Raw genomic sequence first — 72,089 nt, 5'->3', positions numbered from 1 at the left:
CTGGCAACATAAGAGCTCCAGCATATGTTGTTCAAATTGAAGTCCTCCATGATTATGCGCTTTCCCCCCCATTCATTGCTCTTCAAAACATTTCTTTTCCAGATTTTTCAAGTTCATAGAATCATAGAATATCAGGGTTGGAAGGGACCTCAGGAGGTCATCTAGTCCAACCCCCTGCTCAAAGCAGGACCAATTCCCAACTAAATCATCCCAGCCAGGGCTTTGTCAAGCCTGACCTTAAAAACCTCTAAGGAAGGAGATTCCACCACCTCCCTAGGTAACCCATTCCAGTGCTTCACCAATTTCTGAGTGAAAAAGTTTTTCCTAATATCCAACCTGAACCTCCCCCACTGCAACTTGAGACCATTACTCCTTGTTCTGTCATCAGGTACCACTGAGAACAGTCTAGATCCATCCTCTTTGGAACCCCCTTTCAGGTAGTTGAAAGCAGCTATCAAATCCCCCCTCATTCTTCTCTTCTGCAGACTAAACAATCCCAGTTCCTTCAGCCTCTCCTCATAAGTCATGTGCTCCAGTCCCCTAATCATTTTTGTTGCCCTCCGCTGGACTCTTTCCAATTTTTCCACATCCTTCTTGTAGTGTGGGGCCCAAAACTGGACACAGTACTCTAGATGAGGCCTCACCAATGTCGAATAGAGAGGAATGATCACATACCTTGATCTGCTGGCAATTCCCCTACTTATACAGCCCAAAATGCCATTAGCCTTCTTGGCAACAAGGACACACTATTGACTCATATCCAGCTTCTTGTCCACTGTAACCCCTAGGTCCTTTTCTGCAGAACTGCTTCCTAGAAATTCGGTCCCTAGTCTGTAACAGTGAATGAGATTCTTCCGTCCTAAGTGCAGGACTCTGCACTTGTCCTTGTTGAACCTCACTTATTTGCTCAGTCCTAATTTTAAGCATGCTTCCATTTTTCCTTCTCCTTCTTCTCCTTGATTTTAGGCTTGGCTTTTTCTTTTCTCTTTGGCTTTGTTTTGATTGTCTTTCTTTTATCTGGTTTTTACATTATCTAGTTTAGGGCTCCCATCAGTGCCTGATTCATAGTTCCTTGATCTAAGTGACCCATCTGACTATCCTCTTCTGCATCATAAGTTTTGTCAGTTGCATCTCCATAGCTCTCACTACAGCCTTGAACTATGTCAGCCATATATCTGTCAAATGAGAGCTCATTTCCCCCTCCTTTTGCAAGGGCTTGTAAGTTCTCCTGTAACCTGAATTTCTTTAAGATCAGAGTAGGATCTGGGGGGATTCTAATTTGTTTCTAGCCAATGAACTAACTTGATTTTCACCTACCACAAATTCCAGGCTTTATCCAGTGTGTGTGGCTGGCATCAAAAGTTGCTACATTTATGTGATGTTCTGTTAAGTTTGCTGGTGAATCCAACAGTGGTCCAAAATTACACTCTTCACTGAGCTGCTCCTCAATATCTTCACTGAGTGGATCTTCAAGAGGATGTGTCAGTGAAGAAGATGATACTTTATTCTGATCCGTATCACACTCAGATATCTGTAGCTCTATAGTCGTGTCTGTCATAGACATGTCTTCCTGTGGCTCTATTTTGCCTTCTTCAGCACTGCTCTGATCTGCCACTGACAGCTCTGTTGTCATGTGTGCTGTGGAAATTTCCTGCTTCTGTGATTCTGATTCACCATTCAACACTGACACAATCAAGGATTGGCAGCTCTATAACCATCTTTGCTATAGGCTTTATGCCAAGGAAAAGGATCTCCTTTTTATTACACATACCCCTGCTGTGCCCCTGACCAGGAGTCACCAGAAGTAAGCCCATGCCCCAATCCCAATCCTCCTCCCCCAAACCCAGAGCCCCCTCCTGCTCCCCAATCCCCACATACCAGGCCCCACCCCAGAGCCTGAACCCCCAGACCAAGCCCTCACCCCCCTGCATCCAACCCTCTGCACCAGCCCAGAACCCCCTCCCACACCCTGAACCCCTCATTTATGGTCCTACTCCAGAGCCCTCACCCCCCAATTAGAGCCTTCACCCCTCCCACACCCCAGCCCCCTGCCCCAGCCCAGTGAGAGTGAATGAGGGTGGGGGAGAGTGAGCCACCAGGGGAGGGGGAGTGTAGTGAATGGGGGGCAGGGCTTCAGTGAAGGAGTGGGCCTAGGGTGTTCAGGTTTGTGTGATTAGAAAGTTGGCAAACCTACTGGTGAGGATTGTTAATTTCAGTCCTGCTGGGTGATGTGGGTTTTCCCCCTTATACTTGGTGGTGCTAGTTGGTCCAGGTATTCAGGGGTCTGGAAACCACTTTGGCTCTTAAGTCTCTGAGGGGAAATAGAGTAACCCGGGCCTGCTGGCTCCACTGAGTTCCAGATCAGGATGTTTAAACCAAGCAGGTCAAATCATGCCTCTGTAACTCCCGCTGCTGTGCCCTGAGCTCCTTCCTACCTCCCTTGGTTTCTGTGGGCTTCTCCAGCCTGTAGATCTGGTTGCCCCCTCTCTGGCTGCTGTTTCTTGGCAGATTCTCACCAGCTTGCTGGCAAAAGTTTCCTTCTCCAGCCTGCTTGCTCCTCTGGCAGCTGCCCTGCCTCTCCACCTCTCAGATCTTTTATTCTCCCAGCTGCTGTAAGGCTGCCAATCAGCACTGGCCGGCAGTTCCTGCATTATCTCCTTGGATGCCAGGCCAGGATGGGGCATATACACCCCATGAGAGTTATTATAAATCATTAAGATAAAATCAACATTACAGCAACACAACTCAGTATTAAACTAACAACGTGTAACTCTTATTTTTACTTTTCAACAATTTTCCATCTTTGCATCTCATAATTCAATACATATGTATCATCCTAAATTATTCATTCACTTTTATTTTTTGAATAGGAAAGTTATAGGGAACAATGTGACCTTAATGGCAGCATGTTCTTATCTTTTCCAAACATGGATGTTCCGGGGACTTTTTGCTCCAAGTTTAACATCATAGATATAAACTGGCCATCAGGAAGTTTAGACTTGAAATTAGATGAAGGTTTCTAACCATCAGAGGAGTGAAGTTTTGGAACAATCTTCCAAGAGGAGCAGTGGAGGCAAAAGACATATCTGGTTTCAAGACTAAACTTGATAATTTATGGAGGGGATGGTATAATAGGATAGCCTAATTTTGGCAATTAATTGATCTTTGACTATTAGCAGTAAATATGCCCAGTGGCCTGTGATGGGATGTTAGATGGGGTGGGATCTGAGTTACTACAGAGAATTCTTTCCTGGGTGTCTGGCTGGTGAGTCTTGCCCACATGCTCAGGGTTTAGCTGCTGACCATATTTGGGGTCAGGAAGAATTTTTCCCCCAAGGCAGATTGGAAAAGGCCCTGGGGTTTTTTCACCTTCCTCTGCAGTGTGGGGCATAGGTCATTTGCTGGAGGATTCTCTGCACCTTGAAATCTTTAAACCATGATTTGAGGACTTCAATGGCTCAGACATAGGTTATAGGTTTGTTACAGGAGTGGGTGGGTGAGATTCTGTGGCCTGCGTTGTGAAGGAGGTCAGACTAGACGATCATAATGGTCCCTTCTAACCTTAAAAATCTATGAATCATACTTGTAAATCATTAAAAAACCTTGGTACTTTTGCCTGCTGCATTTTGAGGTGTTTGATTCAGGGACTGGGTATTTAATTGTTCCCCAACAACTATATTTATCTGGATCCAGAATTCTGCTATCACTTGGGTGAACACAGCTGTTACTTTTGCTCCATCGGCTTCTTGTACTGTATGCATATCGTGTGCTACCTTTGCTGCTTCTTTCTTTTGTGGGTCTGGATTTTTGTTCTTTTTTTTCATTTTCTGGGGGAAGCACAGTTTTCCCAGTGAAATATGCAGTGAACATTGTCTTTGCTGTTTCATACTCACACTTCTGATTCAGATGAGACCTGAAATCATCGCAATATCATCTGCCTTGTTTACCATGATGAGCATGAGGAAAAATTACCCAGTATGCCTTATACTTCTTTGGAAGTCCTGATGCCACAACAAAAAAGTGCTCAGAATGGCCTATCCATTATGGCCTGGCTGATTTATCAGCAAAGTTAAAGCAGGTGGGGATTATTATGGGAACCATTAGCTCTATTGTTTTTGTTCCTTCCAATGTGCTTTAATAATGTATTTATGGTGCTTTTGTCCCTATAAGGCAGTTCTCTCCCTCTTTCACTGCCCCTGGCTGACCCATGACAGCTGATTTGGGCTGCTGGGGCTCGGGCTAAGGGGATGTTTAATTGCAGTGTAGACTTTTGGGCTGCACCCTGAGCTCTGGGACTCTGATCTCAGGCTCCAGCCTGAGCCCGAACACATTGGTTGGCTGTATGCTGACCTCAAGGTCAATTGCCTATGAGACAGCCCCTCTCCAGGTTTGGGACTGGGGACCACCAGGAAACTATGCAATGTGATGTAATCTTTCACTGCACTTTCAGGTTATATTGGGCCTTCCCTGGCTCTCCCTTCAAAACCCGAACATTTCATGGGCGGTGTGAGAGGCATGGCTTAACTCTGGGTTTTGCTGTCTGCAATGACTAGAAAGACCTAGCAGGGAGAAGCTGGGACTCACCTCTGTGAAGGCATCCTTCCTGTTCAGTACTACCTCAACTCCCAAAAATACTGGCTTGTCAATCCCAGCCAAGTATAGTGATCTTGCAGACATGTTCAATAAAAAGAAGGCTGACACCTTAGCCCAGCACTGACTTGATAACTGCCCTATAGATCTCCTGTCTTTGGACACATTTACCCACTATCAGAACTGAGCTCAAAGCCCCATGGGATTACCTGGAGGAAAATCTGACAAAGAACTTCATTCAGCCCTCCAAATTCCCTGCTGGAGCCCCCATCCTGTTTGTTAAAAAGGACAGGACACTGCACCTCTGTGTTGACTATCATGTCCTGAATGTATTACCATCAAGAACAAATACGGTCTTCCACTGATCAATAAGCTCCTAGAATGGGTTAGCTCAGTAAAGGTCTTCACCAAACTCAACTTGTGTGGTGCATACAACCTGGTCAGCATACAGGAGGGCTGAGTAGAAGATAGCCTTCTGCACCAGGTATGGCCACTATGAGTACATGGTTATGCCCTTTGGCCTCTCAAAGCAACCAAAATCATGTTCCAGTGTTTCATGGATATTCTAGACGAGTTTGTTGTGGTTTACTTAGACATACTCATCTTTTCAGAGAACAAGACTTTGAATGACCATTATGTCTGACAAGTGCTGGAATGCCTCAGGAAAAGTGGGCTATATTCCAAACCAGAAAAATGTGAATTTGCCTGCATCACCATCAATTTCCTGGACAATAGCATCTCGCTAAATGGGATCCGTGGAAAGTTGCCGCCATCGTGGACCAGGCCTCACCAAGGACCATCCATGACATCCCATGCTTCACGGATTTCTACCGGAGGTTCATCAAGGTATTCTCCTGAGTAGTGGCTCCAATTATCCAACTCCTCTGCAAGATTTCCACCTTCATCTGGACGTCGGGGACCCAACATATTTTTGAGCAACTGAATAATGTCTTCACTTCTGCATCTATATTGATGCACCCAGATCCATCCAAGTCCTTCGTTGTTGAGGCAGATGCTTCCAATTAGGCCACTGGGGCAGTACTGTTACAACCAGAGGGGTCATTGAGTGTTCTCCACCCATGTGCATTCTACTCCAGAGAGCTAAGTCCTACTGAGTGGAACTACAAAAGTCTATGACAAGGAGCTGCTAGCCATCAAGGCTGCCTTTGAATGGTGGTGTCACCACTTGGTGAATGAGACCTTTCCTGTCAAAATTGACAAAGAGTCCTGTGGCACCCTATAGACTAACAGATGTTTTGGAACATGAGCTTTCGTAGGTGAATACTTACTTCATCAGATGCACTCCTGTCAAAGTATTCATTGACCACAAAAACTTAGAACATCTGTAGTCTGCAAAGGCTCTCAGCCAGCACCAGATTGGTTGGTCCCTGTTTTTTACATTTTTTTGAATTCACACTACATTATAGACCTGGAGGCTGGAATGGCAAACCTGATACACTCTCCCACAAGGGGGAATAACTTGATGCAAAGGACCACCAGAACCCTCCACCATTTTGCCAATGTATTAGTGAACATGGACATGTTATCCCTTATAAAATCCTCTCTACTGAGTGATCAATTGATGACTAAACAGAGATTGCCCAGTGCCGAGCTCAACCCAGGCCTCTCTGTGAAGAATGAAGTACTTTTGTTCCCAGGCCATGCTTATGTCCCTGAAAGCCAACACCATCTTGCAATTGTCCAACTATGCCACGACTCATCTCTGGTTGGCCATTTTGGACACTGGAAGACCACAAAACTAATCATGATATTTCTGGTGGCTCTGATTGCATGCCTCCGTGAGGTCATTCATCGACTCCTGCAAAGTGTGCTGCCACATGAAGGTCCCCAATAGTAAGCCCCTGGGTGCTCTAGTGCCTTTTCCTCCAGTGAGGATGGAAGGTCAGGAAGCATATCTGGTGAATCAAATCCTCAATTCCAAGATCCTCTAAGGTAAGCTCCTGTACCTCATAGATTGGGAAGGGTACAGCCTCGAGGAGCGCTCATGGGAGCCAGCAAGCAACAGCCGTGCCCCCAACCTGCTCTGAGTTCCACCAAGCCCACCCTGACAAGCTCAGCTTGGGGATGCCGGGAGGTGCCCTCAAGACAAGGGCTGCTCTCTCAGGGCACTGAATTAACCTTCCTACAGAGCCTGCAGTGACTCAGCCCTCAGGCATGTAGCAGCAACCTATCCCTGAGCAGAGCCTGTGTCAGATGACCCCCAGGCTTAGGTATTTCCACAACCCTGCCAGAGCTGCAGATCATATCATCAGTCTGTGTAACAGCACTATCCAGTCAGGAACCTTCCTGCTGCTACGCAGTGCATCAGACTTTTGAGACTCCCAGCCTGTTCCTGCTCCTACTCCTGTTCCTGCCCCAGCCTTGTCCTTGCCCTACTCTGACCTTGCTCCAGCCCTGATACTGACCTGCTCCAGTCTAGCCTCCACCTCCTGACCCTTCCCGGGTCCTCAGACTCTGACTACCTGACTTTGACCTTCTATCTGTATTTGGTCTCTGGTTACAGTTCTGATTCTGGTTTGTCGACGGACTGTGATCTCGGTTCAGACCCCGGCCTGTGCTAGGATCTCAATTCCAGTGCCACCCTTCGGCCCATTCCCAACTCCACGTCTGGCTGCGATCTCCACTCTGACCACTAGGACTGACTACTGGGAGGCAGAACCTGACACCTGTCCACCTTGCCCCTCCCTTCAGTGTCCTCTCTCCCTAACTTTGTCTTTCTGTTTAGCTACTTCCCTTTCAACTAATACCCACCCCGCCCCTGCAAATTTTAAATAAATCATGCTACTAACATGGAGGTTGCAGGCCATCACATTGTATGTTATACCCTTTCCTTTGCCCTTTATCTGTCTTGTCTATTTAGATTGCAAGCTCCTTGGGGAAGAGACTATCTTGGAATCTGTTTGTACAGTGCCTAACACAATGGTTCTTGGCTGGTCCCTGGGCACTACAATAATAAAATAAATAATAATAATGACAATAAAAAATATGAATAAGAAATACATGCCACAATGGACCAAATTCAGACTTGGAATAAGCATGTGCAGCTTTATTGATTTTTAACAGGAGTTTTGCACCTACTTATCCCAGATGTGAATATACTTTTACCAGCCCTGATTCTCATTTATGCTACGGCCACTTTACCCCACTCTGGCAACACATTTTACATCCATGCATTACAATAATGTCTAACTGTAAATGTAATTTACAAGGGACAGGGATTTGAAGGGGATTTCAATGCATGACAGTCTCTGTTAGCAAGAGTCAGGCTAGCTGTAACCCTAATAATGCGAGATTTGTAGAAGCGAGGATTGTGTGAGGCGAGTGGGAAAGAACGGTGTGAGAAGTTGTTGTGACCTTGTGTTAGATATGGAATGTAGACTATAGTCTAAATAGAAGTGAGAAAAATAAGATATCAAGATGATCTATGTATAAACAAAATGCAGCTCTTGCTTATTATTGTATGTAACAAAAGGTATAAATGCTTTGCTGTAATTGTTTACCTGTAGAGAGACCTGCCCAGTAGGGGGAAACCCTGTGTCCTAGTGCACTCTCTTCCTCTATGCAATTGCTTGAGATAATAAAGTATCTGACTTTGCTGCACCCAACCAGAAAGTGAGACCTGTGTTTTTCTCCAACACAAGACCAGAGTGGGGTAAAATGACTGCAGTGAAAATGTGAATCATGGCCATATACTCTACTTTAAATCCAACCTGGTTTGTTCATCTTTAATCTAAGCAGTATACTAAGCTGTGAGTGATTTGCTTCTGACTGCATCACTCATATATTTGACTTCATCTCTTTATTAGGTGGATTCTGTGAAGTTGCTCAAAGTTTAGAGGATCCTAGTGAAACTTGATGAATCCTAGTGACCTGCCCTTCTACACCCAAAACTATTAACCACCAACTCCCCACAAAATTAAAAAAAAATTAAATACAATTTTCAGAACGAAACAAACCCCCTACCCAAGCTGAATTTTTGACACCCTCCCCCCGCAAAAAAGAGAAGTGCTGGAGAGTCCATGAAGTGTCTTACAAACTTAGTTGGTGCTAGGGTGACCAGACAGCAAGTGTGAAAAATAGGGACAGGGGTTGGGGGGTAATAGACGCCTATATAAGAAAAAGACCCCAAAATCAGGACTGTCCCTATAAAATCAGGACATCTGGTCACCCTAGTTGGTGCTATTAGATACTATGGTGATGGGCGACTGTATAAAACCTGAAGCTATTTAGAATTGCATTATCTTCCAGCTTTAATGTGCTGGAAGTTTGTCCTCAGTACTCTTTGACCCCCCAGTGGGTGACAAAAGTGATTCTTGATGATGCGTTAGGTGCATGTCTTGGGACCAGTTTCTAATAGCCTTGCTCAGATTGAGTAGCACCAACCACTACCAAGTACTCCCACTAAAGTGAATGGAATAAGGTGCTCTTCAATGTGAGCAAGCGTATCAGAATCTGCCCCTTAGAATCATGGCTAAATAACATTTGTAATTTTTAAAATCCTCTGGATTTTCCAGCTTTTTCTTCTAGGGTCTGATCCAAAGCCTAGTGAAGCCAATGGAAGACTTTCCATAGACTTCCATGGCTTTTGGACCAAGCCTTTATAGGATAGTCCAGCACAAAATATCATGCAGGATCCTCTCTCTATTTTATCTTAAGCTAAGGAGAAATGGTGCTAGAAAAGGCTAAAATCCTACTACAACTTTTCCAATTACAGTGACTGCAGGAAATAAGGTTGTGATCTTCAGACAAGTTAACTAGCTGTGGCATCTGAAAAATAAAAGAGATGTTTAACTGCTCTATATATGACTGTGTACAATTATTAGTGCAAGATTAATATCTATACCATATAAAAACGGCATCCTTTAGAATACAGCTGGGATAGTTTAAGCTACCTTAAATCACTCAACCTACAATACATCTGAAATGTTAATTAAGCAACTTTTTTATCCTCACCTCTGCTCTACTGGCTTTAGTAAAAGCTTGTCTGCCAGGGTAACTCTCCACAGGTACCTCCAATTCTGTTTGAAGTTGGTTATCGGGGCTTGGCTCATAACATTCACAGTAGATTTACCTGAAAGATCAATAAAAGCGTGTTCAAAGCTAGGCTGGCTTCATAGAGCCCAGGATTTTATTAATTTATATAAACTTCCTAAAACTTTTGCTACAAAGGAAAAAGGGAAAACTTGAAAATATTCACATTGCATAGTAAGGTAATGAAAACGGCATTGAAAAGTTTTGGAATGAGTGTCCTTTTCGACACCAGCAATATACACATTGGGATGACAAAATGATACAAACATAGGCCAAGATTGTCAAAAGTGATGGGGTTTTGGGTGCCTCTGTTTTTAGGAGACACCTGAAAGGGGCCTGATTTTCGGGAAGTCTTGAGCACCTGACCTTTGAAAAATCAGGCCCTTTTCAAGTGTCCCAATTTAGTTATTTCTCATTGTAGGGAGCCAGGGTGGCCTCCCTCCGAACCAGAGGGTAAAGAGCCACTCTCTTGGCCTGAGTGGGCGGGGCCAGGCCAAGCTTACTCCACCCCCTGGAAGGGGAGGGATGGAACATGAAATACAAAAGGCAGGGCCCTTAGCCCAGTCAGGGCTGCACCAGGGAGGGAGACAGATACAGACTGCTGGCTGTTCCCTGCAGACCCTGCTGCCGAGCCAGGGGAAACCTGACCTTGAGGAAGGACTTGAGTTACCAGGACTGCCAGCCACAGAGTACCTCAAGGAACTGGAGGAGCCAGGCAGCGACCTGAGCCAGAGTGAGCCTGACGCTGAAGGTGAGCTGGAGCTACCAGTGGTTGAATATCTGGACGAGTTAGAGGAACCAGGGGACCCACTCGAGAGTTTGGGTAGGAAGTAGCCCAGGGGAAGAACTGGACAGTGCAATGAGCCAGTATTTGGTCAGCATGTTGCGGATGGATCCCCGCTGACCCAGTGGCGGGACACTCTCCTCCTGCCACTGTCAGGGCCCTGGGCTGGAATGCAGTGGAGTCGGGTGGGCCTGCGTTCCCCTACCCCGGCCATCCTGCCTCAGGTGGCAGAACCCCGATAAAGACCACTGACTCGTGCCAGCACTCCCCTGCCTGAGAGGCGTGTCACGAACTCTGGCTGGCACACCTCCCTCCACTAACTCGCCATCAACAGAAAGGTGTGACCAAGGCCTTTCGGCGAGGCAGTAGCTCTCCACCATCCCCCAGCGGCTGGGTAGACCAACTGAGACCCTGCTACACTCATGCTATGTGGACAGCATAGAGGCAATCGAAAACATTATTTGCCTCCGTGATGTTCTGTCCTGAAGCAAATCTGGTGTGCTATGAGGTGGAATGCCTGTAAGGATAGATGTTTATTTTTAGGTCTTCTGTGGGGCCTTTTCCATCCTGCTTTCACTAAGTCAAAATCAAAGATGATTCTTGCAGAGAAGTAGGTAGGTATTTAGACCACATGACCATGCCCCCTTAGAGAGATGGGCTGAGGGAGTGGGACCTGTTTAGTTAGAAGATGGATTTCTTTATTCAACTTGAATTTGAACCATTTGATGTTTTCCATCGCTCAGAGCTGCTTCATCTGGGTGGTGTCCATCTTCTTTTCAATCCTGACACTGTTTCAATGCACTAAATCAGGATACTGACCACCGAAGCACTGCATATCCTCAGCTTCATCTCTCCACTTACCAAGGTGTTTGCTTGTGAAAGATGTTCTTGATGAAGCGCCTCATTACTGGTGAAACTTTTGCTGCACAGGCGTCAAGTTATTTCTCAGTGCCACCCATGTTATCATATGAACAAAAGAACGGCCATACCAGGTCAGACCAAAGGTCCATCTAGCCCAGTATCCTGTCTACTGACAGTGGCCAATGCCAGGTGCCCCAGAGGGAGTGGACCTAACAGGTAATGATCAAGTGATCTCTCTCCTGCCATCCATCTCCACCCTCTGACAAACAGAGGCTAGGGACACCATTCCTTACCCATCCTGGCTAATAGCCATTTATGGACTTAACCACCATGAATTTATCCAGTTCTCTTTTAAACGCTGTTATAGTCCTAGCCTTCACAACCTCCTCAGGTAAGGAGTTCCACAAGTTGACTGTGCACTGCGTGAAGAACTTCCTTGTATTTGTTTTAAACCAACCTACAGAGTTGAGGTAGGTGACATCACCGATGATCTTGACTGGGTGGTCAAGTTGATGCTTACTGGTCTCAAGTTGAGAGCCCAAAAAACGGAGTTCCTCTCCCCCCCCACACACACATAGTTACTGTGTGACAGAGTGCTGGGCAACAGCAGTGGAACTAGCACTTTGGTCACTACAATTCCAGTTAGTTGCCTGAGAATAAACCTGACTCTGATAGCCATGCCTAACTGATAGATTGGGGATGGGCTGTCGAGATCTACAAGGCTCACTATCCCATTAGCCCAGAAAGTAGAAAAGAAACAGGAAGGAAGGCCAAGGGGAGACAGCTAGACTCTTAGAGTCAATCTTAAAAGAGATCTCACAACACTGTGAATAACCATGTTATGAGAGTCTCCAAGCAGCCTGTGAGTGCAGAGGAAGACAGAGACAGAGGGGTGACCTGATGCAATAGTGACCCTTGAAAACTTTTACCATGGTATCTCCATGGCTGACTCTTATCTTTTCTATTATGAATGCATCACAATAGGAGATCTCTTGTAATAGGAAATAGTTAGTCTTCATTGTTAAAGTACAGCAAATACTGATTCATTCTCCCCGCACAGTGTATAGTTTAGTAGAGTATAAAATCAGAACTTAAAAACCAATCAAGCAGCCAGCAAGACTTTGATCTCTAAAATGCTGGAATTATCTTTAATCAGAAGAGATTTATACTGGCTAAATAGTAGCTGAATTAAAGGTGGAATTCCCATCAGGCTTTGTTCATTTAAGTTTCTCCTCTCTTCCACTAATAAAAATATCCTCTCAAATATCTCCTCTTTAGTTTTTAAGTGGGATTTGTAGTAGATAATTCTGAACTTCAAAACTGGTTTATTCTTCCAGATCTTCAGTGGCAGCAGTATTAGGTCTCATGTCAGCCTGGAAGGTAAAAAAGCAGAAGGAAAATCTGAAGCATTAAGAAAGCATGTTCCCAAATGTCTGATGTCCCCAAGTGTCATCACTGGGGAAAAAAAGTGTGTTCTTTACACAAGTTACCTAATCCCAGTTTGCTAACTTGGTTAAAATAGCAGTGAAGACACCACAACTTGGCTTTTAACTCTAGTTACCAGGTCAAGTTCAACCGCAGGCTCTTAACCAGGTTAGCTAACCTGAGTTAAGTCGACACACTTTTTTGCAATGAAGCCATACCCTGAGGCTACATCTACGCTTGGAACTAGAGCTGTTATTCCCAGTTTGAGCAGAGATACTTGCAAGCTATCATGCTAAAAATAGTAATGTAGACATGGTAGTAGTATGACAGCAGCAAGTGGTGGCATAGGCTTGATGCCCCCTGCATGTATCCACATGGTATGGGCTGGTTTGTACTCAGGGAGGCTAGCCTGTGCTGATCCTCACTGCAGCCAATTCTGCTGTGGCTATGCTACTATTTTTAGCATACTAGCTCAATGAGAGCTAGTGCAAGTATGTCTACTCAAGCTGGGAATCACACCCCTCGCTCCAAGTATAGACATAGCCTTAGTCTACTCTCTCAATTTGAGGCTATGTGGCCCTTGGGGGGGGGGGGAAATCATCAATATAGTTTGGATGTTATTATGTATTAACATCCAGCTAGGAATTTCCTTGAGAAGGTGCTCAGATACCATGATTTTGGGCAACATTATAGACAAAAAAGTCAACCAATATTCATTTGAAAGTTATTTAATCTTCTGCTTGCATCTCTTTGTGCTTGGTTTCCACCAGTATTCTAGAATACGAGTTTGTTGGCAAGAACGTTTGTTGCAGTAGCCATTTTTATAGGACTATTGCAGGCTATTCATAGAGTTATGCTCACACACTCAGGGCAAATAAATAACACAATGGGACTCATGTGCCTAATCAAATCTAACCTGCACAGCTTGAATTAGGAATCAGGATAAACTGCTCAAAACCAATAGAGAGTGAAAATTATTTTCAGAACTATTTACTGAATAAGTTAAAAAATGGAATGACCTTGAGGAAAAAAGAAGAAAATGTTATCTATCAAAGAGAAGTAGGAACCAACCCAGCAAAGACTTTAACCTTAACAGTCTTTGCTAGCAATTACACCTCTACCTCGATATAACGCTGTCCTCAGGAGCCAAAAAATCTTACCGTGTTATAGGTGAAACCGCGTTATATCGAACTTGCTTTGATCCACCGGAGTGCGCAGCCCCACCCGCCCGAAACACACTTTACCACGTTATATCCGAATTCGTGTTATATCGGGTCATGTTATATCGAGATAGAGGTATAGTAATAAAGGCATTCAGATTTTTTTTAAAAGATGGTTTCAATTAAACTTAATTAAATTCAACTTTAAATATAGTCCTTTTTCTGGAAATGGAAAATTCACTGAAATTTTTTTTCCATTTTTTGACAAATTCAAATATAAAAAAAGTTTGTTTTTTCATTGAAAAGGTGGAAATTTTCCATAAAAAGTTCAAAATAAGCAAAAAAGATTAATGGAAAATACCATTTTACCTCTACATCTAATTAGCAAATATTGGGGTTATGACAAACCATAGAGGGCAGAGATACACATTAAAGTAGACCGGACTACTCACATCCTTAAAGTTAAGGGGTACTTATCAGACCCAGTTCTCCAAAACTTTTCAGGTAAAACGACACTAGTTTTCATTATGGAATGAACAGAAGAAAGTAATGAGAACATGTTTGCATAGCACATATTTCGTGGTATTGTGATATTATTAGCAGGAACACGGGACATGATGGGAAATTAGGTGGGCTAACTAAATAGTACTACTCTGACTTTTTTCTCCCCTGACACTTGCTAGCATTGTTCATACCAGTTCACTGGTACATACTGTTTATAGTTACAGCTCTGCAAAACATTCTGATCTGTGAAATCAAACCTATTTGAATTGAAGCTTGGCGTCAAGGTGCCAATCTCAGCCCTCCATGGTCATGCAAGATTTTTGTTTTGTTTTATTTCCAATGAAACAGCAGACATTAGTTCATTTCTCAACCCATGTGAGCAAAATGGCAGGGCTGAGTCCATGAAGCTCTTGGCTAACTGAACCCAGCAGGATTAGCACTGCCTTAGAACACACTATCTGGATACTTTTGTTCCTGCAGATGATTATAGCTGTAATTCTTCATGGAGCTTTAGTGCCCCATACCAGGGCATAATAAGACCAAAACAATATTCATCTGTGAATAAAGGCTTTTATAAGTAGCATACCACTGAGTTCTATCTAACTGTTCTTTCTTCTGAAGGTGGAATTATGAGAAAATGCTGCCTCTTTGTGAGGAAAGCTCTAACTGACGCATAGTAAGCAGGAGTTTAACATTTCTTGTTTTCCTTTTATTTATGGGTAACGAGGAGAGCTACTCTTGTAGCTACAAAGTAGGAAAAAGTTACCCCCAGATTCAATTTCACACAGAGAGAGCCGTGTAGAACAGTGTTAATAAACATCCAAAGAGAGGGGATAGCTAAGCTGTGCTTAAGGACATTCAGAACTGCATTGTTACTGTGTTCTAATATGCGGTGCTAGTCAGTCAAGCATCTAGCTTTTAAATAAATCACAGTGAGGTCCCGATTCCCAATCCCTCCATATTAACAGAAATCTTTATTGCTTACCTTAATACAGCATTTGACTCTTAATGTGCTTACTGCATGTCTCAGCACATTTGCAGATGAGATAGAGAAGACAAGAAGGATGTCATTATGGGTCACAGAGGTGACACAGTGCACAAGGTAGTCCTATAAGGTTGGTTACTGAACTTCCTAGGAGGAGGTGTTTTTTAAACAAAACAATAGAATGTCAATCTTAGGATAAATGCTGGTGAGTGATTCCTGTGTTATGTTTCATACATAGTGAACATGTCCCCATTGTTTCCATGAAACCTATGTTTCAGCAGAGCAAATTAAGGGTTTATTTGTTGTCATCATCTATTCCCCAGTCATGTACTGCACACAGGGATTAAGGCTCTGATTCTGCATGCGAAAAACCAATGTAAGTTTTGCCATTGATTTCAGTAGGGACAGGATCAGACTCTGACACACTGCTAAAGTATTCTTGCTTGATCCTCATTCTGATCACGTCACCCACTCTCTGAATTCCTCCACTGGCTTCTTCTGCATCTGGTTCAACATTCTTATTCTCTCCTTCAAGGCCTTTTAACTCTGATCCTCCCTATTTGTCTGCTCTTGTCTCTTGCATTGTCACCCCTGCCTCCTACACTCTCCCTATGAGGCCGGCTTTGTCTGCCCTTTCCTCAGTTCATCACACAAACATCTCCATGCATTCTTCTATGCTCCCTCTTTACACATCAGGATTTCTCTGAACTAATCCACAAGACCAATAACCTCTCCTCAGGACCCATTTTCATGGCTATAACTATGAGAAAGCAGTCAGTTAATGATAGCTGAGGGGGTAGATGTGGTTCACTAGCATTTAATTTATATCTTTACAGTATCTAGTCCCAATTATGTTAAAAAATTGAAATTGTATGAGTGATGCTTCATAAGAGTAGACAGGGTTGTGAGGAACCCTGCTACCACCTGTCCTTAGCATGTAGAAGTCTTGTCTGTTCTTGATGTGGATCAACTCCCTGAGTCCACCAGCCTCTGGCAACACAAGCACCATCTTCCAGACCACTGCAGCCCTTGTTGTCTCTTTTCAGTTTAGTGATAGGCAGATACCAACCCCCGAATCCTCAGCGTGTCCCTTTGGAGTGCCCATACCCTGACTTGCTGAACACTCACAGAACTCAAAGATTCTCTACTCCCAAAGGAATAGAACACACCAGTTTACTGGATACAACTCAGGATCCCCACTCAACTTAACACACAGCACTTAGATATATTTATAGTGAAAACAACAATATGTTTATTATCAAAGAACAGAACTTCAAATGATAGCAAGAAAGAATATTGGAAACAAATGGTTACATGTAAAACAAAATCATAACCCTCTTTCTAGAGACTAAACTAAACTCACAAGACATTCCCTCTGTTTCCTACAGGATAGCTTACCCCAAGTCCTTTTCCCCAGCATTTTCATCCAGCGTGACTGAGATCCTCCTTTTGTAAGATCAGTCCCGCTGGTGGCTTGTTTTCCCAGTTTGAAGGTTCTGTGGTATATCTCCATACCCTCAGATATACCTCCAAAAGTTCATTGTCTTTACTTCTAAATAGGATAACCCCTGCTGTCTGGTTTTCTGCAGTACTCAACATTTATTTGTTAGCATTTGACTCAGCAGGCAAATAGACTTCCATTGTAAGATACACAATGGTCAACCATGGAGATAAGCGTATCCCACCTCCTGTCTGGAGAAGTCTGTCTCCATGCACGCTACCTCTGAGTGACCTGCCTTTAATTACAAGGCCTTACAAATGTAATTATCAGTATACATACATAACTCCTTACATGTTATCTGCACATATATTTCACAATTATTATGACGACCTGTGTGACACATGCTTTCAGTGATGAACTTACATGACCCCTTTGGTGAACCCAGGGGATCCTTGTAAGATTATGTACCCCTGTGCCTTCTGCCAGTGGGCATCAAGAGGTCCTTGGGTCACATCATATAGTGTCAATATTTGACTGTATCCCTCTCCTGAAATTAACGGATTCATTTTACATGGAAAGTGGTTGTAGGTGAATTTTTAGGTTGCTATTTGTGTTTATAGGAGAATTTTAGGTACTTATGCCTGTGTACCAGTGTAACAGGGCGTAGCAGGGGCCCCCCTTGGTCCTGCCTCTGCTCTGCTCCAAAAAATCCCTCAGAGAATTTCTGGCTTAGCAGTCACCAGTGCAGTTTATTTACATAGTGCAAACCCACCACCTCTCACCACATATTGCTGGGGGTTCCAGCCTTAGGGGCTTCTCTTTCTTGCAGCCAGGAGGGGAGAGCTACCCCTCTCCTTCCACTCTCTGGCTTCTTCTTCCCACTTTGTTTCTGGGCTGAGGCTGAGTTTAATTAGTTATGCATAATTGTCACTGACACAGCCACTGGGGGGGAATTGATCTAAGATACACAACTTCAGCTATGAGAATAGCGTAGCTGAAGTCAACGTATCTTAGATCAACTTAGATTGACTTACTTCACGTCCTCGTGGCACGGGATCGATGGCTGCCACTCCCCGGTTGACTCCGCTTCCGCCTCTCGCCCTGGTGGAGTTCCGGAGTCGAGCACATTCAGGGAACGCGTTCGGGGATCGATGTATCGTGTCTAGACAAGACGTGATACATCGATCACCGATAGCTCGATCACTACCCGCCAATCCAGTGGGTAGTGTAGACATACCCTTAGTGTATGACACACTGGTGTGCATTAAAATTTACACCCCTGCTGGTATGGACTAAAGCACTGTGTAGACAAGCCCTAAGTTTTGCTCCATGACATGACTGAACTGTCATTGAAAAGAGAGAGAATTTCACTGTGCATCAAAATTTGAGAATTGCCAGATGTTATCCACAGTTAGACAAAACACAAGATCTTTCCTCTGTCAGTCACTAGGAAACCAAGTTATCCGAGAGGTTTCATGAACCATCACAAGTCGAATGTTTAACATTGCCAAGATAAAAATGTGAACGTTTTCCTGCTGTTAATGAGACAGAGGTAACTGTAAACAATAAGATGCCTTATAGCTATTTTCAAACAGGAATCAAAGCTGTAATTAAATATAAAGCACTGTCAGTGATAGGCCCTTTAATGTAACATAACTCGGTTTCCCTTTCGCTCTCAAATACCTTCACCTAGACAAAAGCTGAGTGTGACTGAAAAGAGCAAGAGAAGAAAGAGTTGTGTTGAAGACTTTCTTCGTGTTACATAAGCATGTCACACAGATTCTGTAGCTTCAACAGGAAAACATTCTTGACTGAAACTTGAGTATGATCTTCTTCCAAAGTGAATGTTAATTCTAGCAACATGAGCCCCATTGACTTGTGTCCTATGGGGGCATTTCTTCTGTAGGCACATAGGGATCCATTGTGACGTAGACTATGCATCAGCACAAGGGTGCAAGAACTGTTCTTACAAATTCCTAAACAAGCTCTTCAGACCTTGGACCTGGGCCATGCATCCATTTACTCCCCTAGCCCAGAGCAGGAGGTCAGAGAGGGGTGGGGTGTTTATGAGAGAGGCCAAGAATGGGAAGTGCTTTGGCTTCACTTGATGGCCAGTGTGGTACTAACTATACTCCTGGCACAGGCCAGAAGTACCTTAATACATTTACACACATGTTGGAACTAGGAAAAAAGCAGACTGTGAAACTGGTGTCTCAGAGACACAATGCCTCCTTGAGCTCCTTGGGGTGAAGTTTATGCACTAATCCTTGGTCAGCCGTGTTGTGCCTAGAGCCAGAATCTAGACCACACGTGAAAATAAAGAGGGGGGTCCCATCAGAGTGTTAGAAAATAGAATGGAGCAGTGTTGTGCAAAGGCCAGGGGCTGTGTCAGTGACAATTATGCATAACTAATTAAACTCAGCCTCAGCCCAGAAGTGGTGCCAGTTCTTAAATGGCACAGTACAATTCTCCACTCACTTGCATCATGAGTAAGTGGCTCTTGTGAGAACCCTCTCCAATTTATCAAAATCCCTTTTGAATTGTGGGCACCAGAAATGGACACAATATTCCAGCAGTAGCCACACCAGTGTCAAATACAAAGGTGAAATAACCTCTCTACTCCTAATCAACATTCCTCTGTTTATCCATCCAAAAATCGCATTAGCCCTTTTGGCTATGACATTGCACTGGGAGCTCGTGTTCAGCTGATTAGCTACCAGGACCCCCAAATCTTTTTCAGAGTCACTGATTCCCAGGATAGAGTCTCCCATCCAGTGAATATAGCCTATGTTCTTTGTCCTAGATGTACACATTTAGCCATATTAAAATGTATATTTCTAGCTTGTTCCTACCAGAGACTGAGTTGTGGGCAGTCTGGCCTAGTGATTGGACCAAGAGTCTGGCCTACCAATTAGAACTGAATCCAGACAGGGCAGGTCCAGGATCAAAGCCAAGGGTCATAGCTGTGAGTCAGAGAACAAAGCCTAAGCTGAAGGGTTAACCAGAGTCACAATCAGAAGGTGTAGTGGAGAGTCACAGTCAGGATTCAGAAAGCAAAGCCTGAGCTGAAGGCTAAGGCAGAGTTGTAGTCAGAAGGTAGAGCTGAGAGTCTGAGCTAGGAGCAGGGCTGTCTCTAGAGAGGTGCGGGGCCTGGGACGTAGGCACCGAGTTTTTAATATGCCAGAGAGTGTTCCTCCCCCGGCTCTGCCCAGGCCTGGTCCCCACTCCACCTCTTCCCCCCAAGGCTCCTCCCACTCCCTTCTTCCCACCCCATCTCTTCCAGCCCCCTCCCCTGAGCGTGCTGCACCCTTGCTCCTCTTCCCTCCTCCCTCCAGCACCTCCTGACACCGCAAAACATCTGATCCATGGCAGGTGGTAGGCGCTGAGAGGGAGGGGGAGGTGCTGATCAGCAGGGCCTGCTGGCAGGCAAGAGGTACTGGGGGAAGGGGAAGTCCTGGTGGGGGGATCCTCATCGACCCCTCCTGCCCACCCACCTCGCCTCCCTGCCCGCCTCCTCACAATTTTATCAGAGCCAGGACAGTTGCCCCAATTTACTGTACCCAAGGGATGGGTCTGGCTAGGAGTCAGAGACTGGTCAGGAAGAAGTGGGCTAGGAAAGCAATGAACAGCTACGTTCTTTGGGTTGCCAGGAGACTGGCTCTGCTGCATGCTAGGCCCCACACCTGCTTGATGATGAGTCCCCTTTACAATTGCATTTTGAGCCCTGCCAATTAGCCAGATTTTAATCCATTCAGTGTGTGCCATATTAAATTTTTATATTTCTAGTTTTTTTAAATCAAAATATCATGTTGTACCAAGTCAAATGCCTCACATTAGTCTAAGAATATTACCTCAATACTATTACCATTATCAACCAAACCTGTAACCTCATAAAAAAAAGATATTAAGTTAGTTTCACAGGATCTGTTTTCAACAAACCTATGTTGATTGGCATTAATTATATTACATTCCTTTCATATTTTATTAATTAAGTTCCATAGCAGCCGTGCCCGCTCCATTATCTTGATGCCATCACTTCAGGACCTGAAAATCCACATATTACAATGTATTTGTTGGGCCACTTACAGATAGATACCTCCATCTTTCATACAAATTGTAATTCAGCAGAAGCTGGTGTGAGGGAGCACTGGGTTTTCTGACTAGTGGTGGAAACACTTCACAATGTTCAGAGTAGTGTTCAGTTTAAACGAACATGAAAATATTGAGAACCTAATCTTGGACTTTCTTGACAAAGTTGGGCTGGAAGGTTCACAGGAAGTTCAAAGGTTTCTGGTACCTTCTGTTCCTAGTTGGGTCAAAAATAACAGGAGAACAGACAATGTCTGCTCTTTCACTGCCAGTCCCAGCTGGGAAGAGGCTCCCAAAAATGTAAAATAATGGGATAAAGGGAGGGAAGGTAACCCTACAATAACCCTCTCAATGTTCATTTCTGGTTTGGTTCTAGAGCTTGCTAGGTTTGGAGGGGTCTATTTTATTTTTCAACCAGGTCACCCACACTGAAGCCTAACTGAAAGAATCCTTGTAACACAGGAAGCAAAAGACCTCCTGCTGAATCATCTAGTCCATGTAGAAGCAGCAAAGAATCCTGTGGCACCTTATAGACTAACAGACGTTTTGCAGCATGAGCTTTCGTGGGTGAGTACCCACTTCTTCGGATGCAAGCAGTGGAAATTTCCAGGGGCAGGTGTGTATATATAAGCAAGCAAGAAGCAAGCTAGAGATAACGAGGTTAGATCAGTCAGGGAGGATGGGGCCCTGTTCCAGCAGCTGAGGTGTGAAAACCAAGGGAGGAGAAACTGGTTCTGTAATTGGCAAGCCATTCACAGTCTTTGTTTAGTCCTAAGCTGATGGTGTTAAATTTGCAGGCCGCCAGACAACTCTCCAATACCAAATTTTACAGGCTACTTCCCTCAGATCCCACTGAGGAACACACTAAGAAACTGCACCATCTACTCAGGATACTCCCTACACTAACACCGGAACAAATCAACATACCATTAGAACCCCAACCAGGGTTATTCTATCTACTACCCAAGATCCACAAACCCGGAAATCCTGGACGCCCCATCATCTCTGGCATTGGAACTCTCACTGAAGGACTGTCTGGATATGTGGACTCTCTACTCAGACCCTATGTTACCAGCACTCCCAGCTATTTCCGCGACACCACTGATTTCCTGAGGAAACTACAATGCATTGGTGACCTTCCAGAAAACACCATCCTAGCCACCATGGATGTAGAGGCTCTCTACACAAACATCCCACACACTGATGGAATACAAGCTGTCAGGAACAGTATCCCTGATGATGCCACAGCACAACTGGTTGCTGAGCTCTGTGCCTTTATCCTCACACACAACTATTTCAAATTTAATGACAATATATATCTCCAGATCAGTGGCACCGCTATGGGCACCCGCATGGCCCCACAATATGCCAATATTTTTATGGCCGACCTGGAACAACGCTTCCTCAGCTCCCGTCCACTCACGCCCCTTCTCTACCTACGCTACATTGATGACATCTTCATCATCTGGACCCATGGGAAGGAGACTCTGGAAAAATTCCACCATGATTTCAACAGCTTCCACCCCTCCATCAACCTCAGCCTGGACCTATCTACACAGGAGGTCCACTTCCTAGACACCACGGTGCAAATAAGTGGTGGTCACATTAACACCACCCTATACCGAAAACCTACCGACCGCTATGCCTACCTTCATGCCTCCAGCTTCCATCCCGGGCACACCACAAGATCCATTGTCTACAGCCAAGCACTGAGGTACAACCGTATTTGCTCTAACCCCGCAGACAGAGACCAACACCTAGAAAATCTCCACCAAGCATTCTCAAGACTACAGTACCCACACGAGGAAATAAGGAAACAGATCAACAGAGCCAGATGTGTACCCAGAAGCCTCCTACTGCAAGACAAACCCAAGAAAGAAACCAACAGGACTCCACTGGCCATCACATACAGTCCCCAGCTCAAACCCCTCCAACGCATCATCAGGGATCTACAACCCATCCTGGACAATGATCCCACACTTTCACAGGCCCTGGGTGGCAGGCCAGTCCTCGCCCACAGACAACCTGCCAACCTGAAGCATATTTTCACCAACAACTGCATACCGCACCATAGTAACTCTAGCTCAGGAACCAACCCATGCAACAAACCTCGATGCCAACTCTGCCCACATATCTACACCAGCAACACCATCACAGGACCTAACCAGATCAGCCACACCATCACCGGTTCATTCACCTGCACGTCCACCAATGTAATATATGCCATCATATGCCAGCAATGCCCCTCTGCTATGTACATCGGCCAAACTGGACAGTCTCTAAGGAAAAGGATAAATGGACACAAATCAGACATTAGGAATGGCAATATACAAAAACCTGTAGGAGAACACTTCAACCTCCCTGGCCACACAATAGCAGATTTTAAGGTGGCCATCCTACAGCAAAAAAACTTTAGGACCAGACTTCAAAGAGAAACTGCTGAGCTCCAGTTCATCTGCAAATTTAACACCATCAGCTCAGGACTAAACAAAGACTGTGAATGGCTTGCCAATTACAGAACCAGTTTCTCCTCCCTTGGTTTTCACACCTCAGCTGCTGGAACAGGGCCTCATCCTCCCTGATTGATCTAACCTCATTATCTCTAGCTTGCTTCTTGCTTGCTTATATATACACCTGCCCCTGGAAATTTCCACTGCTTGCATCCGAATAAGTGGGTATTCACCCACGAAAGCTCATGCTGCAAAACGTCTGTTAGTCTATAAGGTGCCACAGGATTCTTTGCTGCTTCTACAGAACCAGACTAACACGGCTACCCCTCTGATATCTAGTCCATGATTTCTCAACCCATGAGTTGCGAGCCACAGTTGGGCCACAAGGAGGCACTGGCTGGGTTGCATTCCACAGGTTAAGAAAAAAAATCTGTAGCCATTAAATCCCACCAGGAAACAGAGCAGGGGAGAGAAGTACCAGCTCAATCATTCCTCTCTCCTTCACCTGCTGTTGCCAATCTTGCTGCAGCTTTTCATCCCCTCTCACCTTCTCATGCCCATATGCTACTTAGTTCCAGGGCAGCAGCCTTCAAGAGTCTTTACTGAAATCCAAGGACCACGTTATAAAGTACCATTTGCTGAGCTTTCTGAAATCAATGGGGAGTTCTGCCTAAGAACTAAATGCATGGAATAACCCCATGTGTTGCATTCCCATCCTCCCATCCATGAAGGTCCTGATCTTGAAATTAGCTTCATGCAGGCAAACTGCTGCGTAAAAGTCAACAAGACTCTAGATAGGCAAGCCCCAGCCCCCCCCTTCACAGAACTCATTGTCTTTTTCTCTATCTAAGGTACTTCCATGCGCACATTACCATAGTATGTGAACACCTCACAGTCTTTAAGATTAGGTGTTTATCCTCACAACAACTCTGTGAGGTAGGGCAGTATTATTAGCCTCATTTTACAGAGGGGGAATTGAATCACAGAGAGATTAAATGACTAACCTAAGGTCACATGGGAAGCCTGTGGAGGAGCAGGAGGTTGAAAATCAGCATCCCAAGTCCTAGGCTAGTGGCCTAACCATTGGACCATCCTTCCTCTCTGCAACAGCAAGGCTTAACTTTGTAACTGTAAAAGCAGCATTCTACATAGCGTAGACTTTAATCTGTGCTCTGCAATGTTTTTGCTGAGCGTTTTTAACTCTTCATTCCCTTCTTCTTGTTTTAGCATTTAAAAACAATGTTCAAGGCCTTTGGGTTTTAATCCCCAAACACCCTCCAAACCTCATAAAAGCACTGGAAGTACTTCACAACTAACAAAAACCTGTTCTGCAATCAGAACAAAACAGCAGCATTCACCTTCCTCCCAACTAATTATTGCCTCTGTGGCTTACCCCATTGTGTTCTGAAAAGTCCTCCAGAACAATAGAGTTTCTATGAAGTAACATAACACACGCATTGTGCTCTGTTTTGATTGATTGATGAACCCCACTGCAGGGTCTATAGTGCTGTGCTAAATGTTATATAGGCCCTTAGTGGGTAATTTCAAGAAATTATGAAAATACAGTTCTTTTAAAAGGTTTGGTAATGTAAGTCAAAGAGACACTTAACAGACCCAGTGCTGATTAGTGTGGGTGACCACAGTATACTGGAGTCTTTGATATTTCTTGGCTTTTTCTTGGTTTCCCTGAGGCCCTTTGGACAAATCAAGGAAGATGGCTGAGACACCCTTGGCCTTCTGGGAAACTCAGTGACATTTAAAGGCTGCTGGGGCCTATTCTGCTAATATCTAAACTAATTAAAATCAAATCATAATTGTAGCAGCTTGTTCACTGGAATTCTAATAAGCCTTGCAGCAGTACACACGGAATGTTGCTCGCTAAAGGCTGTGTTCATTATGTGAGAACAGTATTTTACTTTGCAGAGAATTGTTCCCAATGATTTTTCTCCAGTTTACAACCAGACTTCTTATATAAGTAGAGTCGCTCCAAATGTAAGATGAAGACTTATTTCAATATGTCTCCATTGAACTCATTTTTACTGTCTCATATCAGAGGACTTTCGGCCCATATCTGCAATCTTAATTTTCATTGGGCCAGATTGTGATGCTCTTACTTATGCTGAATAGTTCCTTACTCCACAGAGAGCCTCACTACAGTTAGCAGGACAGCTTGGGAAGGAAGGTATTGGTTACTTGGAAAAAGGATAGTCTAGGGTTAGGGCCCAGGTCTAGGAGTTAGGAGACCTGGGTTCACTTTCTTCTACCACTGCGGACTTCCTGTGCGACCCTGGGCAAGTCACTTAGGCCTGTATGCACAGAAGTAGCTAGGTTGGTCACAATGCCTAGAAAATCATTGGGGTTCACAAAGCTCGAGTTACGTGCTCAGGCTCCCTGTACAATGAATGGGGAGAGCTAGGTGCCTTAGAGAGTAATTCACAAAAAACAATAGGTTAGGCCTAGGTAGCCAATGGGAGATACTGATCACTGGGGTGTGTGCTAAGCCCCACCCCTCTCCTGGAGATAGCAGAGATAGGTGTCTAGCAATTCTTAGAATGAATCCTCGCTGTTTTACCAAGGGAACAGGGGAAGCAGACCTCCCTCTTAACCTTTAGCCCAGTGGCTAGGGTACTGAGCTGGAATGTGGGAGATCCCCCAGTTCAAGGATCCCCTCCATCTGAGAGAGAGAAGGGATTTAAACAGGGATCTGCTCCTCTCAGTTGGGTGCTCTAGCCATTGGGGTATAGCAGGGGTGGCCAAACTGTGGCTCATGAGCCCTATGTGTCTCTTTTAAAGTTAAAGTTCAGCTTAAGTTACAGCCCCTCATGCCTCCCCCACATTTTTACCTACCAGACTGGGGGTGGGGGTTGCTCAGGGCTTCTGCCCTACAGCAGTGTGGTGGGGCTATGGGCTTCTTCCCAGTGGGAAAGGGGTGGGTGTAGGGTCTTCAGCCCTACAGGAGGCATCTGCTGGGGCTTGGGGATTCAGGGCATACCTGCTGGGGCTGAGGGCTTTAGCAGGAATACATAGGTGCTGGAACTAGGGGTGCTGCTGCACCCCTTGGCTTGAAGTGGTTTCCATCATATACAGAGTTTACAGTTTGGCTCAATGGCTCTCAGCACCCCCACTATACAAGTTGTTTCAGCATTCTTGCAGGAGTAGGGCTGAAGCCCCAAGCCCCGGCAGGTACCTGCCACTGTGCTGAAGCCGTGAGATCCCCCTCCCCTCAGGGCAGAAGACCCTATCCCCATCACCCCGCTGCAAGGCTAAAGGCCGAGTCCCAGCAGGCATGGCTGACTCTCAAACTTTTGAAAATTATTGTATGTGGCTCAGGGGTCAGTAAGTTTGGCACCCGGGGGCTATAGGATATTCAGATGTATATGTTGGGGGGACTCTCTCACTGTCTCCTGTGGAAGCTGTTTCACTCTGTATAAGTAACTAAAAAAATCATGAGTGCAGAGGCACTGGCTTGTGGGTCTCCCACATCCTGGGTGATTACTCTAACCACCAGGCTAGAGAGTCAGTCTCATGCTTATGCTTGTGTTCTGACTATTGTTCTCTCTGGCCCAGCCAGTGCTAATTATTAAGTGTGCTGACCGGGTGGGTGCTGAGCCTAGTGGCCTGCTAGGTAAGTCTGAGAACTGAGAGCTTTTTAACAAGGCTGTGATCCCTAAGCCCAGGGGTCGGCAACCGGTGGCTCGCGGCTTGCCAGGGTAAGCACCCTGGCAGGCCGGCCCGGTTTGTTTATCTGCCGCGTTGGCAAGTTTGGCCGATCGTGGCTCCCACTGGCCGCGGTTCGCGGTCCCAGGCCAATGCGGGAGGCACGAAGCGGCGCGAGCCGAGGGATGTTCTGGCCACGGCTTCCTGCCTCCCGCATTGGCCTGGGACCGCGAACCGTGGCCAGTGGTAGCCGCGATCGGCCGAACTTGCCAACGTGGCAGATAAACAAACCGGGCCGGCCCGCCAGGGTGCTTACCCTGGCGAGCCGCGAGCCACCGGTTGCCGATCCCTGGACTAGATGATCACGATGGTACCCTTTGGACCTTAAAGTCTAAAGTGTGTGAACTGAATGAAAGTTTTGTGACCACTGATCAAGCACCCACTTGTAGGCCCTTTTCTGAAGTTTACCAATTCCCTTCTTAAAACCACATATTCAGTGTGGCTGTAACTGTCTAATGAAATACTTAAGTAGGATCAGTAAGTCCTTCTCTACTGATAAGAAATTCACTTAAAAATCTGATATTGATGTATTAATAATTAGTCATCTTTTTCACTGATGTCAATAATATGTCCCCATCCACCCCTTTCGTAAAATTATATTGAAGGTTATCAAGTAAAATGATGATTACTGTGCTATGAGTAACTGTTCTTATTCACTGGGGGTTAAATCCTGACCTATAATTTTGAAATCAGTCTTTTGTGACTTGGGAGATCATAAAGGGTTCTGTGTACGTTTTCCCCATTCAGCTTTTCCAGCTAGACCAAACGGTGTGCATTTTTATGGCTGGGAATTCTATTTCAATAATATGACTTTGCTGACATTACATTTTGAATATATCTTTATTAGGCTGCATTTTAATTTCATTCAGTATGTTCTCATTAAGAACTGTTTGCTCCCTCAGGCATTTTTTCAAGCTAATTTTTAATCTATCTATTGTGTGTCAAGGCTGTAAAAGGTAAAGCCTATTTGAATTTTTATATAGAAATCTACTAGATATTTTCCTATAGAACTTCAGGCATGGATATACCTGCTTTCACTGGATACAGTCTATTTTCCCTATCCAAGCCAATAAATATGGAAGAAATAACTAACACATATTAATGTGAATGCTTTTTGGAAGACAAACTGCTTTCTTCAAAAAATAAATTTTCTGCAATTGCATTTTATTGTGGGTTATTGCTCATGAAGCATCTCTCTACCTAACTGTACTGCTAAGATCCTTTATCCAAATACTGGATGACAATTCAGGGTAGCAGAAAATGCACCCAAAGGGACTGCTATTTTCTCCATCTCCCCACATCATCATCTCCCCCCCGCCCTTTTTTTCCCCCTTATCTATCATGTCATCTTAGTATTTCATAATTTTTTTCAAGATGACTACAAATGATGTATGTAAGATCATATGAAGAAATGGTATCATCAACTAGGGATGCTTTGTGGTATAGCATGACATTGCCAGGGTGTATAGTAATGACGGGAGTTACACTGGTTATAAAAAAGTTCCAAGGTTGCTTAGTTGCATTATGATAGCACCTAAGCTAGGGACTCCACTGTGCTAGCCACTAAACACACAAAGACTAAGAGAGAGTCCCTACCCCAAAGAGCTTACAATCTAAGACAAAATAGGCAAAAGACGGGAGAGAAAACAGAGACACAGAGACTTTTCTAAGATCAAAAAGCAGGTCAGTGGTTATGATGGAGCAAGAATCCAGATCTCCTGTCTTCCACTCCAGTGCCTTATTCACTAGACCAGTCTGACTCTCTAATCATCTGTATATTCCCAAACATGAGCCCCAGTCTGATTCAAGTCATGAGTGTTCTGCAAAAAACAGGTATCTGCCTGTAGATTCATAGAGTCTAAAGCTAGAAGGGTCCACTGTATAACCAGGGCCAGCTCCAGACCCCAGCGCGCCAAGCGCGCACTTGGGGCGGCGTGCCGCGGGAGGGCGGCAGGCGGCTCCGGTGGACCTCCCGCAGACATGCCTGAGGACGGTCCGCTAGTCCCGTGGCTCCGGTGGACCTCCTGCAGGCGTGCCTGCGGAGGGTCCACTGGTCCCGTGGCTTCGGTGGACCGGCGACCGCCAGAGCGCCCCCCCGTGGCGTGCCACCCTGCATGGGGCGGCGCAATTCCTAGAGCCGCCCCTGTGTATAACATATGCCATAGAACTTCCCGAAAATAATTCCAAGAGACAATCTTTTAGGAAAACGTCCAATCTTGATTTAAAAATTGTCAGTGATGGAGAATCCACCATGACCATTGGTAAACTGTTCCAGTGGTTTATTACTCTCACCATTAAAAAAAATATTCCTTATTTCCTGTCTGAGTGCGTCTATCTTCATCTTCCAGCCATTGGATCATGTTATACCTTTCTCTGCTAGACTAAAGAGCCCATTATGAAATAGTTGTTCCCCATGTATGTACTTATAGCCTATGACTGTGTCACGTCTTAACCTTCTCTTTCTTAAGCAAAATAGGCTCAACCAGCTCCATCACAATAAAGCAGGTTTTCTAATCCTTTAATCCTTCTCATGGTTCTTCTCTGAACCTGCTGCAATTTATCAGCGTCCTTCTTGAATTGTGGGCAGCAGAACTGAAAACAGTATTCCAGCAGCAGTCTCATCAGTGCCAAATACTGAGGGAAAATAACCTCTCTATTCCTACCTGAGATTCCCAATTATGTATCCCAACTTCACATTAGCTCTTTTGGCCAAAGCGTCACACTGGGAGTTCAAGTTCAGGTGATTATTCACTATGACTCCCAAATCTTTTTCAGAGTCAACTGTATGGAGCAACTTGTGGGATCTGGGTTTAATAGGATCATTCAATGCTGAGAAAGGACTCCTGAAATGTGTTGCCAGTTCCTGATTGGTGTGCAGAAAAGCTATTGTTTAAGAACTGTTGCTTTAATTCAGTATTATTTGTTTTGAGGAGTTTGGTGCTACCTTCATCAAAACCAAAAACCCTCTATAATATAGGTCAGCAGTCATAACCTCATTCAAACTGGCAGCTCAAGGCAGGCTCAGCATCTGCAGGTAGCTGCACATTTAAAATTCTAATTGTTCAAGACTCAAAATGTTTGTTTTAAGCTGTACCAATTATTATTCCAGATATGTTAGACCTCATCAATATAGCATGTGAATGGCTAACAAGCAAACCTTTTTATTTTGAGTAGTTGTGCCTGTCTTCATTGTGACGTTGCACTCCATAATGTTTGATGGAAATATGCTTATGAGTGTAAACATGATGTAACTGGAATATGCTTCATGCAAAAGGTAGCACAGAATTAAATTGAGGTGCAGCATTTTTGCCAATATACATGAAGCAAGGGGAACATGGTGGGAGGGGAAGGGTGATGCATGATGAAATTTAGGCCTGTCAGGACTAAAGCTGGTTGTAAAATGGTTTTTCATGCTGTGAAATTTTTTGAGATATTGGGACAAAACCTCAAAATCTTGTAAATTTTCATGAACCAAAAATGAAAATAAAAATTAAAAAATCCAGCTTGGGTCACTTGAAATATTTTGTTTTTGATTTTGTCTTGGTTTTTTTTAACATTATTTTTATGATAATTATCTTAAATTCTAAGCAGTAAATTGTTTTAAACTAGAAAACTAGAATTTTTCACTTAGAACATGTCATTTTGACAATTTCAAAGCTTTTTTCAACATAAAAGCATCCATCAGAACCGACCCTTTCCCACAGAATTTTTGGTGTTGGCAAATTGGCATTTTTTGACAAAGAAAAGTTTTATCAAAAAGTTCCCAACCAGTTCTAATCAGGATCCAGAGATTAGCACCAGTCACTGGCAAATAGCAGCAGCATGTTTGAAACTACATGGAATGTAAGATGAGCAGATATAAGCACAGATGCGGGCTCAGAGCAGAATGTTCAGAGGTAGGAACAGCAGATTAGCTGGCCGGCCCCCTACTAATATCCCACAATGTACTAATTACTGATTCATATGAGCTGTACATTGAACAGCAGTAGCCACAAGAGTCGTGATGATCCAGAAAAACATGATTTATAAATAATGGTAAATAAATGCAGGTGGAAGAAGCAGCAGCAGCCGAGTAAGACAGACAGTACAATCTGATCCCCTAGTCTGACTATTGGAAATGGGTAATAGTCAATGTATTACTGAATATGAACTGTACATTCCAAGGTGGTGAAACTGCACATTCATGCATTAAGCACATGCCCCAAGTACACACTGGATAGGCAGCTGTGCACCACACAGTTACTTTGGTTAGACATTACCTCTGCTATATGCAATGGCTAAGATTCTGTCCTGTACCTCCTGGGGGTGCAGTCCCAGGGTAGGAGACAAAGATGCCTTTAAGTCTCCTAATTCTGAAATGCTTTAGGGCCAAAATGGCCCCCAGTGTAACTTAGGCAGCTCAGTGGACTGAAGTAGATGGACTGCTACTGAAAGTGGCCAAAGTGATCTCCTGCGTGCGGATTCTCCAGCTGTTGAACATCATGCTTAGAATCCAACGGGTGTGCGTATACCCCGGAGGTGAAACCACCTAGCTGCACACTTTGAATAGTGGACTACCACAAGGCTCTGTACTCACTCTGACACTATTCAACAACTACATGAGTGATATGCCGGAAATGATAATGCAGAAAATTGCATTTGTTAATGGTTTGGCACTTGCAGCTCAGACCCATTGTTTTAAAGAACTTGAAGTGACCCTTACATCTGACTTAAGATCATGGAGGAGTACTTCCAAAAGTGGCAGCTGAGACCAAATCTGAGCAAATTGGTTGCCTCTACTTTCCACCTTGGCAAGAGAACTACACAAAACCTCTAATTGTTCAGTTTTGTGGTGAAACCGTGCATTATGATCTGAAGCCAACATATCTCAGTGTCATTCATGAGTGCACACTCACCTTTCATGAGCACCTTAAGAAAGTAGCCTCCAGAGCAAAGACTTGAGTCAACATTATCCAAAAGTTAGCAAGAACAAACTGGGGAACAACTGTCCCAATGCTACAACCATTGGTCTTGGCCTGGGTGTACTTACTTGTAGAGTACTGTGAGCTGATGTGGACAAGAAGCTGCCATACCCAACTTGTGGATAGGCAGCTGAACCAGAACAGGCAAATAATCATGGGAACTTTAAAATCAATGCATCTACCATGGCTTTTTGTATTAGCAAACATTGAAGCTATCTATCTATCGAAATATAGCCATGAGAACTTAAATGCACCAGAAACTACCTGGAATGTTCCATCTGACCGGTTACAGACAACATACCCCAACAACACCTGAAATCACAAAAATCATTAAGAACTACTTGCACCCAGTTCATGTCTGTAGATCTGGCCAGGGAATGGCAAAGTGTCTGGATCTCATCTTCCGTTCCAAACAAGCACATTATCACTGACCCAATAAACCGCTCTCCTGGTTTTGACCTGCCACGCAAACTTTGAACCACACAGAACCATGTCCGAGCAAACCATGGAAGATGAGGCTATTTGATGCACAAATGGAAAATCAAAGACTCCCCTTCATGCATCTCCAATGAGAACATCCAAACCATCAAACACATCATAACACCGTGCCCCAAATAGGAATTCAAAGGTGGACGAGATCCACAACATCACTGAGGAGATCTTGACATGGCTTATAGACCTATAACCATGTCTATAAAATGTTGCTCTGCAAAAGCCATATGTGTGAGATAGAGCTCAGTGGATTGTTCTAGGATATGGGAACCTCTCTAGGGTTACCTGTAGCTTGTGGCACGAGGTGGAATACCCATAGCTGTTTGTTCTGTGGACCTATTCCCTCTTGAACCTGATGCCTTCTCCTGCCCATGGCTCCATCCATGACATTCCCCCTACACCTAGGTTTGTTGGGGGTGGGGGCAGTGTAGGGCTGCCTATGATGGTCCAACACAGTACCTGCAGCAGAGAAGTTCCCACATTTGCAACTTTTGTGGGCTGAATATAGCCTCTATGCCCTGCTGGAGCCAGGGTTCAAATCCTTCCCTATGTTCAGACATGAATCCAAAACTGTATATAATAATTTCACTTCTCCTTTAAAATATACACTTATTAAATAATCTTGTCTCCTTTCAATAAATCTTGCCCTGCTTCTAGGACTGAAGGGACTATATTTTTTCTTTAATAAAGGTAAGCTTCACAATTAAGAGCACACACACATTAAACCAATCTCACCAGAGCAAAACTATTAAAATGCATAGCTGACACCATGGTTTGAACCTAAAACCCTCAGCCATAAAGGCTGGAGCAGCGACTAATCAAGCTAATAGACCAATTCCTCTAGCTACAAGCAGTGGCAAATGCATAAACCTCTTTGGATCAGCTACTAGATGAAGACATTTAACACACATGAACAGTAGGTTACAAATCACACGGTAAATCAGCCTCAATATTCTTAAACTACTAGGTACTGCAGTGATGTGTACATTGGAAATGCAGAGATAGATAAAAGGCTTCTACTAACCTTCCTGCCCACTTGGGTAAGAGCAACCAATAAGGGAATCAGAAGACATATTATGTAGCTTCAACCATTTGACTTCCAACATGTGACATTGAAGTTCAAAATGCACCATGAAAACCTGTCTCCGATTTTTGTAGATTTGCAGGTGGTGTAAAACTGTTAAGCTCAGTTTTCATTTAGGTGACATACGACGTACTCCATGTTTCCAGAAAGGCAACATCAAATTGGAGCTATGCTGATTTCCACCAGCTGAGGGTCTGGCCCTGTTTGTTCTTAATTTCTCACTGAATAAATTGACACAATTCAATCAGTGGCAGAGCCTAGGATAGAATCTGGGAGTTCTGTTTCACAATCCTCTGCTCAGGACACAAATCTTATCCTTCTACAACTGCTGTATATTTTCTCTTCCGTACTGCGCGGAGGAAAATATCCCTCTTAGGAATTTTTACATGTAAATGGGTAAGTCTCTCTCGAGCATTATACATTTTTAAAATTTATTAATTATTATTTCTATTCAGACCTTGTTCATAAAATTATTCAGTTGATTACTCTCTAATGTTATTAACACTGCGCTGGCATAGGTTATCCTTTTGGAGGCTTCAGTCATGTTGTATTACTAAAGAGTTCAAAAAAAATCTCCCTACTTGCTACGCTTGCCTTCTCTCCTGGTGCTGTAACACGGATGGATATGAGACTCTTCTCTGAAGTGGTAAGTTTTTGTGTTGCTTTGACAGCTTACATGGTACTGTAGCAATTGCATTGGTGAGTGACCCCACAGTGAAATGGTTAGTCACTCCTGACTGTTATTAGCAGTAGGTTCATCAATTCCTGAAGTCAGGATAACTGCAATTTCATAAGCTTGATGTATTTTGACAGCTACCAGGTAAGCTTCTAAATGCTCTACTAATTGCATAAAATACTGTGGGGACCTGGGACATGCAATGCCATTGTATATATTCCACCACTGAGAGTTACAGTTCGGTTGTTAATAGTGTGTCATATTCGTAATGTAATAATAAAAAGGATTGTTATAGAAAATACACCTGAGAAGTACAGAAGAAAAAAAAAGGCACCTGATAGGATATTATTGATTGTGTGGCCTTGGGTTTTTACACTCTTCAAAGAAAAAACAATAGCTAAAGCCATAATCAGCAAAAAGGCCTCAATACTAAAATGTTTGGCTTTTACTGCTTCACTGACCATTATCCGTAGCTCTCCAATCTGCCTCATTTTGAGGGACATCACTCCTTTCAAATCCCCAATTTACCTTTATCCTACACAAATTTGGTGTGCCCTTTGTTTATTGTTGAAAATTATTTACCTGAGAAATAACTGGGGGAGTGGTAAATGATGAAGAGAACAGGTCACTAACACAGAGCAATCTGGATCGCTTGGTTAGCTGGGTGCAAGCAAACAATATGTGCTTTAATATGGCTAAATATAAATGGATACCTCCATGACCAAAGAATGGAGTCCATACTTACACAAGGGAGGACTCTGTCCAGGGGAGCAGTGACCTGAAAAAGATTTGGGAGTCATGGTGGATAATCAGGTGAACATGGGCTCCCGGTGTGAAGTGTGAGCAAAAGGGCTAATGCAGTCTTGGGATACGTAAATGGGAATCTTGAGTAAGAGTAGAGCAGTTATTTTACCACTCTATTTGGCTCTGGTGCAACCACTGTTAGAATACTGCATCCAGTTCTGGTGTCTACAATTCAAGAAAGATGTTCATAAATTGGAGAGGGTTCAGAGAAGAGCACGAGAAGGATTAAAGGCTTAGAAAAAATGCCTTTTATTGAAAGACTCAAGGAATTCAGTTTAGTTAGTTTAACAAAGAGAAGGTTAAGGGGTGACTTGATCACAGTCTATAGGTGACTACATGGGGAACAAATATTTGATAATGGGCTCTTTAGTCTAGCAAAGAAAGATATAACACAATCCAATGGCTGGAAGGTGAAGCTAGACAAATTCAGACTGGAAATAAGGCATAATTTGTAATGGTAAGAGTAATTAACTATTGGAACAATTTACCAAGGGTCTGGGTGGATTCTCCATCACTGATGATTTTTAAATCAATATTGGATGTTTTTTTTCTAACAGATCTGCTCTAGAAATTATTTTGGGGAAGTTCTATGGCCTGTGTTATACAGGAGGTCAGAGTAGATGAGCACAAAGATCTCTTCTGGGTTTGAAATCTATGAACCGAGGTTATAGAAAGAGTAATTTACACTAAAGGAATGATCCCACAGCCATAAGTTTCTTGCTCCAGGGATATTTTCATGTGCCTTTGTCATGCTTTGTGTGTCCCATATTTGGCAGGTACAGAGGTATGATCCTAACCTCTTTTCTGCAAACAAGGCTGAAGATTTCATAAGAACAGGCTTTCTCATGAGATTTCAAGTCCTTCCTGCTCTGAGCCAGATCAGAAAAAAACATTTGAACCACCCTCCGGCATTATTAATTGACTCCCATTTCTGGGTCTTGTTGGCATCAGGAAGTGAGTAGGAACATGAAATGAAATAGGGAAAAACATGTTTCCAGTTAGCCCAGCTCTTCTGAAGCAACGACCAAATATGGGCAGAATTGTGCATCATGACTTGAGTCAGCTTTTATTTTATTCCAACTGGTTCATTTTTCTCTAGTTGACTGCAAAGTCCTCCTTCAGAAGGTCCCAGGCACTGCTGCTTACCTGCTTGGGCTGGTAAGCTGCACTCCCTCCTACCCCCCACCCCGGGATCCCTTCAAGTTCTATTCTTTGCCCACCTCGAGTTCCAACCTCACATCCTTGCCTTCAAGGCCCTGCACAACTCCAGTTTGGCCAGTAGTATGAATCTTGTTTCTTACCATGTCTCCCACAGCTCCACAGTAATGTCGGCCTTGATACATGCACAGGAACATTGCCTCTACTTCCCACCTCTGATAAAGTGCTGCTCTGGGCCAGCTGGTAGGTGAGTGAGTGTAAAGCAGCCAGTACTGGTCTGCCTCTCCTCTACTGCCTGCCTTGCTTTACTACACTCAGAGGCACAATGAGGGCAAAGGAGCCAGCAGGCAAAGCCAAGACAAGGAGGGTTTTTTGCCAACCTTCTCTTGATGCTGATTGTGTACTGAGGGAGGTGAGCTAAGCTGGCCCATGGTCCATAAGTAAACCTTCAATTTGGCCCTCTCCACCCAGTAAGTAAAATACCCTGATATACAGCCTGATCCAACCCCTCTGAAGTCCATGATACTTCAGTGTGAACTGGATCTTGGCCCTAAACTGTAAAAGTTGATCATGGAAGGTGCTGAGAACTCTGGCCTTGATCCAGGCAAAGCACTTAGGGTCATATTTTCAAAGGCATTTAATAGAGCTGGTCAGAAAATATTAATAGATTCCACAGCCACAAGGGACCATTGTGATCATCTAGTCTCACCTCCTGTATAACACAGGCCATAGAACTCCCCCAAAATAATTCCTAGAGCAGATGTTTTAGAAAAAAATCCAATCTTGATTTAAAAATTGTCAGTGTCAGAGAATACAACCTGACCCTTGGTAAACAGAGCTTTCATCAACACAACTTTCTGTCAGAAAATGTTGATTTGATAAAACTGAGTATTTTAAAGAAATTATCTCAATTTTGATGAAATTTCATTTAAAATTTTGGCTTTTCATCCAGATAAAGGATGATTTTCCCACCCATATCTTAAAAATCTGATTTTTTCCATCCTGTGAAAAATGTTTTTTTCCCAACTAGCTCTCATATATTGATACGTAAAGATGCCAATATATACATAGTAGGATTTTCTTTAAAAAGGCTTAGATGCTTTTGAAAATCCCAGTAAGTTCTTATTTGCATCTATAGGCACCTAAATAGCTTTTCAAACCTGGCTCTTAATCACATGTTTAACTTTAACTCCATGAGAATCCTGTTGACTTCAGTGGGACTAACTACACACCTAAAATTAGGGATGTGCTTAAGTACCTTGGTGAATCAGGGCATGAGGAAACGATAATCTGTGAAGTGCCTAGGACAGTGTTACTGCCACATAGACAAAACAATAATTTATCATTGTTAATTTTTATCGGTACAAACCTCCCAAGATTGGGGAAATCTGGCTCAAAATAAATTACAATTTATTTCAGGATGCAATATTTTTTTTTCACATAGAAAAATCTGTCTTGCCTTTTGGAAATGGCAACATTTCCCATTTAAAAAATTCACAAATTCTCACAAACATGTTCCAAAAAGTCAGTTTTCACAAGCTGAAATTGACAGTTTCCCATACTTCTATCTTTGGTTACTCATTCTCAGCATTCTTTTGCATTCTATGACACTAAGCAAACAAATGCTCACAGATTCTTCTTTTCCAACTATTCTTTTCTTTTCTTAAATATGACTCTTATTGAAAAACACTGCTTAACTACGCCAAAACCATTTTGATCATATTCCAAAACCCAAGTGGTGCATGAAGAAGAATCTTTAAGTTTTATATTTTAAAAATAATTGGATCTTTCTAATCCTAGGTGGACCTATCCCATGTGTTAACTGGCAGAACTAAGTAAATAACCCTCTTTTGTATTTGCATTTTAATTTTCTTTTAACGATTCTCAGTATAGGATTTCATACAGAGAACACTTTCTTATATATAAATAGATGTCACTGCAGCTGTCATTTCAAAGATCTGTGATTGAATTTCTGAACGTCTAGGAGAAATGTTAAAAGTGGCACGAAGTGAGGCAAATGATTTGACTATTGTTTCAAGTGGTTTTCATTTAAATGCATAAAACCTGAAGAACTTATTCAATAATAATAATACTGAACATTTCTATAGTGCTTTAAATCTCCAAAGTGCTTGTACAAACATTAATTAATTCAAATAATGTCCACAACTTTTAGATTCCAAATATTAACCCTCCAGAAGCAACTATATTTGTGTGTGTGGATACTCAGTTCTCTAGGAGTAGACACATGCACAGAGGATACAGTTATTTGTCAGTCCTCTAATAAGAATCAGAAGTGACGTCTGTCACACATTCCAGTAAACACATTAACTAAACCAAATCGGACCCCAAAATGTTTACTTGCATACTCTAATTAAATGTGATTTACTGTAGCTGAGTTTTCTATGAATTAAACAAAACAAAACAAAATCCATGCCCTCTCCTCCCTCTGCTGTAGCTCTCCGTGCAGTGGGAAAAGATTTAAACTAAAGACTGATCCTGGCCCTGACAAGGTGCATTTTTTCCTCATAGACTTGACTTGCAGTAGAAGCTGATGTGAGAGTTTGTCATGGCTGTTTTGACAGTCCGGTCATCCTAATCCTGGGATCTGGTCCCTGTGGTTTGTCAATTATCCTACTAACCCTACAGCGAGAGGAACACTCAAGGCACTGAACTGTCATCCAATAACCAAGATTTAATGTCAGCCGCCAGTGAGCGGGGAGTGAGAGAGAGGGGGATGCTTTTGACAACAGAGCAGTGTGGATCGTTTCAGCATTTGTTTTATTTATAGGCATTCGTAACAAATTAGTTATATCTCACTGTAAGGCTTCACTAAACTTCCTGGGTCCAGACCGGCATACGCAGGTAAGCCAAGGAGGGAGTGTGGGCCAGTGATTAGATCACAGCCCTGGGTTGAAAATTCTATTCCCAGGTCCCCCACTCACCTCTAGTGACTTTGAGCTTGTTACTTAACCTGTCTGTGCTGCAGTTCCCCTGTGTAAAGTGAGGATAAAACATACATTTTAGGACTGTTGTGAGCCTTAATCAATTAATGCTTGTAAAGTGCTTTGAGATCATTGGGCAGAATGTCAACTACAAGTGCAAATTATGCAGAGGTTCTATAGAAATGCCAAGTGACTGTCCCTGCATGGGAGAATTTGGCTGCAGAAGACAAGTGAGACCAGCAAATGCAATAAGAGGATTTACACCAGAGTCTGAATTTGCGGGGTTGATTCTGACCTTATTTACATCAGTCTAAATCTATTCTAACATCACTGACTTCTCTGGAGTTATACTGGATGTTAATGAGTTCAGACTCTGGAACACATCTTCAGCAGCTACAAATCCACATTGCTCCATTGAAATCAGCAAAGCTACGCTGATTTAGACCAGCAGAGGATCTGGATCTCTATCTCCAAATGTCTTTCTTTCTTTCTTTTCATGACTAAAGTATTTCTGATCTGTTGAGGCCGATTTCTTTCCCCACTGGTTTCAGCTGTAGTGGCTAAATCCCCTCAATCCAGGTGACTTACCATCATAAAGGAAGTATGCAGCAGACCCCAGAATAAAACCCAGATCTCTCAACCAGTGCCTTAACCACACGATCATCCTCCCTCTCTATCACTGACTCAGAACTGAATAATACCCACCTTGGGCCTCAGGCCAGTGTCTTCAAGGGGGATAAGATTGGCGTTTAACTGAGGGAGGAGAAGGAAGAGGCATTTACGTAGTTGGTTGTTTTCCTTTTTTAAAACGGAAGCTTACTGAAGCGACTCAGGTAGGTTTAGAATGTTAGTTGTTGTCCTCAGTAGGTGGATTAATGGCCAAGGTGCAGGTGAGCTGGCTGAGGATGTGTGATAAATGCAATTTATCACATGGCTCATGCCACTTAGGTGATTATATATAAATATATAATATTTCAGAACTGTTATTCCATGAACAGTGGGTCCTTTAAACAATTTACAGGAAAGTTAGATTATCAATGAGAAACTTTAAACCTCTAAGGCTGCTACTTGACAATTTGTCACTCAACTTCAGCAAAACTATAGGGGAAAAGCGCAATGAATTAATGAATAGCAACAAATCCCCATGACAACATGTTACTTCATTAAAATTTTATCAGCATTCTTCCTAAGGAAAGCATGCCTTCTGTTCTATGCTGAGTTTCTTCCACAGTGTTTTACAGACAATTCATAGCATTCTGGTGCTTCAAAATTAGTTCCTGTGGAGAGTGAGCTACACATGGAGTCTAGATTGTGTCACACATTGGTCTCCTGGGTGCCATGATGAAGTTTTGCCTACATCTTTTTGTGTATCTCATGGCTTAAACATTAATCAAGCATTTCCCAATTGCTTTCTTTGAGAATAGGTTAATTAGCTGCAAATGCATCTCCGTGTTAATTTTTAGCAAATGCATTAAACTACATTTCATAAATATTTTCTTTGCATTCAAGTGAAAGCATTAAAAGGAAAATCTCTTCTGTGCTTTTGTTGGGGCTGCTTTATTCTGCTGTCTTAGATTGAGGATACGGAAAACACAGCTGTAGCAGTTTGGTATCTTTCTGGAGTCTTGGGTAAATAAAAGAGCTACCACCTATCATGGATCTCTCAATAAAAGGTTTAAATTTGCTAGCCCAAAACAGTTCACTGAACTGGAAACTCTATAGTATTTGCTTTTGGAAATTCAAATTGTTTTAAAGGAAAAAACAGTCCATGTACTAGGAAAAGCCAAAATTCCCTACAGAAATCCAAACAGCCAACCCCAGCACCAGTAAACTGGTTAATCTGTATTAATGGAAGCTCTGTGCAGGGAAAGCAGGATATTATTAGTAGATTATTTATTATTGTGCTATGATGGTTCTAAGAGGCCTAAAATCAAATTTAGGCCCCATGTGCTAAGCATTGTATAGACACATAACAGGAGAAAATCTCTGCCTTAAAGACTGTATAACTAGACAAGAAAGACAAAGGTTACAGGAAAGGAAATATATTTATCTTAAATTGATATATGGGGACTAAGGCACAGTGAGATTAAGTAAGTTGCCCAAGATCACAAAGGAAGCCCGCAGTAGAGCTAAGAATTAAACCCCATCTAATGACTTAATTGGAAGGGCAACATGTCTCTCCATATTGCAGCCAAAGCCCACTGTGGAGATCCAAGAGCAAACCTCTCTCTCTCTCACAAAGCTGCCGAAACATGCAAAGCACAAGAGATCAAGTTAGAACCTAGGGGTATATGATGCATGAAGCAGGGCAACTGGGTTCTACAGACATGTGCCCTGTCACTGCCTTCTCAAGAAAGGAGAAATGTGTCTCTCAATATTGCATGGCCATAGAGTAGCAGTGGTTCAGAATCCACTGGTTCAGTCCCAAGTGTTGCCAGTTAGTACCTAGTTTTGGAGCGAGAAGTAGTTTGCTGGTTTAATATTTATATTTTAAAATGTAATCATATTTTTTATTTGTGGTAATATATAGGGCTCAGGGGCCTGATCCAGCTCCCATTGAAGTCAATGTAAGTGTCACAGTTAGAGGGCTAACTGCAGCTCTCATGCCTCTCTGAGTGCATCCCCTCGTGTCTCAGGCCTTTATCTCTCCTGCAGGGGGGTCTGGGCCGTAGTACCTGTGTATTGACCAGCAGCTCTGACTGGGTAAGCTCTGACCCATCCCTACTGTTCTTCCTTTCAGGAGTTTGTGACCAGTGGTAACATAGTGACCAGACAGCCTTCTCTAACCAAAGTATTGTTTAATCTTAACAGTAGAAATAGAGTATATAATATGAGTGGAAATGATTATTAAAACAATAAACAATCTATACCCAGATCTATCTCCTCTAAGCCCTTTGCACTCTGTCAGGGGAGCCTGGGAACCCAGCTTCTTCAGACATCCTGGTGGGTGCCAGTCTGTTTCCCCCATGCAATTCCTAAACAATTGCCTTGTCTTTTGGACAGAGAGAGTCCTTTTAAACTGTTTTGGGTTCTTTTGCTCTATTGGTTCCCAGCACTGGCAAAACAGTGTATCATAGCTGGAGTCTGGAAGGTAGGGTTGTAGTTAATAGCTTCATGTCTGGACCCCAGAAGACAGGGTCTTCACAGTTAACAGTTCAGGCATTGTTTCTTAACCAACCTAATATATTTACCCACAGGTGCCTTATGTTGAGTAAGTATTTGCCTTCCCGCTTGTTTTTTCTATCAGTCTGCTATTAAACTAAACCAACATATTCTTATAGTAAACATCCCTTACAGTGATCAGACCACCATATAGAGTGTATAACATCCAAAAATTATTACAGAGAAGCCCCAGGACCTTCACGGGGAGTCTTTCCATTGACTTCAGTGGGCTTTGGATCAGACCCTAGGACAGGTTTATATAATCAATAAGTAGGTTGATTCTCCTTTTGAAAACTGAGCCCCGAAACTCTCTAGCAATGGTATTCCCCCCAGCTGTTTAGTTAGTTAGTAAGTTAGTTCATTTAATAAAACCACACTCCGGGTGCCCTCCCATAACTCATGTAACAATTAACGTCCTCACATGAAACACAATGCCCACAAACATCATCAATAATCTTTAAATTCTACACACAGAATAACCCCTTGCTGCCTCAAAAGGCATCCAATAACATCTTGCAACAACCACGCCCCCTTCACGTCTTTCACCTCTTCTCCCAATGCTTTAAAGAAGAGGTGGCCATTCTGGCATGTCCGGATGGTTGACGACAGATGCCGGCTGTGGTGAACCATCGTGGGGAAGCGCATTCCAGAATGGAGGGACCGGCATGGAGAATGTTCTGGCAGCATCTCACGCTGCTTGATGTTGAGGGAGTTCCATCTCAGATCCCTCTCCTGACCACAACCAGGGCAGCTCAACTTGGGAAAAGAGATGCGGCCTGATTCCTCACTCCACTGTGCTCGTTTTACTCCGTTGAAATCAGTGATGTAACTGTCATCTTCTAGATTATGACATTTGAAAGGTCAAAACCAACAACGTGAATTCCGTATGCCATTCCTGAAACACCGGTGTTTTATGTGCTCTCAAAATGAGACCAGCTCACTAAGCAAGCCGCTTTGTATTCTGCACCCTTTCCAAGTGGTCTCTAGAGCAGCGGTTCTCAAACTGTGGGTTGGGACCCCAAAGTGGGTTGTGACCCCATTTTAATGGGGTTGCCAGGGCTGGTTTAGACTTGCTGGGGCCCAGGGCCAGAGCCAAAGCCCAAGACTCACCGTCTGGGGCCGAAGCTGAAGCCCGAGTCCCATCACACAGGGCCGAAGCCCGAGGGCTCAGGTTACAAGCTCCCTGCTGGGGATGAAGCTTTTGGGCTTTGGTTTTGGCCTTCCCGTGCGGGGAAGTAGGGCTTTGGCTTTGGCCAACACACTTGGGGGGGTGGGATCAGGCTTTGGCTCAGGCTTCAGTCCTCCCTCCTGGGGTCGTGTAGTAATTTTTTGTTTTCAGAAGCGGCTCATGGTGCAATGAAGTTTGAGAACCCCTGCTCTAGAGGCAAATGCATGCATAGAGAGTGACAGTATTCTACAGAGCAAGAATGATATCCATTGGGAATGGTCGCAGTCACTTCTCCAGTTGTAGATGGGAAAAATTTGCTCTTAGTGATGGCCACTACCTGATCATCTAGCAGCAACCTTGGGTCCAAGTTACACACCCATGATACCAAATGTAGCTACACTCCCTCAGCCAAGTGTGTTGATATAATCACCGCCAGTTCCTCTAGTTGCTTACCCAGCCTACCAGCATTACCTTGGCTTATCTGGATTGAAACTCCGCTAGCTTGCCCTCGAGTGGTCCCCAATCATTAGTAGACATCGAGTCATCCTACACAATATATACCGAGCAACTCAAGCAACTCCATAACATTATTTCTGTAAAATCCTTTCCTTCTTTGGCTCCCTCTTGCCCTGTCCTATCTATCCCTGCACATACCGGGCCTGATTCACCACGGCTTTACATCTTATTTAGTCATTTGCACCTGTGTAAAGTGTGTGCAAAATGGTACTGTCTGGTCTCATAGGTGCTGGAACTAGGTGTGAGGGGTGTGTGGGTGCTGTCACACCCCCTGGCTTGAAGTGGTTTCCATTATATACAGGGTTTACAGTTTGGTTCAATGGGTCTCAGCACCCTACTATAAAAATTGTTCCAGCACTCCTGTGTGATCTGACCAATGTTCATGCATATAACTAACTAGAAGGTGCAAGGTATGGAGAGTTGGGCTCTGTGTATTTGATGTGCATGGGGCTGTGCACAGCGATCGGTGACACTGTATACTATATATTTAGCACATAAACTCCTTGAAACATACTGGGTGTCTTCCTCTGGGTTTGTAAAGCGCCTGGCATTCTTTGGACACAATGGCAACGCAAGAGTAATACATGATGACTATTATATCATAACTGTCATTATCTTTAACCAAAGCCTAATGCATTGTGTGTTATTCCTGGAGAAACCTGAGGAAATTCTCCCTTGGATATTTCCTTTCTTCTTTTCTTTTCTTCTCCCACTTCTGAAGACTTCAATAGCTTGTGAATTAGAAGCCAAGGGGAGGTGGCTTTGAGCAGGGTTCAAATAAAGCTGTCATGGGGAGCATGCAGTGCTATTTAAGTTGCCTTCTGAACTCTGCCTGCCTGTCTCCGTCCTGTAGTCTTTGTGAGGCAGCCCTTGTTAAAGACGAGTCATGCCAATCAACCTCTGCAGGTGGCCTTTTTAGTTCCAGGTGTTGACAACAGGTATTTACTTTTGTTTCCCATATTCCATACCACAAAGGCAGGTGGTTGATTACAGCACTGACTTGCATGAAGCTGGATTGCAGTTGCTGGCTCAAGAATGATTTTTCTTGTCACCCTCTCTAGCGTTCGCATTTCCCGTTCCGACGCAACTGACAAAAGGGCAGCCTATGTTTTTGGAACCTTAAAATTCAACCTGCTGTTTCAAGAATGTCCTGTCCTCCAGGGTGAATCCCACTGAATAACACTGAGCTGCTGTTTAGACAAACACGGCATCTGTTTTCTTCAGGAGGGGTGGAATTATAAGGCTACAGGGCTATACATCGGGGGGGAGGGGGAAGAAGTCAGTGGGCCAGATCCTCAGGTTGTGTAAATCAGCATAGCTCCATTGACTTCACTGATTTACATCAGCTATGGAGCTGTCCCATTGTGTCAACTGTTAAACAATTCCTTCGTCTCAGAAATTAATACTGTCCTTTCTTTGGGAAACAGACTTAGATGTTTCAGAGTAGCAGCCGTGTTAGTCTGTATCTTTGTAGACTTAGATGTGTTGGTGAACAGGTGCTAAACAGCCCTTAGATGGCAAATCATGCCACTGTTTTTTGATTTTTCCCAGAAGTTTGTGTCTTCAGGCTCGCAGGATTGATGTTGTTAACAAACATAGGCCCTAACTGTGCAGAATACTTAAGTATATGCCTAATTTTAAGGACATGAGCAGTCCCACTGAAGTCAATGACTCCGATTCAAGACAGCAATTCTATTCAAGAAAGCACTTTAGTGCATGTTAAACTTCAAGCATGTGCTTAAATCCTATTAACTCAGTGGGAGTTAAACACATGCTTAAAATTAGGCATGTGCTTGAATGCTTTCCTGAATCAGGACCAGTGAATTTACTCATGTGCTTAGAGATAGGCATGTACTTAAATACCTTGATGCATGGAGAGACAAGGTGGGTGAGGTAATATCTTTTATTGGACCAACTTGTGTTGGTGAGAGAGAGAAGCTTTCAAGCAACACCGAGCTCTTCTTCGGGTCTGGGAAATGTACTCTGAGTGTCACAGCTAAATGCCAGGTGAAACAGATTGTTTGGCATAAGTAGTTAGCACATATTATAAGGAACCATTCAAGGTAGAGTGGCCTGTTAACACCTCTGCAGTCATGGGACAAAAAGATGGGGTTAGTGGGTTACAGATTGCTGTAATAGCCCATAAATCCAGTGTCTCTGTGCAGTCCATGATTTTTAGGGCAGGTCTGCACTTAAAACGCTGCATCAGTGCATCCGCGCAGCTGTAGAGCTTAAGTGAAGACACTTCCATGCCAACAGGAGAGAGCTTTCCCATCAGTGTAGATAATCCACCTCCCTGAAAGGTGATAGCTATGTGGACAGGAGAATCTCTCCCATTGACATAGCGCTGTCTACCCGGGGGGTTAAGGTCAATCTAACTGTGTATTTTTCACACCCCTGAGCAATGTAGTTATTCTGAGATATGTCTGTAGTGAAGACATGGCCTTAGTGTCAAACAGAGTTATGAATTTCAGCTCCCAAGCTCATCTTTTGAAAGTGTTGTGCAGGTTTCCTTTGAGGATGAGGACTAGTAAGTCAAATATAGAGTGAACGCATTATAAAAAGTGTTCACCCACAGCTGATATGGCATTTTTGCCTTTTATCATTTTCCTGTGTGAGTTAATTCAAGAGCTTCATGATTGTCTGGTTTCACCAACATAGTTGTCATTGGGGCATGTAGTGCACTGGATGAGGTACACCACATGTTGTGATAGGCATGTGAAGGATCCACGGACCATGAGAAGTTTGTTGTGGGGGAGATGTGTCTGCAGGTTTTGCATCTGTTGTTCTGGCAGGTCTGGTACCACTTTGAGTTGGTGTGTCCTGGTCTGTGGGGAGCTTGCTTCTGGTGATGAGCTTGGAGAGGCTGGTGGGTGGTTTGAAGGCCAGAAGGGGGGGTTCAGGAAAGATTTCTTGCAGGCAGGGGTCCCTGTCAAGTAAGGGTTGTAGTTGTTGATGATATCCCATGTGGATTCCAGTGTGGGGTGGTAGGTGACAACTAGGGTTGTGTGGTCAGACAGGGTTTTATGTCTGTATTGAAGCAGGTCTCTCAGGGTATTTGGGTGGCCCATTCCATGATGAAATCTACATATTTGCTGGAGTGTTCTTGTCTGATGAAGGCAGTTTTAATTTCATTAAGGTATTGAGGCCATTATAATAAACAAAACTATATTGGGAAATGATTGATCTTCATAGGAGTCTGCCATTTTATTTAAGAAATGGATGCATTGTTTGTAGAAATTACCCAAACTCTAATGAGATACCTGCAAGGAATCTATCTGATCATGGCTAGGTGATATTATTTATTGACTTATATTAGAAAAGAAAATGATTCAGAACCACTGGCTGCACAGTGGTTGGAGATGACTATACAACTGCCCCGCAGGACACAGACTCAGCAGTGAGGCTGCTCCCAACCCTGACACAGCGCAAGGACCGGACCTGCCCCAGAAACACGCCAGGGCCCTGCCCCTCTGTGCCAGGTGCACCAGGTGTGGGCAGGCAGGCTCAGCAAGGCAGGATCCAAGTGTGGAGGGGCTTAGTGTGGGGGGATCCAGGTGTGGGTTGAGAGAGGGTTCTGTGTGGGCAATCTGGGTGTGGGCAGCTCAGTGGGGGATCCAGTGGGGGGGGATCTGGATGCACAGGGGCTTGTTGCAGGGTTCTGGGTTCAACAGTAATGGGACTCTGCATGGGGATCCAGGTGAAGATGGTTGGGGCTCAGCAAGAGGGAGTCTGGGTGTGTTGGGGGATAGAGCTTGGCAGGGGGGTCTGGGTGTGTGGACCTCAGTGAGAGGGTCGAGATGCTGGGGGAGTGGGGCTCAGTGGGGTGGGGATCCAGGTGCAGCTGGTTGGGGTTTGGTAGGGGGGATCTGGGTGTGGGTGGCTTGTCAGGGTGGTCCAGGTGCAGGGGGAAGGGGGCTTGTCAGGGATGGTTCTGAGTGCTGGCTGGGTGAGGCTTGGTGGGAGGGTTTGAGTAGGAGGGGGTCTGGATGCATAGGTGGTGGGCAGATGGGGGAGCAGTTCCCTGTACAGGGATCTCTGCTCCAGCAACTGAGGAGAGATAGGTGCAGGAAGCGTAGGGGGCAGGAAGTTTGCAGAGCTTTCTACAGCTGGGGGAGAAATCTGGGGGTGGATCTGACCCAGTCCCAGATGCTGTACAGGGGAAGAGGAAGTCCTGTCCTCTCCAACCCAGCTGGGACTAGCAGCTGAGCCCGGCGCAGGGTACGAGCCACCAGCTGGGTCTTTCCCAGTCCCTCCCTCTGCCCCATAGTGATTTACCTCTCTGCTGGCTGCCCTGGGCAGCTGAAACATACTGCTGGGGGGGGGAGGGTCACATGACTGCTCTTGCGGCTTCCCTTTGCTTCCCTGTCAGAAAATCATTTTTCTGCAGGGAAGCAAAGAAATCTGCGTGGGACATAAATTCTCCACATGCGCAGTGGGGCAGAATTCCCCCAAGAGTAACTATAGGGTAACAGGCCAGATCCTTAGCTGGTGTAAGTCAGCATTACTCCAGTGACTTCAAAGGAGCTTTGTCGATTCACACCAGGAGAGGATCCCACGCGATGTTTTGAAATGAAAGACGTAGGGCCTAATCCTTAAATTCTTCCCTAGGCCTTTCTCCGTGAAAACTTCCCCAAAAGGCAGGGAATGTTTAGTCTGTGGAAGATCTGAGGTAGGACTTCTGGATCAGGACCACAGAAAGAATGTAACATGACCACACATGGTCCCATCAGGTATGTTAGAACACAATCCCAGAAGTTTCAAAGGGCCACTCATTAATTCCCCCACACAGGGGCCACCGTCAAATCAGCCAAAGGGAGCTGGATTCAGTTCCCTTCAGAATCCATCTGGAAGAGGCAAGGGAGGGAGCAATGGAAGTTGCTCCCATGCCTACATGGACTGTGCTGAGTCCCACCTCAGCGCTCCCATGACAGGAGCAATGAATCAAATCCAGAATTTGAAGCTGGGTCTTCATAGACTGCCACAGAAGTGCTAGGCTTCCCCACTATTTAACCTAATCTACCTAAGGATCAGATTGTGCATTCCCCACCAGTCCTGAGTGTGCAGCAGCACGTAGTTGCAATGTCCTAGGAGGAGATTGGAGGCCGAATTGTGACTCAGCGAGACACTGGTTCCCCTAGGACTCCAGGGGAAGTAATCTGCAACAACCGTTTTCCTGGCAGATTAAATCCTGCTGCTTGTCTGCACACTAGGAGGGACAGAGTCAAGGCTCTACATACTCCCCTCCACTTGCCACCTCATTCCCTTCCTATCTGTGCAGAAGTGGGAGAAGCAGCTCTGCTGAAGCTACTCTCATCCCTGTTGTGCAACCTGGATAGCCCATGCCAAGACCTACATTAATTACAGACGTGGCTGATGTCCACGCTACCCTCCTTCTGTCGGTGGTGCATATCCACACCAGGAGTGCCAGGGTTCTCAGCTCCACGCAGTTCCCTGCCAGGAGCTCAGCTGCCCCGAGGGGCTACTTGCCTCCCCATTCCCAACTGGGAGCGGGGAGAAAGCTGCCCGGGGCTTCTCACCTCCAGCAGGGAGATCGGCACCTGGAGTCTGGTTGGCTGCCATGCTCCCGGCAGAAGGGTGACCAGATGTCCCGATTTCATAGGGACAGTCCCAACATTTGGGGCTTTGTCTTATATAGGCGCCTATTACCCCTCACCATCCGTCCTGATTTTTCATACTTGATGTCTGGGCAGCCTACCCAGAGGGGAGCAATGATCCAGGACCTGGGGGGAAGCCAGGCTTACCATGGGGAGTGGGGAGCCTGGGCAGTAGCCCAAGCTGGGACCCTGGGTGGCAGCCTGGCTTGGAGCGGGGACCTGGCAGCAGCGCAGCCGGGTTTCCAGTCAATTTCAAGGCAGAGCCCTGAAATTGACAAGACAGCCAACAGCTGCTGTAAGGAACAGTGTCCACACAGATGCTGAGTCACCATAACTACACCAACATAAGCCCTATACCTCTTGTGGGGCTGGGGTTATTATACCGGTGTAGTAAGGCACTTACATCGACCTGAGCAAGGCAGTAGTGTAGACTCTGACACAGTTAGGGCCATATATGCTGCCTTATGATGACCTAATTCTGTAGTGTTGACCAAGCCTAATATACCCTTTTCCCTCTGCATGGTCATACAGGGGATTCTTACCCTAATTTTTCATATTACACCCATCACTGCAGCCTCTGAGCCCCTGAAATTAGTCCTAGAATTATAGGTACCTTTAATTTTTCAATATAAATGTACTGAGACACATATGGCCATTATACAGCTAGCCAAAATATCGCAGCACTCTTTTCCTTAATGTAATGCTTCTCTGTTGACAACCTATGAAGGAAAAAAAATCATTGAAATGGTGGGCAATAGGTGCACACACGGAAAAGCTGTCTCTAAAATGGAAAAACTGTTTTGACTTTTTGCATTTTATTCTCAAAGAGAGGTCTTTTATCGACTCCAGCTCAGTACCTTGGAGAGATGGATGATGTCTTGAAAAAGGCTTTTAAACCCTGAGGTTGGCTTCTCCCCCCAGTCTTTGTAAATATTTCTCTCTCTGAGTTATGTCAACTTCCAGCTATTTTATAAGTAATAATTTCTAACTATTTTGAATCTAAAACTCACTTTTTTAGGGGGTGGAGTGTAGTTACAGATTGGGAAGAAATGTACAAGAGAAAGATGTAATTTCTTTTTCAACAGGGTCAGTTTCCTGACAATAAGAGCAATTTCAAAAGCTTTCTGTTGTGCATGTGTTCACAGGGAAAAAGGAAATCAGACATGTACTGTCCTTTTCAGGTTTTCTTTTCCTTGGTGGTGTGTGTTGTAGGTAAAACATGTGCCTTACCTTAAAAGAGGGGGAAATGGTTAAATTACTAATTTGTATAAAGGAAAATCAATTACCCTTTCATTTACCCAGGTCTGAACTCAGGATCTTTCTTCCACCTGCAACCACTGATGAGAGCTCAAAAAACAGCACAACAGGGAATATGACCATGGTTTCTGAGCACAGATTTGGGCCCTGATCCTGCAAACACAGAGAGAGTAAAGTTGTGTACGTACATAAGTGTTTACAGGACTGAGGCTGTAGATATTTGCTTCAGCAGGGAAGGAAGGGAAAGATTATGATTATTAATTATTATTATTATTATTATATTTTATGCTTTTATGACTGCCAGTCACACAGATTCTATTCTGTTCTATTTTTCTTTCATTACAGACATAACCATAGTGTCTGTGAACTTACACCAGCATCTCTGTACTGCAGCATTAGGGACAATAAGATATTACAGGACCAATAAGCCTAATTGATTTTAAGAGAGATCTGGATAAATTTATGGGTGAGATTGAATGACGGGGTTGCTTGTGATGGTCGGGGCCAGGGCTCAGCAGCCTTGGGGTTCGCTTCTGGTTTATGTCTTAGGTTCCTAAAAGCTCATGCATCAGGGTTTCAGACAACTACCTATGAGGGTCAGGAAGGGTCCCTCTGGTGTTTCCTTTTTTTTTATCTCCTTCCTGTGAAGCATCAGGGATGGCCATGGCTGGAGATGGGACATCAGATGGGGTGGGCCAGGGCTCTGAGGTGGCACCCAGCATTCTCTCTCTCAAGTGCTTGGCTGGCTGGTTCTTGCTCACATGCTCAAGGTTTAACCGAGAGCGAAATGTGTGTTCAGAAAGGAATTTTCCCCAAGGTCAGTGACCTTGAGAGGTTTTTGCCTCCCTCTACAGGGTGAGATTACTTGGCAGGATTATCTGAGTATATCTCATTTAATCATCCGTCTGCCATTGCAGGGGCCTGGTGCACCTCAGTCCCTCCCATTCTCTACCTGTGGCACATAATAGTCTAGTCTTCTGTGGGCTGTAATACCGTACTTTGGTCTGATTTCAGTTGTTGGGTTTAGTGTGCAGGTGCTGGGTGGCATTGGGAGGTCATATTAGATTATCCAATGTCCAGTGATCCCTTCTGGACATAAGTGTCATGTCTCTATGATCATAATATTGACCATAGCCAAGAGATTATTATTATATTATTGATCATATGAATATATGATATTGATTATTTTCTCAAGTATTATCTTTATTTGGACTGGGGAACAATGCAAATACCAAGGAATATTTAACTATTCTGAGAAGTAAATATTAAGATTTTAAAGTGATGCTCACTATATGAATGAGTAATCCAAGTACATTTGCAATAATATAGTTCTACACAAGTAGAAAAATGAGAGAGATCGACACTGGAATGTTTCCATGCAAATACACCAATTTCCCATGAAAATAGATCACTTTCTATGGATGGCACATAGGAACAATGAAATATTTGTTCATGGAGACACTAGTCATTCCCCTCCCCCCATCCCTCCACCTAAAAATCAAAATTCCTGAATTTTGAATAATAACAGCGCCAATCTTTGTTGTGAAATAAGCATATTTAAACTTTTGCTAATAAAAAATGACACATCCCTGGGGAACCTAATGCAGCAGATATTGCAATGTCAATAGTTTTAATTTTGTCCTATATTTTTTACATTAAATTACAAGAAAATAACACATAAACAACTAAAACAGAATAAAGTTAAGGCACATCAAGTTCTTAAAATAGTTGATTAAGGTGGGATCTTCAAAAGTGCCTAACTCACTTTACAGCACAACTCATTTGATTTTCAAAGTTACTCATGCTCTTAAACGCATTTGAAAATACCCCAATTCAGCAAAGAAACAACTCTAAGGACGTGCTTAGATTCCACTGAAGTTGATTAAACTTCAGCTTGTGCTTATGGGATCGAACTTGCAGAGTGTTTAGCACTCTAGCATGATCCAGTAAAACTCTTTAGCGGGTGTTTAAACTTAAGCACATAAGTCCTTCCTTTGAAGACTACTCATGTGCTGAAAATTAAGCACATGCTTAACCAAGTGGTTTGCTGAGTCAGGGCCTAAGTAGCTGCCTACATGGAGAGGCCCTGATTCAACAAAGCACTTAAACACATGCTTAAATCTAATCCTATGTAGGGCCTTAACAAATCCACGGCTCATTTTGGTCAATTTCATTGTCATAGAATTTTAAAAATCGTAAATGTCATGAGTTCAGCTATTTAAATCTAAAATTTCATGGTGTTGCAATTGTAGGAGTCCTGACCCAAAAAGGAATTGTCGGGGGGAGGTCACAACTATTGTAGTGGGAGGTTGTGATACTGCTATCCTTACTTCTGCACTGCTGCTGGTGGCGGCGCGGCCTGTAGAGCTGGGCAGCTAGAGATCGGCAACTGCTGTCCGGGAGCCCAGCTCTGAAGGCAAAGCCATTGCCAGCAGCAGTGCAGAAGTAAGGGTGACATGGTATGGTGTTACTATGCTTACTTCTGTGCTGCTGCAGGCAGGGTGCTGCCTTCAGAGCCAGGTGCCTGGCCAAGTGCAGCCACTCTCCGGCCGCTCAACAGCGCAGAAGTAAGGGTGGCATGGTAAGGTATTGCCACCCTTACTTCTACACTGCTGCTGGTGGGGTGCTGCCTTCAGAGCTGGGTGCTTGGCCAACAGCCGCCGATCTCTAGCTGCCCAGCTCTGAAGGCAGTGCAGAAGTAAGGGTGGCAATACTGAGACCCCCCCCAACCTAAAATAACCTTGTGACGCCCCTGCAACTCCCTTTTGGGTCAGGACCCCCAGTTTGAGAAACACCGGTCTCTCCCATGAAATCTGTACCATATAGTCTAAAAGCACACAAAAGACCAAATTTCACGGGGGGACACCAGATTTCTTGGTCCGTGACACATTTTCTATGGCCGTAAATTTGGTAGGGCCCTACCTATGTAGCAAAGCACATCAGCATGTGCTTAAGTGCTTTGCTGAATAAAGTGGAATTTTTCATGTTTCAATTTAAGCACGCATCTAAGTGCTTTGCCAAATCAGGGCCAAAGGCATTTTATAAAGCCTAAGAGTGCTTAGCATGTCAGACGTAGAGATAAATATAGATGCCATACACAGTTACCACATTGTTGCATATGGGCTGAGTCAAGATGCAGCTATAATTTCCTTGCTCTTGTAGACACAATATTATTTTGACACATTTTTGATGCTGATTTCATTGCAGTGTTTAAAGGAAGATCATTGTAAATGTCTGATATCAGTAAATCTCATATAAAAGTCTTTTGTATAAGCAGGTGGTTTTGGACCTTGCCTCCAGCTATACCTTTTGATCATTTAGGGGGCTACTGATGTACCCCAGGCAACTCACGTAAAACAGCTATCGGTAGCTATTTAATGGTATACTTTAAACATCCCTTTAATCTATTTGCAGCTGTAATAAATTCACAGTATGGAAACATTTTAAATAATTTGGTTTACTTTTCACAATTATGCTTCTCCAAGAGAACAGCTCCCTTCCTCTGACTTTCTTTCTTTCTTTCTTTCTTTCTTTCTTTCTTTCTTTCTTTCTTTCTTCTGTGTCTGTCTGTGTGTGCGCGTATGTGTGTACATGTATAGATTACACACATATACATACAGTGGTAGCTCAATTTTTTTCCAATTGCCTTTGTAATTACATAATATTAGCACAGTATTTGTGCTATTCCCTAGGAATATCCAGAGAACACAGTAAATACTTTTGTGATGTTATTTGCTTGCAAAAGCAAAATTTAACATTTTCAAGAGTAACTGCTCTGCACGCACACACACGTATCAGAAAATATCCTATACACTTATCTGAACTAGGTATTAGATAACTACTAGGTAGTATTATTAAATACTACTACTACTATTAATAATAATGTTTATTATTGTAATGTCTAAGGACCAACCAAGAATGGGGCCCCATTGTGCTATGCACTGGACAATGGACAAACACAGAGTACTAGACAGTCTCTGACCCCAAAAGTTTGCAATAGAAGCAGTCAAGACAGACACAGGGTGGGGATGGATGGATGAAACTGGAATGGGCCCACAATAAACATACTTGGTTCACAGGCAATGCCATTCTTGGCAGAAGCTTTTCTTTGGAAGGCAGTGCCATCCAGTGGCTAGGGTATTGGGTTAGGGCTCAGGAGCCATGGGAGCTTTTCCTGGTTCTTCTACTAACCTGCTGTATGAGCTTGAACTAATCACTTCTCCTCTGCAGCTCCCTTGCCTTTAACCATAGTCTTCAAGGCCAAAAGGGAACATTCTGGTTATCTCGTCTGAGCTCCTAACACAGGCCATAGAATTTCACCCAGTGATTCATCCATCAAACCCCATAACGTGTGGCTGAACTAGAGCATCTCCTTTAGAAAGACACCTCGTCTTTGCATGTCTTGTCTATTTAGTTTGTAATCTCTTCAAGGCAAAGGTTGTGTATTGCTGGGTATTGATACACTCTCGAACACAATGGTTCTCTGATCTTGGTTGGGGCATCTAGGCACCACTGACATACTAAATAAATAATCATTAAAAAAACCTGTAATCTGTACACTTTAATGTCTTCAGACAACTTGTTAATTCTATTCCCTTCACCATAACTATGTTCACTATAAGCACATTAAACTGTATGTGTTTATTATTGCCATGGATAAATTCCACCTAATAAACTATGTTAATCAATAGCCTGCCCAAAGTTTGAATAACAGTCTCAGGGCCCACATTGATCCCTGGCATAACTTGCCTGGTTTCCTTATAGTTACACCACTGATTAACTTAGCTCCAGATTTTCAAGGTGTTGAAAGAACATATTTCAGAACTTCCTTTATTTAAAGCAGAGATGAAACACTTAATTTAGCATCTCCTTCAAGTGCTCTCTGATCTATCACTGTTTGTTTTCTGGATCAAAATAGTAAGTACTGAATTCACATCAAATGTGAAAGAGCATTTTCTAATGCAAATACAAAATGTAGTTTTCATGTACATAACTCTGTGATATAGTTAGCAATAAATGTGCTGTGCAAATCCATTTTTATTAATACCTCTAATTGCTTCCAGAAGGTTAGAGTATTTTATTTTGTCAAACCAACCATAGAAATGCAATTAGATATCAATTCACACATTTGCTGTGTTTATGGTTTGTTGATAGCAACCATTATAAAACAATAAAAATGTTCCTCCATAATGATATTCTGGGGAGCCAGGTGTTTTGCCTCTTAGAGGAAGGGATGTGTTGTTTATCAATGGAAGCTTTGAGTGATGTTTCAATGGAATAAGAAGGGAGCCAGAGTGTAGTACTTTACATCCGTCTACCTATTTGTCCTGCAGTTTTATTTGGGGAAGGGTACTTTCTACTTCCTGTCCTAAACTGCTCTGCGGTATGGCTCTTTGCTGCTCATTGCATTCCACAAATAGACAGCTTTCAGTCATGGCTGCAGTGGTCTCTTTATAGATAAGAGAGGAAGGATCAGACTGGTGCTCTGTAACTCTATCCCCAGCTTTCTTACAGCCTTTCTAAGTGACCTATTGCAAGCCACATAAATCTCTCTGCCCCATGTCTGTAAAATGGAGATGATAAAATTACCTTTGTATTTTTTGTCTATTTAGATGGCCAGCTCTTTAAGATAGGAACTGCCTCTTACTATAGGTATGTATACCATGATTGTGGCTTCTAGGTGCTACTGTAATAACATAATAACTAAGTTTGGGGATAACTTGGGCCCAGTTAATTTACAGTAAATATACTCAACACATCCTGCAGACAAGCCTATTCTAAGGCCAGATCCTGCTCAGCCCATGCAGGGTTGAGCCAATAGAGTAATCAGAGAGCTTTTTTACTACCTGTCTCCAAATTTTATTCCAAAACCAAAAACCAAACAAACCCCAGCACATTGATGTTCACAGGATGCTGTTCTGTAGCAACATTGCCACCGAGATCTCAGTTCTTACCCTCAACAAAAATGCCCATCTACTCTTACGAGGATCATGAATCAAGAGAACTGGAGAATCAGCAAGATATGTGCACTTGTAACAATAAACGGGTAAAACTCAAGGGTGCTTTAGTGGAATGATCTTATGGCTGAAGGCAGCATTGTCCTGGAAGCAAAGAGATCTGAGATCTATTCCTGACTCTGCCATGGCATTTCTCTTTAATCCTTGGACAAGTCACTCGAACCTCCATAAGCTTCACTTTTCCCTTCCATAAAATGGGGATTACAGTACCAACACACAGGAGTATGTGTGGCTAAATCCATTAAGGTCAGAAAAGCACGTTAAGACCCTAAAATTGGAAGATGCTATAGAAGAGAAAAGTACTTTATTATTATTTAATTATTATTAATAATAATTAATAATGGAGAACAATAGCTAGTTATCATTTTCTTTAGCTTTTGACTAAAATCAGCTGCGAATTAAAATGTTTTTTCTGTTTTATTTATTCCCTTTAATAAAATATAAGAAAAAACAAATCACAAAACTTAGCCTGTAGAATGAGGCTGGAAAAGACATGTAAATTTACAAGCAAGTAATCAGGTGCCACCTTCTGGTTCCTGCAGAGAAAAAGAAAATCAATAGCTTCACTCCAATAAACCATGGCCATAACGTACAGTTCATGTCCATAGTGCCCATGGGCACAGAATGTAGTATCATTTTTGTCCCTCTCTGTTTAAGAGCATGTACCAATGTTAATAGAAACAAATAAATAAGGATCTAAATGGGGGAAAATAGCAGGAGTGAGAAAGAGAAAGAGGAGTAGAGGGGAGCTTTGATCTCGAAAAAGAGCAAAAGATTTCCATCTAGAATCAATACCTTGCTTCTGGGCCCAGCTTATCTGACCACACTGGCTCTTAGCCTCTTCTTGGGGACCACTGCTCAAGTTTTTCTGCAACTTGGTGGGGTTCCCCAGCTCTAGCCAGTCCTTCAACTCATCACCAGTAGCCTATGTTACTGCATTCCTGGTTTCCTGCAGTTCTTTCCCTTGGCAACTCTCTGCTGCACCTTCCATCTCTCCTTTGTGCTCAGACAGCTGTCACCTGCCCTTCCTGATTTCCTTCAGGGACCTCCTCCCTCTAGGGCCCACAACCCTCCTTTCATGCAGTTGGGGTGCAGCCCACCAGTCAGAGCTGCACTGGTCTCTTCCCGCTTAAAGGGCCAGTGTCACCCTGTGACAACCTGTGTTCTAACATAATGAAAAAGAAACAGACATGAAGAATCTGAAAAAAAAAAACCCTGTCTGTGAAGCTATATAGTTGTCTAAATAAAGGTGTGCAGTTATAATGTATCCTCCTGATTATTAAAAGTACCAGAAATAGTGTAAAGGCTCTCTTTACTTATAAATAGACAAATCCACCTTTTTAAATAGTTATATAGTCAATAAGAATGGGCCTTTCTTTGGGAAAATAACTACAAAAGTTCAAATTGAAAACATAATTAAAACTGATGATTTATATCACGGTTTTCTGCTTGCTGATTTAAACCATGATTAAATTTGGTGAGTTAAATCATTCCACCATGAATAGAATTAGGACCCAGTACAAATATCTCCTGTCTGTGTGTTCCATTCTATGCATCCGAAGGAGTGAGCTGTAGCCCACGAAAGCTTATGCTGAAATAAATGTGTTAGTCTCTAAGGTGCCACAAGTACTCCTGTTCTTTCTGCAGATACAGACTAACACGGCTGCTACTTTGAAAAAAGTCTGGCAGGAGACATGCTTAATTTTATTCAGCTTCAGTGAAGCTACTCATGTAATGGGACTTGGCTGGTCCTTAAGACTTTGCTGAAAAGAGTCTGCAGAGCCCTACTATATGCAACCTCAGTAGGAGTCATTTGGCTAAAACCCATGCAACGTTTTCATTATTTACCCCCCAAATATTATTTAGCTGCAGATTGTAATGGCTGTCTTGCCCTCTTATGAAGAGGAGCATTTAGGCCCAATTCTGCAAACTATCCCCATTCAGCAAAGCACTTAATCACATACTTAACTGTTATTTAAGCATATACATAACTGTGACTTAAGCACATGCCTCCCTGCTTTCCTGAATCATGATCTTAGTGGATATTCTACTGTATCTTAAATGAAGAAAAGTCACTTCTTTTGAAATTATGTGTTCCTGGTTCAAATCAAGTCAGGGACAAATTCCTTAAAGGAGTTCACTTACTTTTGGTATATAGATCACTGACATGCTGCAGTATAGGCTCACATATGCTCTCTGGCCTTCTTGGGCAAAGCTCCCCCTCAGTAGGGTCCTAATACATCCACATGTTGTGTAGGGCTTTAGGCTTGGCTTCCCACTGGTGAAGCTTGCACACTCTGCTGGACTTCTTGAACTTGGGTCGTGTTTAGGGCGAGCTAGTTGCCCTGCTGGGCCTTACTAGGCTTCTTCAATTTTGGTTCCTTTTCAGAACCAAAAAAAGTGGAAAAAAGTGGTGGTATTCCCCCAAGCTCACTCCGTTGTGGCACCAAAATGACCTGTCACTCACAACAGAAGAACAGCTCTTTGCAATATGATCTTCCCTCCCCTTTCTTACATGCTTCAATGAGCAGTGAGATAACTATGTTGATGTTTCAGGTATTATCATTAGCCCCCGGTGAGGTGAATGGGGCTGGTTGCATTTCTTGCAGTTATTGCTTGATGTTCTGCAAATGCAGGCAGACCTCAGAGTATATGTTACACCCAGTTCATGTTTTCAAGGCTATCTTATAACTTTTTACATATATATGGCACCCATTATTATAATATTCAAATACCTTGCAAGACCCCCATGAGGAGTGAAATACTATTTTACAGACCTGAGGCACAGAGAGGCTAAGTGACTTGCCCAAGAACCCATGTGAAATCTGCAGCAGAGCAGGACATTGAACTTAGGTCTAACAAACCCAAGGTTAGTGCTATAACCATAGGATTATCCTCCCTCTTCTCTAAAAGCTTTGATTCTAGAGAACAAGAACGCAGTATGAAAGAGGTGCCACTATGCTGTATGACCACACGCAAGCTGAATCCGAGCTGTGGACCCCGGGGCCCATAGATGAATTTCTGAATATACATTTTGGGATTCTTTGTGAGGCTCAATTAGAAATTGTTTGTTAATAGTTTCCAAAATAATATGACAGAAGATGGAATTGTTCTGAAATTAAGAATTAAGAACAAAGATATGATTTAGGTGCTGTTTCTTGTCGCCCGTTTACTTTGAAGGGAGTTGAAGATGCTCTGCATTTGTGGAAATTTATAGAGTAGCCTTAATAGGGATTTGGGTGCCCATGTTTAAGCACACTAGCTTAAAAATTCATCCTGAATATTTAAATCTGTTGGTGTTAGATACCTGATGCTCCACTGGCCTGCAGCTTGTGGGGTCATTTACAGGTCAGAATGGAAATATTTTACACCTACCATGGAGTGACTTTGCAGAGGTGCAAATGACTATGCAAGGTGCATGACAATAGAGAATTAGGCCCCCCAAAAGTAACAGAACCATAAGCAATAAGAAACATGGATTCATAAAGAAAAATCTTGCTAGAAAGACTTGATAAGAATCCTGGAGTGAGTGAATAAAAGAATCAGTGTGACTGTCATATATTTACCTTTTAGAACAGTATTAGATATGCCTTAAATTTGGGGGCTGAGGATGTAACTTTGCAGTGCATGACAGAACTTTTAGTGCATAGTAAGAGGGTCCACATTTCATAGAATATCAGAGTTGGAAAGGACCTCAGGAGGTTATGTAGTTCAACCTGCTGCTCAAAGCAGGACCAATCCCCAGACAGATTTTTGCCCTACATCCCTAAATGGCCCCCTCAAGGATGGAACTTACAACCCTGGATTTAGCAGGCCAATGCTCAAACCACTATCCCCCCTGCTAGTGCCCCTGTGGGGTGTAGATTTACACTCCAGCTTGCTTCACACTAAGTCTTCGTGTAGACATTTAAAATGAATCCAAATTGGCATCTGTGTGAACACTGCCTCTTTTGGGAGGCAGAGTACCCAGCACTGAACAGTAAAGTGCACCAGGGATTTAAATAATGACATTGTAAAGTTTTCAGTATTATTTTCTGTCTTATTTCTTGTGCATCCCAACCTTCTGTTTGCTTTTTTGAGTAGAAGTTTTCATTGTAATTTTCCCAAGGATACCCAGGTCTTTTCCCTTTCTGCTTACAGCTCATTTAGGACTCAGCATTGTGGCAATGTAGTTCAAATGATTTCTTCCTATGTTGCGTTTGACAACAATCAGTTTCATTTGACATCATGTTGCCCTCTTATTTAACTTTGTTAGGTCCCCTCTGAAGTTCCACTCAGTCTTTTCTAGTCTTGACTTAGTAACCTAAATACTCTTGTGACATCCGTAAAACTTGCCAGCTTATTGTTCACTCTCTTCCCTAGATCCATGAGAACAGTATTAAACAACAGCTAGTGCTGGCTGAATAACACATGCTTTTGGTTCACTGAAATTCTGAAAAATAGAACAAAATTATTTGGAGTTGAACTGAAAATGATTTTGATTTTTTTTTTGGTAACTAAAAAAATTGTTTGTTTTGGGTTGAATGAAACATTTTGTTCCACCCAATATTAAAAGTTTCATTTTGATTTTGAGCACTTTTTAACAATTTAAAAATTGATTAAAATCAAAGAACATTTCTAAACAAAAAGTCATTTCAAATGGAAGCATTTCATTTAGAAAGCGGTGAAATGAAATGGTTAGATTTTTTTCAGAATTTTTGTTTTGTTTTCAAAACAAACGATTTGGCAAAAGCGACACAAATTCACACTCTAAGTCAAATTTGGTGTTGCTGGATCTGCAATTGTCATCACAGAGTTTCGGCAAAGAAGTTTGGTCTAGCACTAGTCTTAGCTTGGAACGTGGACGTGGGTCACTGCTGACCTTTCCTGATGTTGAGAAGTGCTAACCTACCTTTTACTCCTAATATTTTGCTTTCTGTCTCTAAGCAGTGTTCTGATTCACAGAACTTTACATCTCTCCTACGATTACTTAGCTTCTTTTTATGCAGGACTTTGTAAAAGATTTTTTGAAAGTCACATAAAGGATACCAGTCAGTTGTCCTTTAATTGACTATTTTGTTGAGACACTCCATGAAAAGAAGTAGATTAAGGATAGCTTTAGAAGGATTACATTTTGTTGGTAAATGAAGGCAAATGTCAATTTCACCATACATACAAAACGACAAAGAAATATTTCCATTGATAATAATTGAAATTTACAGATAGGCAAAGTAAGAATGCTGCTTGAGAATTTAAATAGAGTTTGATTTAAGCATATTTACTTTGTGTATTGTAATGTGTTGTTGACAATTTGTGTTATAACAGTTGCAAAGCTTTAACTTTTGAAATCAACATCTACTTATAATCTATAATTATTGTCTGCCCTGCCCTGTTGTCTGACTTTCTCCCCATGATTTCTCACAGTGAAAATTTAAATCGATAAAAAAAATGAAAAAAATGCTTTAAAAAATTGGTATTATCTATCAAAAATATAAAAACATAAACATCAAATTCTGCCAAGCCTAATTGAAAGAGCATATGGTGTTTGCAATTTGCGATATTTACACAAGAGGGCACTGTAGAAAGAGGCATATGATCAGGAAAACAGGGCCACGGGCCATCCAATAATTTATGGGGGCACATAAATTCTTTGGTCCTAGGCCACAGCGGGAACTAACAGCTCCTGTAGCCCTAGGACTGCGGCGGGAGCTTTCAGTTCCTCTGGCCCTGGGGCTGTGGCGGGGGCACAGAATGTGACTATGATGCGGCACACTTGCCCCACACAGGACGGGAAGGGGTTAACCCTACATTGTGGGCTGAGGAAGCCACACCTCCTTTACCCTACTGAGCATGCTCCAGTATAAAAGAGAGCAGCTCAGCTCAGTTGGGTCTGGCTGCCATGGAGGAAGGACGTGCTCCAGCCAAGGCTCAGTGGAAGCCCAGGACTGTAGGAGTCGGGGACGCTGCAGCCCAGGCAGGCCCCAAGGCAACACTGGAGGCCTTGCAGGGTTCGGAAGCATAGGCGCTGACTTCCCCTTCATCCAGTGGGTGCTTGACCCCCTCTGGCCCCATCCCTGCACTGCCTCTTCCAGCCACTGCAGCAGCCTCAACGCATCCCTATTCCACCCCCTTTCCCCAAGTCTCCGCCCCTGCCCTGCCTCTTCTCCTCCTCCTCCCCTGAGTGTGCCGTGTCCCCACTCCTCCCCCACCCTCTCTTAAAGTCCTAAGTGCCGCCAAACAGCTGTTAGGCACCGGGGTGAGGGGGAAGTGAGGGGAGGGAGGAGGAGGAGCGGGGATATGGCGTGCTGGGGTGGGAGAGAAGGAGGCGGGGGAGGGGAGCTTGGCTGCCGGTGGGTGCAGAGCACCTGTTAATATTTCCCCATGGTTGCTCCAGCCCCAGAGCCCCATGGAGTCTGCGCCTATGTTCAGAGGCACTGAAGAAAGGGCAGACCGGAGAACCTAGAGGTAACAGGGATACCCAGACCACAGCAGCAGGAATGACAGCAGGAAGCAGTCCAGGGGAATCAGACAGCAGACCGGTGAGTGAGCCGAAACCTTGAATCAGCGTGTGTCAGTCGGAGCCTTCCCCACTGATCTGCATTACAAACACTAACAGGGCCCTGGGCTGGGGTCCGGTGGCTAGGGAGGGCCTGGACCCCACTGCTGGGGGTTCAACCCCTCCCCCTGTGCCCAGCAGTGGCCGCTAGACCATACTGCCCTGCTGACAAGGGCGAATGTATTGACTCTGGCTGCTTGGCCTTACTGCCCTGTGGACGGGAGCAAATGTATTGACTTGTGCCATAAGGACTTACTGGCCTGTGAGAAGGGGTGGATTTCCTGACTCTGGCCATTGGGCCTTACTGCTCTGCAGGGAGGGGCTAAATTTTTCACTTGGGCCACTAGGCATTACTATTCTGTGAAAAGGGGTGGATTGATGGTCACTGGCCTCTAGCCTTTGCTGCCCCGTGACAAGGGCGAATTTGTGGATTCCAGCCACTAGGCTGCACTGCCCTGCTGATAAGGTGAGCATGTGGACTCGGGCTGGGAAGGACGTAGACGTAAGATACGGACGTTCCCCACATTCCCTCAGAGAGGCATGCACACTCGCCCTGCACTGGCTGGGTTTTCCCCCAACCCTGTCACAGTGCCCCTCCAAAAGCAGAGACATTTTTATTCCTGTGCATGCCCCTGAGTATAATACTTGCTGTGTTATTCAGGCTGCAGCCACAAAACAGAAAGCTGAGGTACCTCTGCCTTAATGAGCACCAAGACAATCCAGACACCATGCACTCCCTTCTGGAAAAGTGCTGTAGAGTCCAGTAAGGAGAAAAGAAAAACGTCCTATAGACATTTAAATAGAGCTCTGTAGAAATCAGTCTAACAACCACTCTGACTCAATAGAGAATGAGATCCTTTCTACAGGCTTCTTGGAACGATTCTGCAGAATGCAATAGCAAGGGCTACAATTCTCTTAAATCTACAGAAGGGTTCAAAAATCCTTGAAAGAAATTATCATTTGCCATTAAATTCTATGGGACTTTCCCATAAAGAACTGATAACATCAAGAATGAATGATAAATAGGGCAGGCATTTCAACCACTATGTCAAAAATTCTTCAGATCTTGACCTAACCAACTTAACATTAGGAGAATGCAACATATGCTGTAATCCATCTCTAAGCGGGACTAACCTTTTAATGACAGAAGGAATATGAATGACCAGATTTGAAATGTACTGCCAGCAGTGGACATGCCATGTGTGTGGCCCATGCAAAGGAAGAAACTTCCTGTAGTAAGAACAAGCTTCTATGCTGAGCATGTGGCAGGTGCTCTGTGTTATGTAGTGTGCGTTGAGGTTTTAAAAGACACGCTTAAAAAAAAAGCATCCACCCTTTCTTCTGGCTGTCTGATAAAGGTCCCTGAAAAATGTGCTTTAAAGGAGCCATCCAGCTTTCATCTGAACAGGTCAGGAGAAGACAGAAACCTCTACCATGCACACAAAGAATGTAATGTTTAGCATGGAGGGAGCCTTACCGGATGAATTCTGATTTCATCCTCATTTGCCTCGCTTAAACTGTTACTAAATGCTCTTTAACACCCAGTGAACTACCCATGTTGAGAAGAACTTAGTTTGAAAGCTATTATCGGATTCATTTCTTTTACACTTCTGAGAACATTGCTTATGGCACCTTACGAATTCCTGTGAATTCCCTTTTTAGTACCTTCGATAGAGGGTGTGAAAGAGAATATGATCAAAATTAATGCTGAAACATCTCCATAGGCAAAAAACTGCCTGGAAAATCAGGCCTAAAGGAGAAAAAGCCATTCAGCTCCAGCTTTACTTTTGCAGCTAAGTGTATTTTAAGTTCTTTATATGGAAAGTAACATAGATATGAGTACCATGTTAGTTTACCAACAAACTAGAGAATCCTCCCCCTCCTCTACTCCCTATGGAGTATTAAAATACCATGGAAGTGAGGTACAACCAATGACTAGGAAAGTCGTGAGGTCTGGTTGCTGAGTACCCACCACTGTGATTAAAAGGAATGGGAGCTGCAGGAGAGATCAATCCATCGTTACATGTTAATGAGTCTACATATTTCAACAATAATCATCATGATAATTATTAGAGTAGCGCCTGGGCCAAAACTCCAGATCCAAATACCCCCAAGCTTTGTGCGTGCTCAAAATCTAGCGCTGGATCTGAATTCAAACTTCAAAGCTGGTGTGTATTCCTAAAACAGGCAGAAAGCAACAGTTTAACTCAACACCGCTGGGTGTTTGAAATCTGGATTTAGATCTAAACTGTTGGGGGCTTGAACCCATCTCTAATAAGTCTACTTACAGAAGTGCTCAGATAGCATGGATGTGTTCAAGTTGCTAAGCCAACCATAATGGATTTTCTGTGCTGAGCTAAGGAACTAGCATGGTCCCCTCTCTACATATGGGGAACCAAAACAATTACACATTGCATTGATGTAGAATATGAAACAACATGTCACTATGGTATAGCACTATGCACTGTAAACGCACAAGACTTGCAGGCATTAAAAGTGCTCGGGCTTGCAAGTGGGAGATCAGCATTCAAAGTGGGTTGCTAGTGTTTAGCAGAGATGGCCCAAACCAAAACCGTTTATCTAAATCCAGATCCAGGTTCAGATAAAAGTTCTTATCTTGAATCTCTCTTCAACAGACTGAGAACAAACACTGAATTGGAATGGGAATGTGTAGACTCAGATCTATTCTTCAAGCTCTCTGTTTTTGGATTTGGGTTGCGGGGCTTTGTCTATAATGGAGGGGCATGTGTTGACTCTGTCATGTATTCCATGCCATTGGCTCGGACCCATTGCTAGCATTTTGTGGCAGTATGTTCTGATGAACCAGAGAAAAGGACAAATACGTGATGGAAGACTGACAGTGCATGGCATCGGGCTGAGGATAATGTGTGATGTGAAAAGGTTGGAGGTTCAGAGAGATATTACCATATGAAGACCTAGTGTCCATGTCACAAAAACTTCCTTCAGAGCAGACATTAAGTAGCATCCACATTGCGGGCTTTGACAGCAATGAAGCATGGAAAACCTACCATTCTTTCTTCTCCAGAAGTGTTTCCCACAAGTTCAGGGTCAATGACAGAAGAAGTTGACACTGTTACTGCCCATGCTTTACCTCTTCTCTGATACCCAGATGAGACCAATCTCTGATATTGTCTGTCCAGCACCTTTCAAAAACCAAAAGAAAAACAACAACATATAAGCAGACTGAAACAGCAGGGGTCCCTAAAATATTAACTTCGTTTGCCAGGAGCTGAATATCTTAATTCTTTGAAAATCTACATTATTTCCAAATAGTTCATCACATCGGTATTAATTACATATATTTGGAATGTATGTGTGTTTTTCTGTCTTAGTCCTGTTGATTGCACTGTATTTAAAAGTCAGATGAAAGGAAATGCAAGCAAACAGAGTTTTTTTTCTCAATGCTTTGATGTCACTAATGTTCTGTCAACTGGCTTATTAAACCTTACATTCTTAGTACTCTAAGCAAAAGCTTGAGTGCTTTACAAGGTGTCTAAAAATATACTGTGATCCTTAAAAAAATGATCATACTTATCGGACAAGACAATAAATAATATATGATGCTCAGGACCTCTTTTATATTTTATTCACCTCTACATATAAGTTTAATCAGGGCAGCAGAATTTTCCGTTTGGTGGTTCTGGAGTAGAAAAGCCTCCTGGAATATGGACGCGACGCTTTTACATTGCGTGTTTTAAAAACAATTTAAACAACACCATCCAGCTAATTCTTACCACAGTGCAATTCAGGATGAAGATGGCACTGAGAGAGAAAATTGTTTCATTGGGAGGGAACACAACAATTGTACAATGAAGCAAGCAGATGGGTAACTGGTAAACTCAAAATGCAAGTTACTTGGCTGGAAGGAGACCAACAGCAAAACTGTGTGACAAGGACTCAGGGTCATAGTAAAGGGTGATGTTATTGCTGGACCAAAATTCCCTCCTTGCTCCCTCCTTGCTTCAAAGAGACAGTAATTTATTGTTGGCCTAATCCAGCTGCAGATTACTACACCATCACATGCACCAGCTCAGCTCCACTTGATGATGTGTTGGTGGGTGATGACAAAGCTCTGCCCACTCCCATTTACTCTGGGGTGGTGGAGTATGAAGATTGGTCGGGGAACCTCCTCTTCGCAATCTGAGGAAATGAGCTGTGTGGGACACACCGCCTGATCCAAATCGATGGTCCCCACTCAGTGATCCAGAAGAAGGTGAACAAACCTGAGGTCCCTTCCAACCCTGATACTCTATGTTACAGGCTAGTGTGTTAAATATTGCATCATCCTTCCTCATCTAGTCCAATTTCTCAATAGAATAGAAATCTCAAAGTACTAAGGAGAAAACCTCTTCCTAGTTACATGTCTCTGCAATGTACACTCAGGTACAGCTGGATATCAGAGATTATACCCTTGATGGTGAACTTTCAAGGCTTGCTTGGGTCTTGGTTGGAGCAATCCTTCAGTACCCATCTAATCTAACAAGCAAAACAGAGTGCTACAAACAAGTACACAAGGATCACCTGGCCACACCACCGTGACTTCAATATATTTGAATACATCTGAATCACAACCCAGTCCCAACTTCCAACATATACACTGGGTCAACAGAAACTCAAGTTGAAGTTAAGGGCTAGGAGAGAGTGACTTCAGAAGAAATGCACACAAACATCCTTGACATAAGAATTAGTGAAATGTAGAACAAGAAACTGTTTTAAGAGCGCAACAGAAATAAGTAGCATAGACAAGTTAAAGGGAAACAGAATACTGATGTCCTAAGGGCTCAGTGATGCCTTTAAGGCACTGGATCTGTTGAGGGTGGTACATAGCCAGGTTGCTTCAGCAGGTACACTAAGATATGTTGTGCCTCCAGGAAGCACGATGCCTCTAGGGTCTCCCCAGCATATAAGGAAAGTGCAGGTAAAGGCTCCTCTGCAGTTGACCATCTCTGCTGACTAGGATGCAAGGATTGGTGGGGCAATGATCTTACCTCCTCTCTACCCTTCCCCTGTTCAGGTGCATAGTTGTTGCTGGGGTGCACAGAGATTTTGCTCAGGTGAGCATAAGGGCTGCACTTGTGACTGGCACCTGAGCATGTGTGCGAAGGGTGGAGAGAGGCAAACAGGGAGGAAGACAGTGGTCAATCTTAATCTCACTCTGCGCTAGGGTCTGATGATATCATGCATCCATTATCTCAGTCATAATACTTACTAACAGTAATAGTAGCAACAACATTTTGCATGCCTGCAAAGAATACCAGAATACTCTGCAAACATTAATTTAAATCTCACATCACCCCTACAAGGTAGGTATGTTTAAATATCTTGCCCAAGACCAACTGAGAGTTACAATCAGCAACAGAACCCAGGAGTGCTGGCTTATGAGTCCTGTACTTCCCCACAACACTTCCTCTCTGTAAAGTCAGATGCCAGTGGACCCTGGTTTCCTATGTTCTCCAGTGCCCTTGCAGTCTGTATCCAATCTCCTACTAACACTTGGCTTGTTTTTTCCACATTTGTCTTTCTTTTTCTTTGACCTGATACTAAATTCTGCCCTGGTGTAAGCAGGCACATTTTCACTGAATTCATTGGAGTCGGTGCTCATTTATTCCAGGGAGAAATATGTTCCACATAATCTAAGGTCCTCAGCTAGCTATTTTCAAGGGAGAGCCCCAATCCTCCCCATAGACTTTGAGACCAGAAGGGACCATCATGATCATCTAGTCTGACCTCCTCTGCATTGCAGGCCTCAGAACTTTACCCACCCATCCCTGTAATAGACTCAATATCTCTGAAGTCATCAGATCTTGATTTAAAGACTTCAAGTTATAGAGAATCCACCATTTATTCTAGATCATACCAGCAAGTGACCTTTGCCTCATGCTGTAGAAGGAGGCAAAAACCTCTGGGGTCTCTGCCAGTCTGACCCAGGGGAAAATTCCTTCCCCACCGCAAATATGGTGATTAGTTAGACCCTGAGCATGTGGGTGAGACCCACCAGCCAGACACCTGGGAAAGAATTCCCTGTAGTAACTCAGAGCCCTCCCCATTTAGTGTTCCATCTCCATCCATTGGAGATATTTGCTAATAACAATTGTAAATGGATCATATGCCATTGTAGGCAACCTCTGCATTCCATACCAGCCATAAATGTATCAACCTCACTCTTGAAACAAGTTAGGTTTTTTTTCCCTCCCATTACTCTCCTTGGAAGGATGCTCCAGAATTCATTTCTCTGATGGTTAGAAAACTGGTTCCTTACCAACGCTCAGCACACTGAATTTCAGCTACTCTTTATTTATTATTTATATTATGGTAGTGTTGACAAGCCCCACTCACAGGCCAGGCCCCACTGTGTTAAGTGCTGGACAGTCACACAACAAAAGATGCTCCCTGTCCCAAAAAGCATACAATTTAAGCAGGCCATCATTCTAGTTAAATGCTAGCTCATTTTTTTGTGGCCCAGGCTTATTAGTTTCTCATTTCCCTGTCTTTTTTCTCTTCTATCCATCCTTGCTCCTTATTCATCTCTTTCTCCCATCAACTGTCTTAATCGATTTTTCATTTATTTTTCCCCCTAAGATATGCCCTAGGAATTATTTTGGGGCAGTTCTATGGTCTGTGCATAAAGGAGGTCAGACAAGATGATCACAATGGTTTGTTCTGGCCTGGGAATCTATGCATTTTATGAACTATTTTTAGGGTTTATTTATATTTCAGATCTCGCTGTCCCTAACCCGCCATATGTCTCCCCAACTCCACTCAATGTAGGCCTTATAGGAGATAGAGAAGACAGCATTTACTCTCTGAGAAATGCCATGGTTATTTTTAATGAGGTAGTCTCAGCCGAATGGAGGATCAAAGGAAAAAGCACCAACACAATGGGCCAGATCCTCAGATGGCATAATTTGCCATAGCTAAGGATCTGTTTCATGGATCTGTCTACAGTAAAGGACTCAGTGAAGGTTTAGAATGGTGCCATATCTGGAACCCTGAGAAATATTTTCTTAATGCATCACAAATATGGGTCCTTCTTGGAAAGGAAGAAACTTGAGTGGGGGGTTGCTCCCCAAAGTGTGGTCTAACTCCTAAAGCTGATTCAAACCTGGGGCGAAATCCTCGTTCCATTGAAAAGAATGGCAAAACATCCATTGCCTTCAGTGCCTTCCACCCCTTGTTCCCTTTTCAAACTAGGGTGAAATGTTTCCTTGGTATTTTACCCTCCTTAGCCTGTCTGCATTTTTTTCCTTGTTTCTGAATAATGTTCCCAGTAAAACTGGGTCACAGGAGTAACAAGAAGTAGCTTCAGAAGACCGGTAGCTATTGCTTTCTCCCGGCTTTCCGTATTGTACCGTAAGCTTGTGTAGATCTTTTAATCCTAAATCTCTGGATGGGCTTCAACAGGCTTAGCCTTATTTTTCAGACAACAAAAACATAAAAGCTCAACAAGAGCACTCTAGAAAGGATCGCGTTCAGTTCCCTTAATTCCTTACATCAGCTCTAGCCCATCATGCTTCTTTACCGATAATTTTTAATTTACTTATTCTTTATTTTGGTGGCCACATCCCACAGCTTTGCATTTTAAAGTTCACCTTGCTCGATAAATCCATGCGGTCGCATTGGACGGTGAATCTGCATTTATAGCTCCAAAGGCAGCCTTCAGGTCAGCACATGAAAACTCTGAGGTCAAAATGTTGTCAGTAATGAGATCTCAAGAATTTCAAAAGTTCACATAGCTCTTTGTACAACACAGGAGAATCCCTCTGTTTCCTCTGGTACTGTTTCATGCTAATTCTGAAGCAGCAAGCCGGTGCGAGGCATTTCAACTGAAATATCAATTCATCTCAGCTCCTAATTTATTGCTTCTGCAGAACATTTGGGGTGAAGTTTTCGAATTGCTTAAGGCAAGCACAGACAGTGTGAGCTGCTACATTTCACCCCAGTGAAACAAAAAATGGAAGAGTTAACTAAAAATGCCTAGACTCCTGATTTTGTCTTTGTCTTTTAGGCTGCAGGGTTTGTTGTTATTGCCGATTTATTTTATTTTATTTATTTATTAATTGATGCCCCGTATTAATTAACTGGTTTGTGTTATCACTATTTATTTATGTATTTATTTATTTTTGAAGAGTGCTAGGTACAAATTAAAAGACACAAGGCCTGATTCTCCTCATTTACACTAATGCAACCCAGGAGTGACTAAGTTGAAGTCAATGAGCTCAATCTTCAAAACACCATAAGAGGAGGGGGTGGCTCTAAGAGTGGGATCTTCAAAAGCTGCTAAGTCACTTAGGCCCAGATACCTCAAAAAGGTATTTAGGCACCTAACTGCCACTGAACTCAATGGGAGTTAAGTGCCTAAATACCTTTGAGGGTCTGGGGCTTAGGCACTTTTGAAAATCCCACCATAAGAGATCAGCATGTTCAGCTGTAATGTATATTACATAGAGGAAACTGCATATCCTGCCCCAAAGAACTTACATACTCAAGTTTCCTGACCCCTATCACCTCTATGCGGACTTTACATGCTCACGTGATAAAGATCTACTTGAGAGAGTTAGGATTGCAGCCTCACCAAGAAGCTAAAATAAGATCACCTTGAACCCTTGCCCGCGTTTAGAAG

At 43.4% G+C, this 72,089-nt stretch overlaps 1 long non-coding RNA gene across 1 annotated transcript; it reads left to right on the top strand.

Annotated features, from left to right (window-relative positions):
- The first annotated feature begins 28,623 nt into the window (after positions 1-28,623).
- LOC120400750 lies at positions 28,624-51,067 on the top strand. The gene is made up of 3 exons (XR_005596040.1): positions 28,624-28,741; positions 48,633-48,754; positions 50,942-51,067. It is a non-coding gene; the product is annotated as an uncharacterized LOC120400750 (long non-coding RNA).
- Positions 51,068-72,089: the final 21,022 nt, after the last annotated feature.

The sequence above is a fragment of the Mauremys reevesii genome, linkage group 3 (assembly GCF_016161935.1).
Source record: "Mauremys reevesii isolate NIE-2019 linkage group 3, ASM1616193v1, whole genome shotgun sequence".
Lineage (NCBI taxonomy): Eukaryota > Metazoa > Chordata > Testudines > Geoemydidae > Mauremys > Mauremys reevesii.
The sequence above is the reverse complement of the archived record's forward strand: the minus strand, read 5'-3'. Positions and strand labels throughout refer to the sequence as shown.